General features: G+C 41.7%; 1 protein-coding gene across 2 annotated transcripts; it reads left to right on the top strand.

The window, feature by feature from the left end:
• Positions 1-17,866: 17,866 nt before the first annotated feature.
• LOC135550317 (zinc finger and BTB domain-containing protein 20-like) lies at positions 17,867-53,139 on the top strand. 2 transcript variants are annotated; one of them, XM_064980995.1, is made up of 5 exons: positions 17,867-17,925; positions 20,746-20,852; positions 45,259-45,439; positions 47,390-48,934; positions 50,205-53,139. In XM_064980995.1, the coding sequence occupies exons 4-5, from the start codon at positions 47,410-47,412 to the stop codon at positions 50,732-50,734; spliced, it is 2,055 nt and encodes a 684-aa protein (XP_064837067.1). In that variant the 5' UTR covers positions 17,867-17,925; positions 20,746-20,852; positions 45,259-45,439; positions 47,390-47,409; the 3' UTR covers positions 50,735-53,139. The 2 variants fall into 2 exon arrangements, with proteins under 2 accessions (XP_064837067.1, XP_064837065.1); XM_064980993.1 differs by lacking the exon at positions 17,867-17,925 and adding an exon at positions 17,932-18,084.
• Positions 53,140-58,555: the final 5,416 nt, after the last annotated feature.

Raw genomic sequence — 58,555 nt, 5'->3', positions numbered from 1 at the left:
CTAAGTCTCGAAAACTCACTCAGGAAACGTACACGGTATACAATTCAAGCTTCTGCAAAGGACCACAGAAAACACACCTCAAAACACAACAGGGACACAATCATGAAATAATAAGATACACCTGAGGCCTATAAAAGTCTCTATGGCGGTCTCTGCTGCCCTCTGGTGTCACGAGGAACCATGACAGTCCCTATGAGTGACAGAACATTGAGCCAATTACAACGCAACTAGAGAATATTACCAACCCCTACGCTCTATTTTCCAATGGCTTCCTCACCACCACAGAAAGCACTGAGCTAGGCTGAAACACCTACATTTTGAAGCTGCCTTACTCAATTAAGCAAAACAGAGACCATGTTTGTATGCAGCTTTATTAACTCAATGATTTGTATTTTTTTTTACATTGTTTGCAAACTGATTGTGACATGCAAAACAGGCATCCCCCCTCAAAAACAATAAAAATATATGTATGTACACTACCGTTCAAATGTTTGGGGTCACTTAGAAATGTCCTTGTTTTTGAAAGAAAAGCAAATTTTTGGTCCATTAAAATAACATCAAATTGATCAGAAATACAGTGTAGACATGGTTACTGTTGTAAATGACTATTGTAGCTGGAAATGGCTGATTTTGAATGGAATATCTATATAGGCGTACAGAGGCCCATTATCAGCAACCTGATATCCAATGGCATGTTGTGTTAGCTAATCCAAGTTTATCATTTTAAAAGGCTAATTGATCAATAGAAAACCCTTTTGCAATTATGTTAGCACAGTTGAAAACTGTTGTCCTGTTTAAAAAAGAAATAAAACTGGCCTTCTTTAGACTAGTTGAGTATCTGGAGCATCAGCATTTGTGGGTTCGATTACAGAATCAAAAGGCCCAGAAACAAATAACTTATTCTGAAACTCGCCAGAATTCTGAGAAATGAAAAAAAAAGCTAAGAAATTGAAGATCTCGTACAACGCTGTGTACTACTCCCTTCACAGAACAGCACAAACTGTCTCTAACCAGAATAGAAAGAAGAGTGCGAGGCCCCGGTGCACAACTGAGCAAGAGGACAAGTACATTAGAGTGTCTCGTTTGAGAAACAGACGCCTCACAAGTCCTCAACTGGCAGCTTCATTAAATAGTACCTGCAAACACCAGTCTCAATGTCAACAGTGAAGAGGCGACTCCAGGATGCTGGCCAATAAAAAGAGAAGATTAAGATGGGCAAAAGATGGGCAAAAGAACACAGACACTGGACAGAGAAAGATTGGAATAAAGTGTTATGGACAGACAAATCTAAGTTTGAGGTGTTCGGATCACAAAGAAGAACATTCGTGAGGCGCTGAAAAGATGACGGAGGAGTGCTTGACGCCATCTGTCAAGCATGGTGGAGGCAATGTAATGGTCTGGGGGTGCTTTGGTGGTGGTAAAGTGGGAGATTTGTACAGGGTAAAAGGGATCTTGAAGAAGGAAGGCTATCACCCCATTTTGCAACGCCATGCCATACCCCGTGGAAGGCGTTAAATTGGAGCCAATTTCCTCCTGCGAGAGGACAATGACCCAAAGTACAGCTCCAAACAATGCAAGAACTATTTAGGGAACAAGCAGTCAGCTGATATTGTGTCTATAATGGAGTGGCAAGCACAGTCATCAGATCTCAATTCTATTGAGCTGTTGTCGGAGCAGCTTTACCATATGCTATGTAAGAAGGGCCCATCAAGCCAATCCAATTTGGGAGGTGCTATGGGGTGAAATTCCTTCAGATTACCTGCAAATTGACAACTACAATGCCAAAGGTCTGCAAGGCTGTAATTGCTGCAAATGGAGGATTCATTGACGAATGCAAAAAATCATTGTTATTAACCTTGTCAAGGTCTTGACTATATTTCCTATTCATCTTGCAACTAATTTCATGTATGTTTTCATGGAAAACAAGGACGTTTCTAAGTGACCCCAAACTTTTGAACGGTAGTGTATATATTTATTTATTTTGCTCGAAAGGTTCTGCCCCACCTGGAATGACGGGTCACCACTGTGGTTACACCACAATACTAACCTAATTGACAGAGTCAAAAGAAAATATTTCAAAATATGCATCTTGAACAAGGCCCTAAAGTAATACTGCAAAAAAAAATGTGGCTAAGCAATTCACTTTTGTCCTGAATACAAAGTGTTATGTTTAGGGCAAATTCAATACAACACATTACTGAGTCTGTCATGTCTTGTTATGTCTGTTCCTGTCCTTTCTCTTCACTCTGTCTCTCTCTGCTGGTCTTTTTAGGTTACCTTCTCTGTCTCTCATTCTTCAGCTGTTCTACATCTCTCCTAACTAGCTCATTCACTCTTTCACACCTGTTCTCTCTTCCCTCTGATTAGGTCTCTATTTCTCTCTGTTCCTGCTACTTTCAGGGTCTGATTCTTGTTTGTGTTTTTGATGCCAGAAGCAAGCTGTCGTCGCGTTTGCTTCCACCTTGTCCTATCCTGTCGGAGTCTGCCTGGCAGGTGCATCCTGCATTATACTAACGTTCTTTTGTTCCATTGACCACGTTGGAAGAGGATTTATGCCATTCCTGTTTTTTCATTAAAGAACTCTGTTTTCTGTTAAAACCGCTTTGGGTCTTCACTCAAGTACATAACAGAAGAATCAGACCAAGAATGGACCCAGCGGCCCGGACCCTTTTCACTCCGCCGTCGAGATCCAGGGAGCGATGCTAGGCAGACACGAGGAGGAATTGTCTGCTGCTCGACATGCCGTTGAGACCCTGGCCGTCCAAGTCTCCGACCTCACAAGACAGGTTCACCAACTCCACCTCGATCCACCGCCCACTTCCAGGGTTTCCGAGTCTCCGGAGCCCAGGATCAACAACCCGCCGTGTTACCTGGGGAGCCCACTGAGTGCCGCCATTCCTCACTCAGTGTGATGTGGTGTTCTCTCTCCAGCCCAACACTTACTCCAGGAGCGCAGCCCGCATCGCCTACGTCATTTCTCTCCTTACCGGACGGGCGCGTGAGTGGGGCACGGCAGTCTGGGAGGCGAGGGCTGAGTGTATTAACCAGTATCAAGACTTTAAGGAGGAGATGATACGGGTTTTTGACCGTTCTGTTTTTGGGGAGGAGGCTTCCAGGGCCCTGTCTTCCCTATGTCAGGGGAATCGATCCATAACGGATTATTCTATTGAGTTTCGCACTCGCTGCCTCAAGTGACTGGAACGAGCCGGCTTTGCTCGCCGTTTTCTGGAGGGTCTCCTCGTCGAGGTTAAGGACGAGATCCTCTCCCGGGAGGTTCCTTCCAGTCTGACTCCTTAATAGCTCTCGCTATTCGCATAGAGCGACGGTTTGATCTTCGTCGCCGAGCTCGTGGAAAGGAGCTCGCGTTCTCCGCTGCTCCCCTCTCCACATCACTGCCACCTGCCGCATCACTGCCACCCTCCTCCGCCGGCTCGGATGCTGAGCCTATGCAGCTGGGGGGTATCCGCATCTCGGCCAAGGAGAAGGAACGGAGAATCACCAATCGCCTCTGTCTCTACTGCGGCTCCGCTGGTCATTTTGTCACCTCATGTCCAGTAAAAGCCAGAGCTCATCAGTAAGAGGAGGGCTACTGGTGAGCGCAACTACTCAGGCCTCTCCTTCTGGATCACGCACTACTTTTCCGGTCCATCTCCGCTGGCCCGGTTCATCTGCTTCCTGCAGTGCCTTGATAGACTCTGGGGCGGAGGGCTGTTTTATGGACGAGACCTGGGCTCGGGAACATGACATTCCTCTCAGACAGTTAGGGAGCCCACGGCCTTGTTCGCTTTAGATGGTAGTTCTCTCCCCAAGATTCAGCGTGAGACGCTGCCTTTAACCCTCACTGTCTCTGGTAATCATAGCGAAACCATTTCTTTTAATTTTTCGTTCACCTTTTACACCTGTTGTTTTGGGTCATCCCTGGCTAGTGCGCCATAACCCTTCTATTAATTGGTCTAGTAATACTATCCTATCCTGGAATGTTTCTTGTCATGTGACCTGTTTAATGTCTGCTATCCCTCCTGTTTCCTCTGTCTCTACTTCACAGGAGGAGCCTGGCGATTTGACAGGGGTGCCGGAGGAGTATCACGATCTGCGCACGGTGTTCAGTCGTTCCAAGGCCACTTCTCTCCTCCACACCGGTCGTATGACTGTAGTATTGATCTCCTTCCGGGAACTACTCCCCGGGGTAGATTATACTCTCTGTCGGCTCCCGAACGTAAGGCTCTCGAGGATTATTTGTCGGTTTTGCTCAACGCCGGTACCATAGTCTCCTCCTCCTCTCCCCGCCGGAGCGGGGTTTTTTTTTGTTCAGAAGAAGGACGGGTCCCTGCGCCCATGCGTGGATTATCGAGGGCTGAATGACATAACAGTTAAGAATCGTTATCCGCTTCCTCTTATGTCTTCAGCCTTCGAGATCCTGCAGGAGCCAGGTTTTTCACCAAATTGGACCTTCGTAACGTCTACCATCTCGTGCGCATCAGGGAGGGGGACGAGTGGAAGACGGCGTTTAACACTCCGTTAGGGCACTTTGAATACCGGGTTCTCCCTTTCGGCCTCGTTAACGCTCCAGCTGTCTTTCAGGCACTAGTTAACGACGTCCTGAGAGACATGCTGAACATTTTTGTTTTCGTTTACATGGACGATATCCTGATTTTTTTCTCCGTCTCTCTCGATTCATGTTCAGCACGTGCGACGCGTCCTCCAGCGCCTTTTTGGAGAACTGTCTTTATGTGAAGGCTGAGAAGTGCATTTTTCATGCCGCCTCTGTCCCTTTTCTCGGTTCCGTTATTTCCGCTGAGGGCATTAAGATGGATCCCGCTAAGGTCCAGGCTGTCATTGATTGGCCCGCTCCTAAGTCACGCGTCGAGCTGCAGCGCTTCTGGGCTTCGCTAATTTCTATCGTCGTTTCATCCGTAATTTCGGTCAGGTGGCAGCTCCCCTCACAGCCCTTACTTCTGTTAAGACGTGCTTTAAGTGGTCCGTTTCCGCCCAGGGAGCTTTTGATCTTCTTAAGAATCGTTTTACATCCGCTCCTATTCTTGTTACACCTGACATCTCTAGCCAGTTTGTTGTTGAGGTTGACGCGTCAGAGGTGGGCGTGGGAGCCATTCTTTCTCAGCGCTTCTCTCTGACGGCAAGGTCCATCCTTGCGCGTTTTTCTCTCATCGCTTATCGCCGTCAGAACGTAACTATGATGTTGGTAATCGCGAACTGCTCGCCATCCGCTTAGCCCTAGGCGAATGGCAACAGTGGTTGGAGGGGGCGACGTTCCTTTGTCGCTTGGACTGACCATAGGAACCTTGAGTACATCCGTTCAGCCAAACGACTTAATGCGCGTCAGGCTCGTTGGGCTCTGTTTTTCGCCGTTTCGAGTTTGTTATTTCTTATCGTCCGGGCTCAAAAACACCAAGCCTGATGCTTTATCTCGTCTCTTCAGTTCTTCTGAGGTCTCCACCGACCCCGAGGGGATTCTTCCTGACGGGCGTGTTGTCGGGTTGACTGTCTGGGGAATTGAGAGGCAGGTAAAGCAAGCACTCGCCACACTCCGTCGCCGCGAGCTTGTCCTAGGAACCTTCTGTTCGTTCCCGTTCCTACTGTCCGGCCGTTCTTCAGTGGGCCCACTCTGCCAAGTTAGCCGGCCACCCCGCGTTCGGGGTACGCGCTTCCATTCGCCAGCGTTTCTGGTGGCCCACTCGGGAACGTGACGCGCGTCGATTTGTCGCCGCTTGTTCGGTCTTCGCGCAGACTAAATCTGGGAACTCTCCTCCTGCCGGCCGTCTCAGACCGCTTCCCATTCCCTCTCGACCGTGGTCTCACATCGCTTTAGATTTTATCACCGGACTGCCTTCATCAGCGGGGAAGACAGTTATTCTTACGGTTGTCGATAGATTCTCTAAGGCGGCTCATTTCATTCCTCTCGATAAGCTCCCTTCTGCTAAGGAGACGGCTCAGATCATTATCGAGAATGTTTTCCGAATTCATGGCCTTCCGTCTGACGTCGTTTCCGACAGAGGCCCGCAGTTCACGTCTCAATTTTGGAGGGAGTTTTGCCGCTTGATTGGGGCTTCCGTCAGTCTCTCGTCCGGCTTTCATCCCCAGTCTAACGGCCAAGCCGAACGGGCCAATCAGACTGTTGGTCGATTTTACGCAGTCTTTCTTTCGTAACCCTGCGTCTTGGTCAGAACAGCTCCCCTGGGCAGAGTACGCCCACAACTCGCTTCCCTCGTCTGCTACCGGTCTATCCCCTTTTCAGTGTAGCTCGGGTACCAGCCTCCGCTGTTCTCATCTCAGCTCGCCGAGTCCTGCGTCCCTCCGCTCAGGCTTTTGTCCAGCGTTGCGAGCGCACCTGGAAGGGGGTCAGGTCGGCACTTGGCCGTAATAGGCGCAGACTGTGAGGGCCGCTACAAGCGTAGGACCAAGAGTCCTAGATATTGTTGCGGTCAGAGAGTATGGCTCTCCACTCAGAACCTTCCCCTTAAGACAGCTTCTCGCAAGTTGGCCCCGCGGTTCATTGGTCCGTTCCGTATTTCTCAGGTCATTAATCCTGTCGCAGTGCGACTTCTTCTCCCGCGTTATCTTCGTCGCGTTCACCCGGTCTTCCATGTCTCCTGTGTTAAGCCCGTTCTTCGCGCCCCCGCCGTCCCTCCCCCCATCCTTGTCGAGGGCGCACCCATCTACAGGGTTCGTAAGATTTTGGACATGCGCCCCTCGGGGGCCGTGGTCATCAGTACCTAGTGGATTGGGAGGGGTACGGTCCTGAGGAGAGGAGTTGGGTTCCCTCTCGGGACGTGCTGGACCGTTCGCTGATCGATGATTTCTCCGTTGCCGCCAGGTTTCTCTCGAGTGCGCCAGGAGGCGCTCGGTGAGTGGGGGGTACTGTCATGTCTTGTTATGTCTGTTCCTGTCCTTTCTCTTCACTCTGTCTCTCTCTGCTGGTCTTTTTAGGTTACCTTCTCTGTCTCTCATTCTTCAGCTGTTCTACATCTCTCCTAACTAGCTCATTCACTCTTTCACACCTGTTCTCTTTCCCTCTGATTAGGTCTCTATTTCTCTCTGTTCCTGCTACTTTCAGGGTCTGATTCTTGTTTGTGTTTTTTGATGCCAGAAGCAAGCTGTCGTCGCGTTTGCTTCCACCTTGTCCTATCCTGTCGGAGTCTGCCTGGCAGGTGCATCCTGCATTATACTAACGTTCTTTGTTCCATTGACTACGTTGGAAGAGGATTTATGCCATTCCTGTTTTTTCATTAAAGAACTCTGTTTTCTGTTAAAACCGCTTTGGGTCTTCACTCAAGTACATAACAGAGTCATGTTATGGGTATGCTTGTAATCGTTAAGGACTGTGGAGTTTTTCAGTATAAAAAAGAAACAGAATGGAGCTAACCGCAGGCAAAATCCTAGAGGAAAACCTGGTTCAGTCTGCTTTCCACCAAACACTGGGAGATGAAATCACCTTTCAGCAGGGCAATAACCTAAAACACAAGGCCAAATCTACACTGGAGTTGGTTACCAAGAAGACAGTGAATGTTCCTGAGTTACAGTTTTGACTTCAATCTGCTTCAAAATCTATGCAAACTTAAAAATGGTTGTCTAGCAATGATCAACAACCAATTTTATAGAGCTTGAAGACTTTCCAAAAGAATAATGGGAAAATATTGTACCATCCAACTCTTAGAGACTTACCCAGAAAAACTCACTGCTGTAATTGCTGCCAAATGTGACTCTAACATGTATTGACTCAGGGGCGTGAATACTTATTTAAATGAGATATTTCTGTATTTAATTTTCAATAATTTAAAAAAATAATAAACAGGTTTTCACTTTGTCATTAAGGGGTATTGTTTGATATTGTTTGTTTTTTATCCGTTTTGAATTCAGGCTGTGGAACTGCCGGGTTCACCTTTGGGTCATAATAGGGGCTATACCAAATGTTTGATGTATTATAATAATTTACTATGCTTATGTTGTATTAATGTAAGGGGAGGGGTTATATGACCCCTCCCTCCTTACATTTATAGGGTCCTAGACTACAGATTAACAATATATATATATTCATTATAAAGGTATAGTATTGTTCCACAGTTTTTTCTAGTCTCTGACTCTTATAAAGAAACGGTCTGAGAAATGTGTGACTGTGAGACAGAATTCTGCAGGGGAGTGTAAGTGATAAGAGACTAGTCGGACATTCCACTATAAATCAACTTGGGGAGTGGACATTTACTGTTAAGCTTTTAAATAACACTGAAACTCTTGTTTATATAGCTGTGTAGGCATGGGTTTGTTCTCATGAGTAGAAGGTAATGACGTAGGCAGTGACATGAGATATATGACTGTAGGCATAACAAAACACCTTGTCTGCAATTGCATTAATAAAGGTTTTTGAATGATTTAATTAAAGATATTGTCTGAATGCTAATTTCACCAATGAGCCAATGATTGACAAGGAACAAGGAACGAACCCCAACATAACGAAAATGCAGGGAGTCAGGAAGCAGGTGCAGATGGTGAGTTTAATAATAACGAACATGGAGCGTTACAAAATAAGAGAAGTGTCTGGACATGAAAACAGAACCAATACTGCCTGACGACTGTCTTTTTCTTCTTCGATGAGGTTTAACGGCGGTTGGCATCCAATAAATGTTGCATTACCGCCACCTACTAGACTGGAGTACAACTCCATTATATTTTGCTTGGAAAAAATCATTAATAAACAAATACACTACCATCTAACACAACACACACACACACACAAAAATACTTCTAATAATAAAAAAGAACACCACCCTGTCTCGCACAGGACATTTCTGATCCCCAGCCCCATGGGCACCCCTACAATTAACACATACCACTACTTTCCCCAATGGTACACATTCCTTTGTCTCATGCCCTTCTGCACACATCTCACACCTAGGAGCCTCCCTCCTACACACTGCTGCCACATGCCCATAAGCTTGACACCTGTAACAATGTAATGTATTCGGGTCAAAGGCTCATACAGGACAACTTAACATCACTTTGTCGGGCAAAGAATCAACATTAAAACTCAAAAGAGCAATGACTTTTCCTTTTCACCACTAACGCCGCCTTGTCTGCGTCGCACCAAACGACGAGCATCACAAACACCAGGAATCTTCCCTTCAGTTGGTCAACTTTTACTGGTACCCCAGTAATCACTCCTTTCAATGTCACCCTTTTCTTTAGAGCAAAACAATTCACATGTCTTGTCCCCATTTGTTTAACGCAGAGTGCCTTCTCCCTCTGTCCAGCAGAGAAACAAACAATTATCACAAGACCACTTCTGGTTACCCTCACCGATTCCACAGCACCCAACTCTGTTTTCACCCACCCCGAATCCACAAATGGATCAGCCAATAGGCAAGGGTCCACTTTTTCCAAAAACTTCACTCCTACTGTCACAGACTCCTGACCGTCAGTGCAAGCCTTTGACTCCGAGAACTTCACACCTTCCACCACCGATAGCTTTTCTTAAACGAAACAAAACTGGGGGGAAAAACTAGAATATTAGGCATATACAGTGCATTCAGAAAGTATTCAGATCCCTCACTTTTTCCACATTTTGTTACGTTACAGCCTTATTTTAAAATGTATTAAATAATTTTTATTCCTCATCAATCCACATACAATACCCCATAACGACGAAGTGAAAACAGTTTATTTATTTTTTATTTATTTGGTAAAATGTATTTAAAAGAAACCCAGACATACCTTAGTTACACAAGTATTCAGACCCTTTGCTATGAGACTTGAAATTGAGCTCAGGTGTTTCCATTGATCATCCTTGAGATGTTTCTACAACTTGATTGGAGTCCACCTGTGGTAAATTCAACTGGACCCTGTTTAGAAAGGCACACACCTGTCTATATAGGTCCCACAGTTAACAGTGATTGTCAGAGCAAAAACCAAGGCATGAGGTTGAAGGAATTGTCTGTAGAGCTCCGAGACAGGCTCAGATCTGGGGAAGATTACCAAAAATATGCTTCAGCATTGAAGGTCCTGAAGAACACAGTGGCCTCCATCATTCTTAAATGGAAGAAGTTTGGAACCACCAATACTCTTCCGAGAACTAGCTGCCTGGCCAAACTGAGCAATTGGGGGAAAAGGGCTGTGGTCAGGGAGGTGACCAAGAACCCGATGGTCATTCTGACAGTGCTCTAGAGTTCCTTCTAGAAGTATAACCATCTCTGCCGCACTCCACCATTCAGGCCTTTATGGTAGAGTGGCCAGATGGAAGCCACTCCTCACTAAAAGGCACATGACAGGCTGCACCTATAAACTCTCAGACCATGAGAAACAAGATTCACTAGTCTGATGAAACTAAGACTGAACTCTCTGGCCTGAATGCCAAGCGTCACGTCTGGAGGAAACATGGCACCATCCCTACGGTAAAGCATGGGGTTGGCAGCATCATTCTGTGGGGATGTTTTTCTGCAGCAAAGACTGGGAGACTAGTCAGGATTGAGGGAAAGATAAACGGAACAAAGTACAGAGAGATCCTTAATGAAAAGTTGCTCCAGAGCGCTCAGGACCTAACACTGGGGCAAAGGTTCACCTTCTAACAGGACAATAACCCTAAGCACACAGCCAAGACAATGCAGGAGTGGCTTCGGGACAAATCTATGAATGTCCTTGAGTGGCCCAGCCAGATCCTTGAATTGAACCAGATCAAACATCTCTGGAGAGACATGAAAATAGCATTGCAGCGATGCTCCCCATCCAACATGACAGAGCTTGAGAAGATCTGCTGAGAAGAATGGGAGAAACTCCCCAAATACAGGTGTGCCAGGCTTGTAGCATCATACCCAAGACGATTCAAGCCTGTAATTGCTGCCAAAAGTGCTTCAACAAAGTACTGAGTTAAGGGTCTGAACAATTACGTAAATGTGATATATACGTTTTTTATTTTTAATACATTTTCTAAAAAAATGTTTTTGCTTTGTCATTATGCGGTATTGTGTGTCGATGGATGAGGGGAAAAAAACAATTTAATACATTTTTGAATAAGGCGTAACAAAATGTGGAATAAGTCAAGGGGTCTGAATACTTTCCGAATGCACCGTATGTGTTAATACACACAGGGTAAAAAAGAGTGATGAAAGGACTCAAGACAGTTCAGATTACTGTGACAGTATTGTGGCCTTGATGCCCAGAAGCTAGGTGAAACATGCAATAGGCCTTTTTATTCTACCTGTATGATCTCTAGGCCTATATTTTTTATTTTATTCTACCTTTATTTAACCAGGCAAGTCAGTTAAGAACAAATTCTTATTTTCAATGACGGCCTAGGAACAGTGGGTTAACTGACTGTTCAGGGGCAGAATGACAGATTTGTACCTTGTCAGCTCTGTGGTATGAACTCGCAACCTTCCGGTTACTAGTCCAACGCTCTAACCACTAGGCTACCCTGCCGCCCTATATCTAAAAACATAAAGGAGTCTAACCTGTTCTAACATGAACTGAAGCGGCTCCTCTGGCCTGTCAAAAAACAGGTTTTTAATAATCTCCTGTAGAGAGATCACAAAAAAAGACTGCAAACACGGCATGCCTATGTTTCATGATCACCAACTTTTGTTTCACCTCAGAAGGTGCTTATTTTTCTCACCTGAAAGATCTGAAGAAAGTTATGGCTTTCCATGTATTTTACAGAGCGCTCAGATGGGTTCATGTAGGATGGCACAGAACGAAAAGACAGATCAGCAGTATCGATTATAAGCACTTTGTTGTTCTTGGAAGTGCCATCTGAGCAGAGAAGTTGTTAAATTTCCATTTTGCAATACTGCATATGACACTCCAAAATGTGTATAGGTTACAGTGATGCAATTGGCACGAACAATGACCTCTGGGGAATGAAAGAGTAAAATGGTCTGGCAAATTGTCCATAACCTATTTTTCCACTGGTGGTCGATATGCATTTGAAAGTGAATGGGTCTATAATGGGTCTATAATTTTGTCTTCTCTCATTAGCCTACCTGCCGAACACCTGCCCTTACCTTCGTTAACAGAACTGCAGGAAAACAGTGCCCGACAGGCGGGGGTGAAGGACACTGTGTACTGGTCACCCCCGCCTCCCACTAGCACAGTAGGCGGAAGGTTGGGGTGACACCATGTGCTAGCTAACTAGCTTGTTTGCGACACAGTGTCATGTGCTAGCTTGCTAGTTAGCCTAGACTACCGCTGGCACAGCAGGTGGAAGGAGGGGGGAGCATGTGCTAGCTTGCTATTGTGCATTAACCCCACCTACTGTACTGGTGCGCCACCGCCTCCCGCCTGTCCTAACTTAAAAAGTTACAAATATAAGTATGAAGAGGGCTTCCCAAATTCAGGAATGTCCACATGCAGGAACTCCCCGAATTGCATTCTTCGCAACACCGAGCAAGTGTGGGTAGCTGCAGCCCAACATGGCGACCAGAGTAAGAGTGAGTGGGTGTATCGAAAGGAGTGGGTTTATGGAAAGCGAATCAGCTAATTGGGCAAATTTGTTGGCACTCCAGACTATTTTGCGTGGCGGATTGGACTGCACAAGTCGACATGAAGTGCTTCCTACTCTCTATCACGGTCCTGTCACCGGTGGTAACTAACGTGGCATTTTTTCTCTCACAGCCTACACAAGAAATAACTAATATTGATAACCATCTATTATTTTATTTTATTTTTTTATTTCACCTTTATTTAACCAGGTAGGCTAGTTGAGAACAAGTTCTCATTTGCAACTGCGACCTGGCCAAGATAAAGCATCGCAGTGTGAACAGACAACACAGAGTTACATATGGAGTAAACAATTAACAAGTCAATAACACAGTAGAAAAAAAGAGAGTCTATATACATTGTGTGCAAAAGGCATGAGGAGGTAGGCGAATAATTACAATTTAGCAGATTAACACTGGAGTGATAAATGATCAGATGGTCATGTACAGGTAGAGATATTGGTGTGCAAAAGACCAGAAAAGTAAATAAATAAAAACAGTATGGGAATGAGGTAGGTAAAATTGGGTGGGCTATTTACCGATAGACTATGTACAGCTGCAGCGATCGGTTAGCTGCTCAGATAGCAGATGTTTGAAGTTGGTGAGGAAGATAAAAGTCTCCAACTTCAGTGATTTTTGCAATTTGTACCAGTCACAGGCAGCAGAGAACTGGAAGGAAAGGGGGCCAAATGAGGTGTTGGCTTTAGGGATGATCAGTGAGATACACCTGCTGGAGCGCGTGCTACGGGTGGGTGTTGCCATCGTGACCAGTGAACTGAGATAAGGCGGAGCTTTACCTAGCATGGACTTGTAGATGACCTGGAGCCAGTGGGTCTGGCGACGAATATGTAGTGAGGGCCAGCCGACTAGAGCATACAGTGGTGGGTGGTATAAGGTGCTTTAGTGACAAAACGGATGGCACTGTGATAAACTGCATACAGTTTGCTGAGTAGAGTGTTGGAAGCTATTTTGTAGATGACATTGCCGAAGTCGAGGATCGGTAGGATAGTCAGTTTTACTCGGGTTAGTTTGGCGGCCTGAGTGAAGGAGGCTTTGTTGCGGAATAGAAAGCCGACTCTAGATTTCATTTTCGATTGGAGATGTTTGATGAGTCTGGAAGGAGAGTTTACAGTCTAGCCAGATACCTAGGTACTTATAGATGTCCATATATTCAAGGTCGGAACCATCCAGGGTGGTGATGCTAGTCGGGCGTGCAGGTGCAGGCAGCGAACGGTTGAAAAGCATGCATTTGGTTTTACTAGCGTTTAAGAGCAGTTGGAGGCCACGGAAGGAGTGTTGTATGGCATTGAAGCTCGTTAGGAGGTTAGATAGCACAGTGTCCAAGGATGGGCCGGAAGTATACAGAATGGTGTCGTCTGCTTAGAGGTGGATCAGGGAATCGCCAGCAGCAAGAGCAACATCATTGATATATACAGAGAAAAGAGTCGGCCCGAGAATTGAACCCTGTGGCACCCCCATAGAGACTGCCAGAGGACCGGACAGCATGCCCTCCGATTTGACACACTGAACTCTGTCTGCAAAGTAGTTGGTGAACCAGAATCTAGATGTCACCTTGATGCATACAGTACCAGTCAAATGTTTGGACACACCTACACATTCCTGGGTTTTTCTGCAGAATAATAGTGAAGACATCAAAACTACCAAAAAGGTGTTAAACAAATCAAAATACAGTATATTTAATATTTTAGATTCTTCAAAGTAGCCACCCTTTGCCTTGATGACAGCTTTGCACACTCTTGGCATTCTCTCAACACGCTTCATGAGGAATGCTTTCCTGCATATGCTGAGCACTTGTTGGCTGCTTTTCCTTCACTCTGCGGTCCAACTCATCCCAAACCATCTCAATTGGGTTGAGGTCGGGTGATTGTGGAGGCCAGGTCATCTGATGTAGCACTCCATCACTCCTTGGTCAAATATCTCTTACACAGCCTAGAGGTGGGTTTTGAGTCTTTGTCCTGTTGAAAAACATGTGATAGTCCCACTAAGCAAAAACCAGATGAGATGGCGTATCGCTGCAGAATGCTGTGGTAACCATGCTGTTTAAGTGTGCCTTGAGTTCTAAATAAATCATAGACAGTGTCACCAGCAAAGCACCATCACACCTCCTCCTCCATGCTTCATGGTAGGAACCATACATGCAGAGATAATCCGTTCACCTACTCTCACAAAGACACGGAGGTTGGAACCAAAATTCTCACATTTGGACTCATAGGACCATAGGACAGATTTCCACCGGTCTAATGTCCATTGTTTGTGTGTTTTGGCCCAGGCAAGTCTCTTCTTCTTATTGGTGTCCTTTATTAGTGGTTTCTTTGCGGCAATTAGACCATGAAGGCCTGATTCACACAGTCTCCTCTGAACAGTTGAGGTTGAGATGTGTCTGTTACTTGAACTCTGTGAAGCATTTAATTGCGCTTCAATCTGAGGTGCAGTTAACTCTAATGAACTTATCCTCTGCAGCAGAGGTAACTCTGGGTCTTCCTTTCCTGTGGCGGTCCTCCTGAGAACCAGTTTCATCATAGCGCTTGATGGTTTTTGCGACTGCACTTGAAGAAACTTTCAAAGTTGTTACCGAGTGACTGACCTTCATGTCTTAAAATAATGTTGAATTGTCATTTCTCTTTGCTTATTTGAGCTGTTATTTTTTAACAAGGCACACCTGTTAATTGAAATGCATTCCAGGTGAATACCTCATGAAGCTGGTTGAGAGAATGCTAAGAGTGTGCACAACTGTCATCAAGGCAAAGGGTGGCTACTTTGAAGAATCTAAAATGTAAAAGATATTCTGATTTGTTTAACACTTTTCTGATTACTACATGATTCCATATGTGTTATTGAATAGTTTTGATGTCCTCCCTATTATTCTACAATGTAAAAAATAAATAAAAACCCTTGAATGAGTAGGTGTGTCTAAACTTTTGACTGGTACTGTATATTTAGTCTACTACTCAATTGGGAGGGCATGAACAGCAACAAGAATGGGACACAGTGCCCTTAGCTCTTCTTGACAAGCACTACTGTCCGGCCCTTGGGAAGTAGCTACCTAGTATCCAATATCAGGGTGACAGCTGCACACGCATGGAACGCATTAAGTACACTCGCCATCAATACTTTTAATCAAAAATAAACAATTGCCAGTTTTATAACTTAAAATGAACAATTATTTGTGTAAACCAAACAGTGAAATACGACTCAGACTCATCCTCTGGCTTAAAAGAAGAAGTCCAAACTCTCACGGTAAGGTAGGTCAATGTATGGTAGTTGCATGGTAAGAAACTGAAGAAAAAAAAACACGGATCAATGAAAACCATCAAACCTATAGCAGAGCACTTTTGACTCACACACTTTTTTCCACACGCCCACTAATTTCCTTTCGACACACCCATTCGCCCATAATCCAGTTGCCATATTGGGATGCAGCATCCAAAGATTTTTATAACTAACCCAAGATACACCACAGCCTGTCGTTTCCAACGGGAACAAATGAGTCATAGTGGGCAGAACAAGCAAGATTAGAGGGAGGGGGGCAAGCACAAGCTAGCGAGATCCTATTGGCTAGTTATATCATTGATATGCGTATTTCCGTTAGGGAACATCAACTCGGTGAAGTGCGCAATGGTGAACCCAATTCACCATTGCAATCCTGAACAATGCAATTTCTTAAAACTTTGGCAAAGGGTAAAATCTACAAAACTTAGTCCACTCGTGTTCGTATAAGAATGTAGTTTTGGGAACAGTAGTTTTGGGAACATTGTATTGAGATTAAACTTTTACTCGATTAGAAAATGTGCATTATTTCGGCCAAAATCCATTTCGCTCTATCTTCTCCCACTGCCGGCCACTATGCTTCCTCATCACCATATTTGTTGGTGAGCGGAAAAACCCAACCCGATGCTTCACACGTATACATCTGGTGAAATGTTTGGCTCATTGTTCTATCTGTGGCTACCCCTTCTCACGCCGCGGGTGTCCTCCCCTTAACCCGGAATGAAAATACTAAATATCCGCCAGGTGGCGCTCATAATCAACCAAATGCACGTCTCACAAAATCCGGAAATCTACAATTCGGGATGAAAGTTTACCATGAGAAATGGCGATTGTTTGAGTACATTGTAGTTATGAGATGTGTCTTGCGGGACTATGTTTGCTCAATGGTTCCCGTCATGTTGTCTTTCTTAGTCTAATTTCATAGTAAGCCGAAGCACGCGTATTATTTAGGCTATGAGTCACACCTAATTATCCTATAACAGAGCATTATGCATGAAACAGAACCCCCTGGTAAGCATCATTCCAAGAGAGAACGTGATAGCCTACTTCGGGTTCTGCAGATATATTCGACATCTCATGGTGTTGCCGGTAACGAAAAGCCCATGATGTTTAGAATATACAATAAACATTAACTTCAGCTTTAATTAAGGCTGATTTATTCAAGTCTAGACATCAGACAAGCGCGCTCGCACACACACACCTGTCACTGTCTAGACAGGGAGGGGGCATGAAGGCCGGAGGGGGGTGTGGGGACTTGAAAGATCCACTATTGCTATATTTTATGCCAGTCAGAACATATCTGTGAACGCATTGGAGAACAAAACAATTTAATATTGCATTACTCAATCTGATTGGCCAGCTAAACCGTCAGCATTTTTTTTTAAATCTTGGCTTGAGGTCAGCTCGGGACGTTAAAAAATAAATAAATGAGAAAATAGAAATGCGTAGAAAGTAAAAGACACGGCAGCCAATCTAGCTTGTTGGTACTAAAAATGATAGGCAGCACCGTCATCCAATATGAAGCTGCAAACCAATCGGTAGCAGTTACTGACAACGACTTTGTCCAATGCAAAGTACAGACACATGATAGACATAATTCTTCAATTGACTGCCCTTTTGATCAATGGAATATTGAAACTATAGTTATTCTCTTTACATTATAAACCAAGCGTCATGATTCCAATATAGTCCTATATAAAAATATATTTATATATATATTTTTTTTTATATAAACGCGTGTAAGAGGAAATGAACCCTTGATGACTTGAATGAAAATTATTTCCTTAAATAACATTCTGCGAAGACGTATATTCTGCATGGATGAACATTTCAAGACACAGAGAGTGGAATTTCATTAAAACTACGGTCTTCGGTTGTTCATATTGGATCAAACAACCCTGTCTGCGTAAGAGGACATGTACTATTTCGGAGCCACAATGCCATGGAGACAGTTTCACCGGCCCACTGCACTCCGTAGAGAGGGTGTACGGCTCAATGATTGGGGCAAAACCACGTTGACCGATTTATGTTCCAACCTACATCGCTCAAGAGAGGCTCTGTTCCAATCGTAAGTGAAAAGGCGTGCCTGTCCAAAATATTCAACGTATAGTTAAAAAATGGGAGGGCGCACTTGAACTCGTTGAAGTCCTTTATGAAGGTAGGCTGCAGCGTGTGTTTATTGATGAGATGAAAGAAGATGGAAGTGAGAAATGAAATAAAGTAAGGGAAAATATTAAACAATTCGAAGCCTTGCCGGGGAAAAACCGGGGAAGCTGTGAATCGCTTTCGCCATTGGAAAAAAAGCTTAGGACAGCAGGTAAGAAATAGGAAAAGTGAGGGAAGGGGCTGGTGTTAAAACGGTCTATGTTAGGCTATTTATAAGAATATATTACAGTTATTCTCTATATATGATATATACTAAACTTAAGTAAGTGAAGTAAGTGAATCTTAAAACATACAGACAATTTTACGTTTAGTTCCATTGCCTCCATTTCTGGATTTCCCAACTAGATTTACAGCAGAATCAGTAAAACTTTATTTCCTTCCAGCATTCCAGAGCCTTATTGAATTAGACCGTAAATGCAGAATGATATATGATATTGTGGGGTCTATTGATTACAGATAGTATGGATTTACAATAGTCAGTTTTACGTTACACCCGACAAAAAAGACGCTCTGCTCACTTTCATGACGTCCTAGGTTGCCCATCTGTCATTATTCTCAACATCAATGCTTATTTCCTTAGTTTTACTCCTTCCTATTCTGGACAGAGATGAATTGTGTTGACTGCTCTACTTCGGACCGTCACGTTATTATGAATGGGGCTCCATGGTTAAGACTGTATAACACAAATTAGACAACATAAGGATAATTTACAATGAACATCTGGAGTTTAGTGCATGCGGTGTGGTGCGTGAAGCGGAATAAACTGATATATAAGGGTCAATCATTTGGGAATGAGAAGGAGCAGGCATACAATTTAAAACCACTATGTTGTATCTCCGTCTGTTGGCTGTTTTCTCGGACTATGTCCAAATTGTGTCCAGCCCCCTACCAAGTCAACACTTGTTGGACCGAACAATGGGCGAAATAGAACTAAAATGGCAATAAAGCCCTCAAATATTTTAGTTTGGCACATGCTGTACCTAAATTAAAATTAGGATGCAAGGTGTCAGACGTTTGTCAAATTAAATTATACATTAACATCTGCCTGACACAGAAAGGTAGCCTACATATTCAGCCAATATCCTAGGCTAAAACTATGAAAGACACTGCGGATTTAGTTTCGCTGATAGAATAAAAACTGTCCATCTGCTCTGGATTTTGGTGCCATGTTTTACAAAATGAATGCCCTCTTTTATTGTCACGATCTTTGTTGCGCAATTCCAGCTATATTGACGTACATGCCCGTATAGGAAATTAGAAGAATATCATATAGAAGAATATCATATAGAAATATGATATCATTAGGCATAGGCCTATAGTCCTATGGGAGACAGTCCAGTTAGTTTGATAAATGACGGCACATGGGGTGCTTGAAGCAGTGAATTGGCTCATCAAGATGTTGGTTTCTCCAACTTCAAACAGTTTCATTAGTTTTAACAATTTTATTGACGGTTGATTTGACAGTTGATCAGTGGGGCAAAACGTCCTATCCATCTCTCAAAGTTGTTGAGACTATTGCCTCTGCACCGCATGTTGGATGTCAGCACCAGACTTGGTCAACAAGGTTAGGAGTAGCCACAGCCTATATAGTCTATTAGAATGAAACATTGTACAAATGTTGCAGGTTGAAGAGATTTATGGGTGAATAACAAACTTTATTGAATCAGTCAGAGATGGTTCACAATGTCCTTTTCGGATAATTACATTTTTAAATATAACTGTTTCGGTTTGGCTTGTTTCCCATTCACCCCCCTATAACAGTCTTCTAATGGTCATAGACTACTGTGGAGGCATGTCTGCCCTATATAGAATAGGCTTACTATATATAGCTGGAATATACCGGTAACTCCACAACAGAAACCTTGCTTGGCACTGTGAGTTGTAATGGATAACCAGCCGCACGTTTTTAAGCACATGTGCACTGGCTGCTGCAGGCATGAGTGTGTTGAGTTGCGCATCTTATCCTAAATGATCTCGTGAATCATAGGCTGTAGACATAATGAAGAATAGTGTTGAACTGTAGGATACGCATAGGATCACGCATCGAAGAATCCATTTTTTCCCCCAAATGCCTGTTGACAAGTAGCCTACGTTTACTGATCAATACACATCTTGAGCTAAGATAAAACTCATAACTGAAATGCACATTATAAAGTTTATAGCCTACAAGTATGTTCCCTCCCATTTTTGATATCCATTTCCCTTTTGATGATGAGATTGAGATATGCAGTTTTATGTTAAGTACACTGGTTTGATATGGAAAGTTTTCATTTAACACATCCACCATTGTAGTGATTGAGGCTGTATGCAGAGTGGGCCTATGCTATGATGGATGAAATTATAATTATTGTAATGAGTGCAGTATCACACATGAAATATTGCAATTCAAGCCTGTTGGTTGGACATTTAGGCCTACTCTTTAGAGCGATTTTGGCATCCAACAGCCTTTTCTGCTCTTCGGTTTCAAGTTAAATCCAATTTTCTTACGGAGTTCATTAATTCAACCACAACACGTAGTAAACAGGCCCAGTTGTCCATAATTGTCACATTTTTATTGTAATCCCAATAATAGTGTAACTACATACACATTGTTACATAGTACTTACAACTATTACAACACATTTTCAGGTTGTGAAGAAAAACCTCACTGGTTATTCAGGCTACAATTCAGAGGGGCAAGCAGAGTTGAAGGAGTTTGTTTGTTAACTATGTCTTATAAGAACTCTTCATATGAGCAATCACAAAACAAATATTTTAAATGCAAAATGTCAAGTTTCGATTCATGATAATTGATTCAGTACTTTGTCCATAGCGATACGTCTGGATTGGCTCACGAAGACACTGCCAGGACATCAAATGTGATCTGTGATGTCATTGCAATGTGGGGAGGTTTTGGAGGTGTCCAGTTTAAATTGAAAGGTAAGCCATGTGCCTATTTGTGCTCACAGAACAAAAGTTTGATGAAAATGTAATGGCATACCCTTCGGCTCTCAAGGGAACCACCTGATTGCTTTGTGTGGCTAATTCCATAATCATGCAATGGGTACCACATCTTGATTAGATATATATTTTTGAAAGAATTGTAACTATCACAAAGCCAGAGGAAGACATTGTATTTGCCGTTTTAATATTGCTTCCTGTCCTCTTTTGCTCAAGCACATAGTAGAATGGTTTCAGCCTCTCAGTTTTAGTAGTTCCAGCTTCCAACCAACTTAGGCCTGCTGTTCAATCAAAGCTGCCCCCTATGCAAATACTGTAGTATGTTCTACAGTGTTAGCAAGCCCAGCTGTCAGCTCTCTGGCAAATGGTCACTAAAATATTGACATATTGAGACATTTGTAAATGCATCCTCTCCACAGAAGGCCTCCCTTTCTCTTCAACACAGCAAGCTTTTAAACTGAAGACGTAGAAAACTGTAAATTAGCTAAGCAACAGCTGTGTTGTTCTCATTTGCTGAATAAATCAGTAAGTGGCAAACTAATGCTCCCCGACACATTATGTAATGATATTTTAGCATTGGGCTACACTCAGAAACATATATTGGTGTGGTATCTAGGGCACAGATTACAATATTGTGCATTTTTTGAAAGCCCATTAAAGGCTTTTCAGGAGCACGCTGTAAGATGTCCTGCTGCTAATAGCTCCTTTTAGCCCTGAAATATATCCTGAAAATGTGATGAAGAGTTCACATTACTATGTCATGTCCTCTAGTCTACATGGGGGGGGGGGCAAGCATAAGATATTCAGCAGTAATTGTCTGAGCATATATGTAACATGATTTAAGCTTAATAGTGCTATTGTGCCCAAATTGTGTAACAGATTTCTCTTACAGCTTTGAAAGGGATACTTCGAGATTTTGTTAATGAGGCTCTTTATCTACTTCCCCAGAGTCAGATGAACTCATTGATGCAATTTGTATGGCTCTGTGTCCAGTATGAAGGAAGTTAGAGCTAGCAGATACCCATAGACGTCCAGTCATTGTGCTAATACTAGTTAGCATTGGTTTGTAAAAACAACTCTAACTTCCTTCATACTGGACACAGAGACATAAAAATGGTATCCACGAGTTCATCATTGACAACATCTCAAAGTATCCATTTAAGGCCGAGCCTACATGCAGAAATGTGGCCACACTGCTACATATGAGTTTGTGCATTGTTTTTATGAGTTGTAATTATTTGGAAATTCTTATTTTAGTATTTGCTGTTTAACATACTTTAACCTTACTTTGCGTATTGTAGCGACCTAGGCATTAGAAACCATTCATCGACTACTGCCAAGGACATATGCCTAGTAGGCCAAGGAAGTATTGAGGCCATGGAAAGAAAGTTGAGGAGGGGTAGAGTGCAGTGCGCCTTCCATTGCTAAGTGTACCACAATCACTGCTAAGAGGTGGGTTCTCTTTTAATTATTCGTTTTGACATCCCATTCGTGGGATTCACCAGAATTTCCTAAGTAACTCGAAGAACCAATCATACATGTCTGTCAGAGACAGACAGGTCGAGTGGCGAATGAAGGAGCCCCTCCCCTGATATTAAAGAGCCACTCGCCTGACCTCTGATCATTCTCACCTCTTTTCCTCACAGAAGACTTCTACTTAGTTTTCTTCAGCACAACTTGATCTGTTTTCCTGCTTAACCATTCACCGGTGTGTAGTCAAGGTTGCACCAACAAGCACAGGGTTATCAGATCTCATCTTTTGTTCTGGGTGACTTTCCTGAAAGAATACTTTCTACTTCGGGTAAGAATTAGCTTCACCGCTTTTCTTCCTTCATCTCCTGTTCTAGCTAATGTCACACGGCTAGCTACGGAGACTTGGCTAGCTTAGCTGCAAGGCTTAGCTAACCTAGCTTTCTCACCGCAAGGCTAGCTATCCTACCGACTAGGTTTTATACCTGCAATGGTAGAATTACTAGTTCGCTCTCATGTTTAGTTTAACCCACTACCGGCTGTGACTAGATCGACCGTCCTGCTTATCAGTCGAGAAGCCATGCTTTTGTTCGTCGCAAGCCGAACATAGCACTAGCTTCCTTTGGCTAACTTTGTGCTAATTAGCTAGGCTACTAGCCCACTTGGTGAACACTAGCTACGTTCACATTGTTATATGATTAGCTTCTCCGACCAGCACTGTGTTAACTAGCTAGGCTACTAGCCCACACCTGTATTTGGGGAGTTTCTCCCATTCTTTTCTGCTGATCCTCACAAGCTCTGTCAGGTTGGATGAGGAGCATCGCTGCACAGCTATTTTAAGGTCTCTCCAGAGATGTTGGATCGGGTTCAAGTCGGGCTCTGGCTGGGCCACTCAAGGACGAGTCAGAGACATGTCACGAACACCACTCCTGCGTTGTCTTGGCTGTGTGCTTAGGGTCGTTGTCCTGTTGGAAGCTGAACCTTCGTCCCAGTCTAAGGTCCTGAGCACTCTGGAGCAGGTTTTCATCAAGGATCTCTCTGTACTTTGTACTTTTCTGTACCATCGGGTTTTTGTTCACCTCCTTGACCAAGGCTCTTCTCCCCCGATTGCGCAGTTTGGCCAGGCGGCCAGCTATAGGAACAGGCTTGGTGGTTCCAAACTTATTCCACTTATTCCATTTTGGTACCCTTCCCCAGTTCTGTGCCTTGACACAATCCCGTCTCTGAGCTCTACGGACAATTCCTTTGACCTCATGGCTTGGTTTCTGCTCTGACAGGCATTGTCAACTGTGGGACCTTACAGTATATAGACAGGTCTGTGCCTTTCCAAATCATGTCCAATCAATTGAATGTACCACAGGTGAACTCCAATCAAATTGTAGAAACATCTCAAGGATAATCAGTGGAAACAGGATGCACCTGAGCTCTACGGACAATTCCTTTGACCTCATGGCTTGATTTCTGCTCTGACATGCACTGTCAACTGTGGGAGCTTATAGATAGGTTTGTGCCTTTCCAAATCATGTCAAATCAATTGAATTTACCACAGGTGGACTCCAATCAAGTTGTAGAAACATCTCAAGGATGATCAATGGAAACAGGATGCACCTGAGCTCAATTTCAAGTCTTAAAGCAAAGGGTCTGAATAGTTATGTAGATTTCTTTTAACCTTTATTTAACTAGGCAAGTCAGTTAAGAACAAATTCTTATTTTCAATGAAGGCCTACCAGAAGGCAAAAGGCCTCCTGTGGGGACAGAACAGTGGGTTAACTGCCTTGTTTAGGGGCAGAACAACAGATTTTTACCTTGTCAGCTCGGGGATTTGATCTTGCAATTTTTCAGTTACTAGTCCAATGCTCTAACCACTCGGCTACCTGCAGGGATTGCTTTTTTTTCAATACATTTGCAAAACTTTCTAAAAACCTGTTTTCACCTTGTCATTATGGTGGAATTGTGTATACCATAATGAGAAAATGTTTTAAATTTTTTTTTTAAAGAAGACTGTAACGTAACAAAATGCCACGTATTCCCGGTTCTTTGATATTATCTCACCTAGGGTTGCCCTTTTTGGGGAATATTCAGAGGTGGAGTCTTTCCGTGGGAATTAACGGGAATATATGGGAATTAATGGTAATATATGCAAATTAATACAATTTAAATGTAGATGCTTTTTGCATTGGATATGTTTACCATATCATATGGAGACAGAAATATAAACCTTTTACCTTATCATAAGTAAGTGAACTGTAATTCAATTAATTGACTCTTCACATGGGATGATTTCACTGAACAACAGAAGAAAGGAAATATTGAATTATCCCCAATGATCCATCGCATTTCCCAAGAACATTTTCAACATACATCTGTAAAATGATAGTCTAGAAACTAAAGCTTTGGCTGTCTCCCTCTCAGGCTTCCATGTCTTCTCCCTGGACCTCAAGGTCCACCTCTTGAACATCAGACTCTGAGGCCTCATCTTCACTGTCACTTTTCCAACCTTGTTGAGGATGGCTCATTGTCAGGCTCAAAAAGCCTCAAATTTGCCCAGATGGCACCATCTGCAAGCAGAGTCTGAATATCAGACAGGAATGCATTGTCTCCCTCAATATATGCAATGGATACTGCTATAGGTTTCAGGAGTTTCAGGCTGCTTACCACTCTCTCCCAAAATATATCATCCAGGAGGATCCTCTTGATGGGGCTGTCCATATCGGCAGACTGTGAAATCGCCATTTCTTGGGAGAGACTCCTTCCCCTCCAGGAGACTGTCACACATAATGACAACATCACCTCCAACGGGTGTTGCTGGCAGCTTCAATGTGGTGCTCTTATTCTTCTCACTTTGCTTGGTGAGGTAGATTTCTGCTATAACTTGATGACCCTTCACATACCTAACCATTTCCTTGGCTCTCTTGTAGAGTGTATCCATTGTTTTTCAGTGCCATGATGTCCTTGAGGAGCAGATTCAATGCATGAGCAGCACAACCAATGGGTGTGATGTGAGGGTAGGACTCCTCCACTTTAGACCTTCATGTTCGCAGCATTGTCTGTCACCAGTGCAAATTCCTTCTGTGGTCCAAGGTCATTGATGACTGCCTTCAGCTCATCTGCAATGTAGAGACCGGTGTGTCTGTTGTCCCTTGTGTCTGTGCTTGTAGAATACTGGTTGAGGGGTGGAGATGATTTAGTTAATTATTCTTGCCCACGAACATTCGACCACCCATCAGAGATGATTGCAATACAGTCTGCTTTCTCTATGATTTGCTTGACCTTCACTTGAACTCTGTTGAACTCTGCATCTAGCAAATGAGTAGATAAAGCATGTCTGGTTGGAGGGATGTTGGGTGAAGAACATTCAAAAATCACTTCCAATACACATTGCCTTTGAGCATCAGAGGTGAACCAGTTGCATACACAGCTCGAGCAAGACATTCCTCAGCATTTCTCTGACTACGTTCCTCCATTGAATCAACAAAACGTATGATTCCTGGAGGACCATGAGCTGTTGCTATTGATAAGGTTTCTGATTCATCATTTTCCCCGCAAATAGAAGTAGAGGGACTTTTATCAGAGGTTGCTTGTTGTGAGCGCTGAGGGAACTTTATGCACTTGGCCAGATGATTCCACATCTTTGTTGCATTCTTCACATTTGGCACAGTATTTGCAAATGTACACAGCTTTTCCATCTACATTAGCTGCAGTGAAATGTCTCCACACAATTCAGATAGTGCCCGTGGCATTTTCCTGTAAAGAGTAAGAAACCCCAAGTACAATTCCATGTATGTACAGATAAATAGTTAAGCAGTTAGATTAAACAACTCCTTTGTAAGATAAATGTTTTAAAATGAAACATGTATGGAAACAGGTGAATTAACACTCCTCAGTTAGCAGGCTCAAGCAAGCTAAAACCCACATGGTAGCCAAAACTAACTAGCAGAAATTGCTAACAAGTTAGAAATTATTTTAACACACTTTGCTGTAGGCTACTATTTACTAGTTAACAAAAAATCATGTGTGTTATATAAAATATATTCACCCCACCCAGTATTGTAATCAAAACTTACCAGAAAGCATGTAGTCCTTGGCTCAGACAATGTAGTAGTGTGGGCCCAATAGCATCTCATTAGTGTGCAATATCTTGAGAATCAGCTGTACATGTGATGGAAGAATGCACTGTGCATGCAGAGGGTTGCAATTCCATTGAATTGGGGAAGGTTTAACCAAAATATGACACAAGATCTGGAATTGCCTTATGTGTATCCCCCCAAAAAGATTCACTGTTATAAGCTAACTTTTTTTGATCAATTTAAGAAAAATTCCCGGGTTTAACTTCCCATGGAAAAGTTTTCCGGAAAGTTTCCGACCCTTTGCAACCCTAATCTTACCACATTCTCATACTCGCAAGAATGTGAGGAAGTTTGGCATGCTTGAGAATGATTAGAGGGCAGGATCTTTAGTATGAGGGGAGGGTCTCACTCATTCGCCACTCTCTCACAGACAAACAGTGCATTCGGAAAGTATTCAGACCCCTTGACTTTTTCCACATTTTGTTACATTACAGCCTTATTATAAAATGGATTCTCCCCCGTTTTCTCCCCCTCATCAATCTGCACACAATACCCCATAATTACAAAGTGAAAACAGGCTTTTAGAAATGTTTGCTAATTTATAAAAAATTTAAAAAACAGAAATACCTTATTTACATATGTATTCAGACTCTTTGCTATGACACTCAAAATTGATCTCAGCTGCATCCTGTTTCCATTGATCATCCTTGAGATGTTTCTGCAAGTTGACTGGAGTCCACCTCTGGTACATTCAATTGATTGAACATGATTTGGAAAGGCACACACTTGGAAAGGCACACACATTCGCAGTTGACAGTGAATGTTAGAGCAAAAATCAAGCCATGAAGTGGAGGGAATTTTCCGTAGAGCTCCGAGACAGGATTCTGTCGAGGCACAGATCTGGGGAAGAGTACCAAAACAGTTCTACAGCGTTGAAGGTCCCCAAGAACACAGTGGTCTCTATCATTCTTAAATGGAAGCAGTTTGGAACCACTAAGACTCTTCCTAGAGCTGGCTGCCGGTCCAAACTGAGCAATCGGTAGAGAAGTGCTTTGGTCAGGGAGGTGACCAAGAACCATATGGTCACTCTGACAGAGCTCAAGAGTTCCCCTGTGGAGATGGGAGAACCTTCCAGAAGGACAACCATCTCTGCAGCACTCCACCAATCAGGCCATTATGGTAGAGTGGCCAGACGGAAGCCACTCCTCAGTAAAAGGCACATGACAGCCTGCACCTAAAAGACTCTCAGACTATGATAAACAAAATTCTCTGCTCTGATGAAACCAAGATTGAACACTTTGGCCTGAATGCCAAGCATAACGTCTGTAGGAAACCTGGCACAAACCCTATGGTGAAGCATAGTGGTGGTAGCATTATGCTGTGGGGATGTTTTTCAGCAGCAGGGACTGGGAGACTAGTCAGGATCGAGGGAAAGATGAACGGAGCAAAGTACAGCGAGATCCTTGATGAAAACCTGCTCCAGCGCGCTCAGGACATCAGACTGGGGGAGAATGTTAACCTTCCAACATTACAACGACCGCAAGCACACAGCCAAGACAACGCACTAGTGCCTTGATATTTCTGTTTATAATTGTTTATACAAGTATTGTGTGTAGATTGACGAAGGGGGAAAACAATTTCATCCATTTTAGAATAAGGCTGTAACGTAACAAAATGTGGAAAAAGTCAAGGGGTCTGAATATTTTCCCAATACACTGTATTGCATTGGTTCTTCAAGCTACTTAGGAGAATTTCACAAATGAGATGTCGAAAACAAATAATTAAGAGAACCCACTTAACAGTGATTGTACTACAGAGAACTGGGGTTACGCAAGTAACCTTAAGTTACCCTATTATCAGATGAAGAAGAGTTGTTAACACATTTTACTGCCAAAATAATTTACAGTGTCAAACCATAATGATATTGATCAATAGGCTATATTTGTTTATTTGATAAACTATCAAACTTCACAATAGTGATACGCTTGAAAACGACCAAACTCTGGCAGCTGACTCGCAAGTTGGAGAGCACGCTATCTGAGCAGATCACTGGATAGTGTTAACATTCTTGCCCAGTGACAGTCACTTCTGACTTGTGAAATATGCATATAACTCAAGTAATGCTTGAGATGGCAAACCCGACTGGTTCACCAGGGCTATGTTTTAGCACAAAGGTACACAGTGTATGCTTATAGGCCTACCTCTAATAGTCATGAACCGTGTGAATAGATTGCCACTCCCTTTCCAATGTTTAGATTGCAGTTATTTAAAAACCAAAAGTCCAACAGGAGACTTTGTTGAAAGGCTTTTCTATATGGTGTCAAGCAGTAGGCCTATATTATCTCTCGTGTCTAAGCTTATTTCATTGACAGTACTATGTAAGTCAGTTTTCTGTGCCAGATCTAACATGACTACTTCTTACAATGTAGAGTGAATCAGTTTGATTGTCAGATAATAAGTCTGAATTACAATCAAACCCACACCGCAGCCAAGGGGCACAATGGAAAATAATATTGTTACCATGTTTATGTATTTGGGATTTATTAGACAATGTTTGAGTTAAATAAAGTGAAACAAAGCCATTATTATTCAAACCATGCATTTTTCTCAGCAGCCTCAAAAGAAAATACCTCCTTGGGGGTATGATGGAGTAGAACAAGTAAGCACTAACACAAATTTAGTGAACTTTATGGTAGATTGCCATCGATCTAAGGACTTTGTAACCTACAGTAGTTTATTGTTTTAGAATCTCTTTTAGCCTTTACGGTAGTGTCTGTATGTTCTTGCTGTGCTGTTCTTGAGTTCCTTAAAAACGGATTTGATTTAGGCAAAAGACATGGTCATGTAATGACTTTTTTCTCCGTCTTACTCTTTAAACACATCCACGAGGACTCGGGCATTTCACTGATGTGAGCAATGTATCTTGGATTCTAATAGGGAAGTTGTATGTGTGCCAAGGTGCATGTGTGTCCTCAGCTAACCCCGCCAACCATATGGTTTTCTACAAGTCATGGTGAGATCACTGTGTATTCAAAAAGGAAAGTTTCTGAAGATGGTTTTTAGAAAATAAATAAAATGGTTTCTTCAGGAAAATGTGTGGATTATCCCATCGTAAGTTTAGACCTATATTCTACTTGTTTACACCTAGACCTCCTGAAAAGCATTTTAGACCCCATGCTAGTGAACAACACTTGTAGCCAAAGCTGTAAGACGAACTATATCCCATTAAAAAACACACAGTGACATTGGTGTGCAATGGAAAAACCGGAGACGTATAATCTGCACAACAGCATTTGTGTTATAAAACCAGAGTTGACCCACAAAGTAAATGCTACTTGGACTTTCCACACCTTGTTACTTTTTATTAATAGGGTAGCAATTATTTTTCAGGAAATAGTTGGCAGTCATATCTTTAGATGTTTTGCTTTGCCGATGAAAACAGTTAGGCCCTATTTCTTTTATGAAATTATTTTGGTTTATGCACAAACAAATCTATTTTTGCTTTATGAATATCCACTGAAGAAACAGACACTCCGCTTTTGCATTCTTTCTCTAGCCGAACACTTGCATGAAATGGATCAGGATTGTCAAATGATACTCATAATATACTCTTTACATAAGCTAGCTTCTCAGTATTATTTTTAGAATGTGTGCTGACTGATTCAGAGTATTTAACAGCTAGGTAGCGAACCTTTTTTAGAGAGATTGTGGCAAGTGTGCTTTCTTGTAGGGGTAAGAGAAAACAGGTCACAATGGGGATATGACCTAGTGATCCAGACACATTGTTATTCTTCTTTCAAGAATTTCTGCTCTCTACTTGCTTTTACATGTTGCAGCAGCTTGCATGTCAAGCATAGTAAAACTAGCTTGTCTCACGTGTAGTTTAATCTCTGTTCAATTGTTATACTGTGTGAGATAATACATGACTGTAACCTATGTTCATGCAAGCTTTGGTGGTCTACTGCAGGCCATTTTACATTCTAAAGGACAATTATCAAGGTATCACAATTACATTTTGACAAAATAAATATTTGGTAGAATGACTTGTACATTCTAGCAACATTGCTGGTCAAGTTTTTAAAAAAATTTGTCCTCGTACTATCTGTGTCTGCAACAGCCTTACACATTAGCCAGTAGTTGTGCAAATGATTGTTTTGTCCAAAGCCTAAATTGTGCCGTCAAAGAGGATATAGTTCACTCAAACGTATTGTCATGGAATGTATTGATTTAAGAAATATATTTTATGTAATCTTGTGAAGACGATAGCAGGCGTTTACCTATTTCATGATTTGGTTGTTGCACTTTCCTTGACAACGTTTCTGTTGAGCAACAACAAAATATTTGTTATCACGATTAGCTGACATAGCTCTTATTTAATTTTTTTTTAAGAGTCCCTCTGTCATTACAAATTGAAATATTGAGACAATGCCAAATGGTTTATGGTTTTAATGGATTACTAAACTTTTAATACAACACCGTAGTCGTCACAGTTCACTCTAGCCTAAATCACATTGCTATTATTTTCTGAAACAGGAAAAACAACAGCGAGCTTCTGGCCCGTTGCTTCATTCTTGTGAAATGGCTGGCTTTCTTAACTAGTTCTCCTTGCAACACCATTATTAATCTATGGGTCAAGTTTATAAAGACCTTATATTTTCAGGTTGGCAGTTTGCGTCTACCCCTTCTGGATTAACAACAAACAATAGTTTGTGTAAGAGTGTGTGTGTGTGTGTGTGTGTGTGTGTGTGTGTGTGTGTGTGTGTGTGTGTGTGTGTGTGTGTGTGTGTGTGTGTGTGTGAGAGAGAGAGAGTGTGTTTGAAATGTTCTCTATCTCTGATGCAATGTGTAAGTTTTTGTAGCTAGTTACAGTAGCTGGATGAGAAGCTGGCCAGCAGGCCATTGGCACCGAAGTAAGATGAGTCTGCCAGCATAACTATTATAGAGAGGTCAAAGGTTATAAGAGCTAACAAGACACAATATGACTGTATCTTTTATACAACATACCCTTATTCAGAAGTCTGTGTTGAGTTTGGCTTTGGATTGTGGTATGGTATAAAGCAATGACAGAACGCTTTGTTTGTAAAATCTATGACGTTTTTTTTTCAGAGATTCCTTATTACATCCTATAGGTCAAGTGTTTATACTGTTTCTCTTGAATTAAATATTTTTCTTCCTTTTTTTCTTCTTCCAAATGTGGCAGTTGCCATGGACACCTGCTGTGCCAAAATAATGAGACTGCAATTGTGCAAATATCTGCTTCAGGGTTAAAGCATTTTAAAGACGGTCACATGAGTGGTCAAATGGTTTGTTTTCTGAATGGCTTTGTGAAACACGAAACCCACTAAAATGCATATCAAAAGGCAACCAAGCCCGAGATTCAAACAGCATCCTGATATTGACTGCTTTTACAAGTACTGTTTGTAGTCTACTGCAAGATGAACTTGATCAATGGTTTGAGAATAATTTATGGTTGAGCCTCAACTTTGTTTTGAGTTCCTGTCTTGATTAATGTTAAGATATTCAAGATACTTTAGCCATTTGTACAGATGTAGGATTTTGAGCCAGTTTGAAATAATCCTGCAGCAACAGAAAATGTGAATTATTATTATTATGTTATAATTAATGGGCATTTTTGTAGGTGTTGATACATTTTTCATGAGGGAAAATCCAGTCTGAAATTTCTTTAGAAGCCATTTTAAATCTCAAATCCAAGTTTTAAATTGTTTTCCTGCAACAGGGTGATCCAATTTAAATCCTACATCTGTAAGTATTTATGATAAACATCATGAATGCAAAGTAAATCATGCTAGGAATTAAGTAGAAGGGGTGTTGGCTGGGAGTTCTTGACATGCAATGAATTAAGTGAACAAGTTGTTCAGCCAATTTTTGTTGTTGTTGCAATCGTTAGTTAGTGCTATAGTTAGTGTTAGTGCTATAGTTAGTACTATAGTTAGTGTTAGTGCTATAGTTAGTTAGTGCTATAGTTAGTGTTAGTGCTATAGTTAGTGCTATAGTTAGTACTATAGTTAGTGTTAGTGCTATAGTTAGTTAGTGCTATAGTTAGTGTTAGTGCTATAGTTAGTTTGTGCTATAGTTAGTTAGTGCTATAGTTAGTTAGTGCTATAGTTAGTGCTATAGTTAGTGTTAGTGCTATAGTTAGTGTTAGTGCTATAGTTAGTGTTAGTGCTATAGTTAGTTAGTGCTATAGTTAGTTAGTGCTATAGTTAGTGTTAGTGCTATAGTTAGTTAGTGCTATAGTTAGTGTTAGTGCTATAGTTAGTGTTAGTGCTATAGTTAGTTAGTGCTATAGTTAGTTAGTGCTATAGTTAGTGTTAGTGCTATAGTTAGTTAGTGCTATAGTTAGTGTTAGTGCTATAGTTAGTGTTCGTGCTATAGTTAGTGCTATAGTTAGTGCTATAGTTAGTGTTAGTGCTATAGTTAGTTAGTGCTATAGTTAGTTAGTGCTATAGTTAGTGTTAGTGCTATAGTTAGTTGGTGCTATAGTTAGTGCTATAGTTAGTGTTAGTGCTATAGTTAGTTAGTGCTATAGTTAGTTAGTGCTATAGTTAGTGTTAGTGCTATAGTTAGTGTTAGTGCTATAGTTAGTGTTAGTGCTATAGTTAGTGTTAGTGCTATAGTTAGTTTTAGTGCTATAGTTAGTGTTAGTGCTATAGTTAGTGCTATAGTTAGTTAGTGCTATAGTTAGTGTTAGTGCTATAGTTAGTGTTTGTGCTATAGCTAGTTAGTGCTATAGTTAGTGTTAGTGCTATAGTTAGTTAGTGCTATAGTTAGTTAGTGCTATAGTTAGTTAGTGCTATAGTTAGTGTTAGTGCTATAGTTAGTGTTTGTGCTATAGCTAGTTAGTGCTATAGTTAGTGTTAGTGCTATAGTTAGTTAGTGCTATAGTTAGTTAGTGCTATAGTTAGTGTTAGTGCTGTACTTAGTGATGGCATAATTGCCTCAAACTTTGATGAATTGTTACCTCATTGCATGTTTTCAAGTAGCTATAGTCTTTACTTTGTTATCTCAAGATCACGGGAAACTGTGTCATGTTCTGGTCACGTAATACATTTCTCGTAATGTCAAGAAACGTCTTGTGTGCCTACGCTAACGTCACACTCATTACCAAGACGCTGGACTGTTAGCGTTTCCCATAGGAAAACATGTCCTAATAGATTCAGTAGTGCCATCGAAAGAGAAATAACGAGGAAAAACTGCTTTAACAAAGCATCTGGGCGTTCAGGGGTTTCCCCCCGCTCTGAAAACGTTACTTTCCTCACAATGATGGTATTCAAATGTTAGATCGAAGGACTACCTCTATGAGCTCACCCACAAACCCCGGCCCAGCTACTGATCTCCTGGTATACCACAACGCAACAGTTTTTCCCATTACGGCTAATGCTAATGAGTCGATTCTATTGGTTTTACACCCTATTTGGCTACCTTGCATACTTGCATAACTCAGCAAGTCTCAGAAGAAGGTTCACAAAATGTTTACAGAAGAATGCAAATATACAGAACCTTATTTTGTCATGTTTCAAATAAAAATAAAAACTGAAGTACAATGGTTGAACTGACCATAATGTTCCCATTACACTGTGTGTAGGCTACTTGCAAATAAGCACTTGGTCACACAGCGTAAGCTGTAGTCCATTCAATATTTTTTTTATTTCACCTTTATTTAACCAGGCAAGTCAGTTAAGAACAAATTCTTATTTTCAATGACAGCCTAGGAACAGTGGCTTAACTGCTTTGTTGAGGGGCAGAACAACAGATTTGTACCTTGTCAGCTCGAGGGATTCGATCTAGCAACCTTTGCAATTACTGGCCCAATGCTCTAACCACTAGGCTACCTGCCGCCCCGATCGTTCTACCTATCATGAAATGTTCCCATTATATTTCCAGCTCATTCTGGAGATTTAAATTATTATTTTTTTTTTTAAAGCAATGTAGGCTACAGTTATGTCACAACCGACAACAACAAGCTTTTAACGCAACATCCCCTCTAATGTATTTGTTATAGCGTTGAGTAGTGCTTTCATAACATTTCTGAGATGGTAAGGCAACAGTGCTCTTACAGTCCCTAACCTAACATTTTGCTCTCATTTTACTGGAACCACTTTGAGTCATTTCAACAGCCTAAGCCTGAAATGTAACCACTTTCAAATTCATCGACATGGATACAAGGACTGATCCGTTTGATCATTTTTAAACATTTTTTTTTTTAAGCTTATAGATTGTTGGCAAAAACTCAAATGACCCCAAAACATTAAGAATGGAGAGAACTTTGATTTAGAACAGGGCAATGTTTATCATCTTATTTATCATTCATGAACTCATTCGGATGTGTTGAGTGGTGGTATTGCTTTGACTTCAATGGCCTGTAGTATTGGCACGTACCAATTACTGTACCTTTTTTAGAAACATGCCCACAGCGCATGTTCCATCTTCGTTAAGTCCGACACATGTTTTGAAAATGAGAAAAAAGCTAGTAAGGGAGGTGTAGACAACTCAGCACATCACGTCATGACAACGTGACCTTCTTTTTGTTTTTTTGTTGGAGGGATTTTTAGATATTTGTAGCAGTGTGTAGGTGTTTTGTTAATGTTGATTTTCAAACGTGATGGATTTTCTGCCAACAAAGTTCATTAGCAGAACAAAGGATAAATCTATTAAAACCCGAGATTGAGCTTCCAGTCATTCTACTAAAGAGTGTTTGTGCGTTTTGGGTGCATTAAGCATGCTATCAGGTCATTTCTATGTTTATACTTAATAGCACAAGGGTTTGATTTTCAACCACTCAACTGTAATAAGAGTAGTCCTGTATATTGCTCATTAATTGAATTACCCAACAGAATGTTGATGGGAAAGAACTGAACAATCAATTGGCCAATAATGTATTCAGATCAGTGTCATTTGCAGTATTGTTCCATTTACCTTCTGTTTATTTATGCCGTATCCAGATTTAGTATACTTTTTGGTGAATTTATGTGCAATGTAGCTCCTTACTGTGAATGAATAGATGTGACCTATGTGTATTTGGTTATTCATGTTAGTCAAACAATTTAGAAAACTGTGTGAAATTATAGACATGCCTCGATGAAACCGTAGGGCAGCTGCTAATGGGTTTGATGTCTGTCTGACCAATACCTTAGTTTACATCAACAATACCGTGACAGGAAACAAATTAGGTTTGAATGACGTTTTCCACTCATGACATTTGTGTTTATAATTATTTCATCTGGTGTAAAAATGTTTTTTTTTTTTTTTCAATATCGTCAGTGTGCAAATACCATACAATTGTTGAACGCGGACCCATTGTCTTCGGCTTTATTTTCGGCACGGCAGTATGAATTACATGGCGATGAAATGGTTGAACCAGATTGATAGTACTCAGGTGCAACAACAAAAAAGAAACAAAACACTACGTGCTGGCATTAATGGATAATAGCTATTAGCAGTAAATAAAATCAGAATAGGTCAGAATATTCTTGTGAATGGCCCAGTATGCACAACACAATACACATCCCAGATTATTCATCACCCAAGGAAGCAAATGGGTTGGTTCATTTCCATGAACCCCCCCCCGCCATGTAGGCTCACATGTATCAAGGAGAAAATATACGCTTGTTGTGTGTATTGAAGTCACATTTGCATAGTCAAGATGTATATTATTCACATGGCTGACATCGTCTCCTTTCACAAACCCGCCTCTCATCTCTGTCCTCAACCCCACCCCCCACCTTTTCATTCCCCCCCCCCCCCTAGATTAAACTGATTTCCAAATTCAGCACAGTATTTGTCATGAGGTTGCCAACTAGTTAAAGCAGCTCTGATTAACCTGAAGTCAGACTGGGGATGCTGCTCTCTTCCCACCTTTTCTTTCTTTCCCTGTGGTCTTTGTTGTGGCAGTAAGGGCATGGCACTGGCAGTCTGGAGCATTGTGTCTGATTTCTAGCAGACGAACTGACCTCTGGGGACTTATTGACAGCTAACTACAGAGGGAAACAAAGTGCAGGGAGAGAGATAGAGAGAGAAAGGGAGAGCTGTGGGGAAGATCGATATCAGACAAAATAAATGCATTTTTGTTTTTAAGAACCTATTTCGCAAGTATAGTTGGATTCCCCCTGAACGGGGATGAAAAGAAAAAGCTACAGATTTTGGCAGAGGCATAATGAGTGAAAGAAAATGGCTGCCTCCAAAAAGGATCTAATTAATTTTGAAGGATCATCAGCCCCTTTCGTCCAAGGCAGGGGAGGGAGGAGGGAAGGAGGCAGTGATACAGACCCCTGGACTGATTAGCATTCACTGCAGGTAGGAGCTGGCTGCTGCTCACCCACTGTGTCACAGCTAAAATGGAATCACTGTTGTGAGTGACAGTCTGAGCAGCTGAAGCCTTTGTTGCCCGTATTCACCTCACTTCACCCCTCAGGCAGGTGGCTTTACATGTCTAGATTGCAACTGAAGCCAGGGAGGAAATGTATATGCTCGTCTTGTCTAAATCTAGCCATGCAGAGGCCTTTGTCATCAGGTCATCATAGAATGTCCCTGACCGCACTATTACACCTGCATTGGCTGGCTTATTGTAAACTAGTGTAATTTCCCTCATGATTTCAGCACTTTGTCACTTTTCCAAAGCACTATGGTGAGAATAGAAAAAGGCCGCTTTATGTGCTTTCAAATGTGAGTGAGTGAGAGAGTGAGTGCATACCGTGTGTGCGCTTGCATGCGTGCATGATTATATGTACATTTTATGACTCTCCTTAATATAGAATGTACCATTGTACTTGAATTCAAATTCATACTGAGATATTTACCACAAATGATCTGATAGTAGGAATAGGAAGGTCTGATGTTTAATCAGTGTTGGGCAATGGGCATACTGGATAGGCAATAGAGAAGTCAAAGAGTGACTACTGTCCTGGCAAGTGTGCTTACACATTCAACTTCATCAGGGGTCCACAAGTGTAGCTGCTGGGACCTTATTGTGATTGTATGGATTATTAGGGGTCACTAGACAATTGAGGATGTCCTATTGGTATTGGTGTGTTTCAGCTGTTGCCATGCATCACTCAACATCTTTTCAGCTGCATAGCAATGGCTTCAGACTTGGATCATGGCTTCAGTCTTGGTTCATGGCTTCAGTCTTGGTTCAGGGCTTCAGACTTGGTTCAGGGCTTCAGACTTGGTTCATGGCATCATTGGAAGGTCTTTTGCAAAGTCCCTATATCAAAATAATATGGCTGCCATGAGAGAATCATCAACATCTTAGCTGTGATTTTAACACAAAAAAATGGGCCATAATGTGTCTGAGCAATTGAATTATGATGTAATTTCTTGGATGGCTTAGTTGGCGAGGCTATCCAAGCTCGTTTCCTTTGAGCTGTTTGACCTAAAACCCTGTGATTTAGTACAAAGCCATGGCTTGTTATGGAACCATGGTGCCATTTTGTCCAACATAGAAAACAAACAACACAAGCTCACAGCTTTATTTACTGTGCCGCAAACTATAATTCAGTAAGACAATGGAGGTAAACATTATTAATGTTGTGGCACACAGCTATCGACTTAGAGCTGATGTTGCATGTCAATCTGCTGTATTGTAACCACCACAGACATTTGGTTGTTAGGAAACAGGTTAATGAGGTCCACATGTATTCAGTAAAGTAATATTTTCAAGGAAATTAAAGCTTAATTAAGCCTACTATCTCTCTATTTCTTTCAAACATCACACTAACATTCCTACTCCAAACCATGCCTTCTAAAATAAAAAATGATAAACAATGACTCTCTTCTGTAAAAAAAAAAGAAGTGTTATCTAGGATCTAAAAAGGTTCTTCAGCTGTCCCCATTGGAGAACAGGATAACCCTTTGAAGAACCCTATTTGGTTCCAGGTACAACCCTTTTGGTTTCAGGAAGAACCCTCTTGGTTTCCTTGTAGAACCCTTTACCCGGAAGGTTCCACAAGGAACGCAAAAGAGTTCTACCTGGAACCGAAATGGGTTCTCCTATGGGGATACCCGAAGAACCCTTTTTGTACCCCTTTTTTGTGTTTTAACTAGTCGGGTATCACATTGTGTTCTCTTGGTTTATGATATTTTACTGTATGTCAATTTCATTGTTTTGCCCAAAGGTTGTCTTTGACTGCTGCTGTGCATCTACAAATCAGTGTTTAATTCTGTTCATCTGGCTGGTCTGCCAGGGGCATAGGCCTACTAATACAATGGAAAGTATGCAAGGATAAATAAAGCCCCCTTTTTTGGGGGGGGAAAATAAATATCTCAGCTCAGAGCAGACTGGGTAAGATAACCAAAAGCAGGAAATAAAATCGGATGAAAAGATAAATTACATAAAGTATTTATGGAGACAATTCCGTATTCATTACCGTCACATGTTATGTCTTCTTTGTCTGTTGCAGTCAGGAACGGAAGTTAATACAAGTTGTGTAACTTGATGCAAGTACATTTTCCCAGTCAAATAAAAGTAAGGATTGTTGGCGCCTCAGAATATTCAAACTGTTGTTGGTTACCCACATACACATCTACTGAAATGTAAGGGTTTTAATCAAGCTCAGTGCTTAACATAATACTCCTACTGTATACTGTATGATCCTATTCAGGAAGACCATTCAGCAAAAATAGATTGCAATAGATGAAGGACACATATGGACAGACATTTTTTGAATGGGAAGACATTGACACATTTGGTTGAGTTGACGAGAATACACTTGCTTTGTGTTGTACTATAAGCATATCAGTCGCAGCATCTAAACAAGAAGACCACCACAGAACGGTTCAAATGAAATATGAGTATTTATTTATCCTTCAGCAAACTTCATGATATGAATAGGTTTATTTTGAGTTTGACATATGGACATTTCCTCCATTCTGTGAACAGTAAAAACCCGAGGAGGCATAAATTGGCCGTAGTTGGACTCTTACAGTTTGTGGTTGTGCACATAGAGTATGCTCCAAAATGATTGACACCCTTGATAAAAGATGGGCAGAAATGACTGTATAAAATAAATAATTGAAACACTGAGCTATATTGTATGGTGAAATGTGTTTCTGCTAGCACAATTGCTCAGATAAATATTTTGTTAAACAAGTAACAATGTCTCTAAATGCTAGGGGTCATGTTATTTCTTCTTCGTGTCACCCAACAAATGTACATCCCTCGAGTTGGCACTTGGATGGGAACCAGTGCTTTGGTCAGATGACATGAAAATAAAGGGCTTTGGCCACTAACACCACAGGTGGGTTTGGCATCCAAATGAGAATTTATGAGCAGAAAAGAACCCCCATACCTACTGTAAAATATGGGAGTGGATCCTTGATGTTACGGTCAACGGCATCATGAACTTTACCCAGTACGTGGACATTTTATCCCAAAAAACCTGGTTGCCTCTGCTAGGAGGCTGAAACGTGGCCACAAGTGGATCCACAAAGAAATGCTTAATTTGGCCACAAAATCGGCATTTTGCAATTGCAATTTTAGTCTCCAGACTTGAAACCCATTTAAAAGCCTGTGGTTTGATATGAAGAGGGCAGTCCCTAAGCGCAGACGAAGGAGATCAAGGATCTGGAAAAATTCTGTATGGAAGAATTGTCTACGATCCCACTCAATGTGACCAATGCGTTCTCTTTTAGAAAAAGGCTCAGTGTCGTTATCCTCGCAAGGTGAGCTATTGAAAGGTATGCAAAACAGCGGTGTCAATCATTTTGACACATACCTTTTTTTCATTAGAAAAAGTGTAATTTTTTGTTAACTCGTGGGAATTGGCCTATATGGATAGGGCTAAATTAAAATGTTTCTTACAGAATAAATATAAAAGGTATAACCATGGTGGCAATTGAAAGGGAACATTTTGGAGATTATGGGAATTATTAGACCAAAGGTGAGGACACAACAGTTCACCTGACACAAGACTGAACACAAACATTACAATGTTGATTTTATGTGCATTTGACATTGACTGTACTTTTTGCCATATTTGTTGACAACGAAATCTGAAAATACTCTGGGATACATTCAGTAACATGGTAAGAACATTTCTGAAACATGTGTTGTAGGTGCAACATAAGACAAAATAATTGAGCTGGAGTGAGAGGACTAATTGATTAATTGAGCTGGAGTGAGAGGACTAACTGGTGTCTCCAAGTGGCCACACACCTCTCCAAAGTGTGCACATTTCCCAAGAACACTGTATATGACACGAGTTTTATGACATGGAAATGTGAAGTGCACATTTGGACTTCCTTGTATGACATCAAAGCAGTATTTCCTTTTTAATCCTCAACATCTAATCTTTCAAACATACACAGAGTCCTCTTAATTTACAGAATTTCCCTCACTCGGTCAGTCCCCAATATTTTTTGGACAGTTGCCCAATTAGCGGGAGGGATGGGGGCAGTTTCTTGTTGCGCGCAATGCTCACGTTTTAGAGCGTCTTGTCAGTCAAAACCCATACAGAGCTGTGAAGCACAGAGGCCGAGCTCGGACGTTATGTAGAGCATATTACTGTACCAATTTAGGCATTTATCAGTGCTCATGCCATTTTCAACTCCTATACAGAGACGAGTGTAAAGGGTTAAACAAAATATATTTCTGAGCAATTGTATTAGTATAAAATAATATAATTTCCAAAAATGTTTTGCGTGCAATATAGCTCAGTATTTCAATTTATTTATTTATTTATTTTATACATATTTTATACATTTTTGCTCATCATTTTCAAGGGTGTCAATAATTTCGTACCCCACTGTAAACTGGTATAGCTTAGAGTCTCTGTAAACCTGAGAATCACATGCTGGGTGTAGCTGAATGCCTTGTTGTGTTTCTCCATGAATGCCTTATGTGTTATGGTATATATGATTTGACTGTTTATTTTTTATTTAACCTTTATTTAACTAGTCAAGTCAGTTGAGAACAAATTATTGTTGACAATGAATGCCTACCAGAAGGCAAAAGGCCTCCTGTGGGGACAGGGGCTGGGATTAAAAATAAACTAACAATAAAATAAAATATAGAACTAAACACACATCATGACAAGAGAGACAACACAACACTACATAAAGAGAGACCTAAGACAACATCATAGCATGGCAGCAACACATGACAACACAGCATGGTAGCAACACAACATGAAACAACATGGTAGCAGCACAAAACATGGTACAAACATTATTGGGCACAGACAACAGCACAGAGGGCAAGAAGGTAGAGACATCACGCAAAGCAGCCACAACTGTCAGTAAGAGTGTCCATGATTGAGTCTTTGAATGAAGAGATAGAACTGTTCAGTTTGAGTGTTTGTTGCAGCTTGTTCCAGTCACTAGCTACAGCGAACTGAAAAGACGAGCGACCCAGGGATGTGTGCGCTTTGGGGACCTTTAACAGAATGTGACTGGCAGAACAGGTGTTGTATGTGGAGGATGAGGGCTGCAGTAAATATCTCAGATAGGGGGAGTGAGGCCTAAGAGGGTTTTATAAATAATCATCAACTAGTGAGTCTTGCGACAGGTATACAGAGATGACCAGTTTACAGAGGAGTACAGAGTGCAGTGATGTGTCCTATAAGGAGCATTGGTGGCAAATCTGATGGCGGAATGGTAAAGAACATCTAACCGCTCGTGATAACCCTTACCTTCCGAAAGTTTTGTCAAGTGCTACTGATCATAAGCTCCTAATATGGTACGCCATAGTAACACCACTTTTGATATTTACAGTTGAAGTCGGAAGTTTACATAAACCTTAGCCAAATACATTTAAACTCAGTTTTTCATAATTCCTGACATTTAATCCTAGTAAAAATTCCCCGTTTTAGGTCAGTTAGGATCACCACTTCATTTTAAGAATGTGAAATGTCAGAATAATAGTAGAGAGAATGCTTTATTTCAGCTTTTATTTCTTTCATCACATTCCCAGTGGGTCAGAAGTTTACATACACTCAATTAGTATTTGGTAGCATTGCCATTAAATTGTTTAACTTGCGTCAAACGTTTCGGATAGCCTTCCACAAGCTTCCCACAATAAGTTGGGTGAATTTTGGCCCATTCCTCCTGACAGAGCTGGTGTAACTGAGTCAGGTTTGTAGGCCTCCTTGCAGTTCTGCCCACATATTTTCTATAGGATTAAGGTCAGTGCTTTGTGATGGCCACTCCAGTACTTTGACTTTGTTGTCCTTAAGACATTTTGCCACAACTTGGGGTCATTGTATGCTTGGGGTCATTGTCCATTTGGAAGACCCATTTGCGACCAAGCTTTGAGATGTTGCTTCAATATATCCACATAATTTTCCTTCCTCGTGATGCCATAAATTTTGTGAAGTGCACCAGTCCCTCCTGCAGCAAAGCACCCCCACAACATGATGCTGCCACCCCGTGCTTCACGGTTGGGATGCTGTACTTCGGCTTGCAAGCCTCCATCTTTTTCCACCGAGCACAACGATGGTCATTATGGCCAAACAGTTCTATTTTTGTTTCATCAGACCAGGGGACATTTCTCCAAAAAGTACGATCTTTCTTCCCATGTGCAGTTGCAAACCGTAGTCTGGCTTTTTTATGGTGGTTTTGGAGCAGTGGCTTCTTCCTTGCTGAGTGGCCTTTCAGGTTATGTCAATATAGGACTCGTTTTACTGTGGCTATAGATACTTTTGTACCGGTTTCCTCCAGCATCTTCACAAGGTCGTTTGCTGTTGTTCTGGGATTGATTTGCACTTTTCGCACCAAAGTACGTGCATCTCTATGAGACATAGCGTGTCTCCTTCCTGAGCGGTAGGGCAGCTGCGTGCTCCCATGGTGTTTATACTTGCATACTATTGTTTGTACAGATGAACATGGTACCTACAGGCATTTGGAAATTGCTCCCAAGGGTGAACCAGACTTGTGGAGGTCTACAATTTGTTTTCTGAGGTCTTGGCTGATTTCTTTAAATTTTCCCATGATGTCAAGCAAAGAAGCACTGAGTTCGAAGGTAGGCCTTGAAATACATCCACAGGTACACCTCCTATTGACTCAAATTATATAAATTAGCCATCAGAAGCTTCTAAAGCCATGACATAATTTTCTGGAATGTTCCAAGCTGTTTAAAGGCACAACTTAGTGTGTGTAAACTTCTGGCCCATTGTGAATTGTGATACAGTGAATTACAAGTTAAATAATCTGTCTGTAAACAATTGTTGGAAAAATTACTTGTGTCATGCACAAAGTAGATGTCCTAACCGACTTGCCAAAACTACAGTTTGTTATAACAAGAAATTTGTTAGTGGTTGAGTGTCTGTAAATTTCCCAACTTCAAATAAATATATATATATATATATCACCAAAAGTATTTGACACCTTCTTGTCGAACATCTCTTTCCAAAATCATGGGCATTAATATGGATTTGGTTCCCCCCTTTGCTACTATAACAGCCTCCACTTTTCTGGGAAGGCTTTCCCCTAGATGTTGGAACTTTGCTACAGTGACTTGCTTCTATTCAGCCACGAGCATTAGTGGTGTTGGGTGATTAGGCCTGGCTCGCAGTCAGTGTTCCAATTCATTCTAAAGGTGTTCAATGAGGTTGAGGGTCAGGGCTCTGTGCAGGCCAGTCAAGTTCTTCCACACCGATCTCAACAAACCATTTCTGTATGGACCTTGCTTTGTGCCACAGGGGACATTGTCATGCTGAAACAGGAAAAGACCTTCCCCAAACTGTTGCCACAAAGTTGGAAGCACAGAATCATCTAGAATGTCATTGTATGCTGTAGCATTAAGATTTCCCTTTACTAGCCCAAATTATTCCTCTTTACAGTTAGCACTATGCATTGGGGCAGGTAGCTTTCTCCTGGCAACCGCCAAACCCAGATTCGTCCGTCAGACTGCCAGATGGTGAAGCATGATTCATCACTCCAGAGAACGCGTTTCCACTGAGTCCAATGGCGGCAAGCTTTACACCACTTCAGCCGATGCTTGGCATTGCGCATGGAAACCCATTTCATGAAGCTCCCGATGAACAGTTCCTGTTCTGACATTGCTTCCAGGAGCAGTTTGGAACTTGGTAATGAGTGTTGCAACCTAGAGAGACGATTTTTACGCGCAAGACATAGGGACTGGGAAAACCAGGGATTTTAAATCACGTTCAGTACGGCCTTGGTATGCACGCACGACACACGCACGCACGCACGCACGCACGCACGCACACACACACACACACACACACACACACACACACACACACACACACACACACACACACACACACACACACACACACCGCACTATCCAGTTGGAGACTTTTATATTGGAGAGCTATCCTTTTGCGATTGTTGCAACCTTTTATTACATTGATTCAAGCTCCTGTGTCCTCTGTAGGTCCGCTCGAGGCAGGTTGTAGACATTTCTGGTCTCTAAATGCTTTTCTGATAACGATCGGACTGTGAGCATAACAGTATGTCTATAGCCTTTGACATTTTATTCAGAACTGACAAATATGATACGAGGAGATGTAATATAATTGTGGGTACATCAGACCGAAAGGTGGATGGATCTCCTGTGTGGTTCACTGACCAGTGGTTTAGATAACGGCTGAAAAGAGATTTGGCCACGTGATTTCCAACCTTGGCGTATAGTTGGCGGTTAACTGTCCACTAGAGTATTAGTCTAGAAGGTCCACTCACTCTTTACGTTGGAAATTTGAACACATCCATTGCATTGCATCCAACGTCACCACTTCAACGTTTCCCCAGTTGTCTTTTGTAAGTTGCGAAAGCATTCGCTGGAGTCGGTCTCTACGTATCAAAGGTCAGACACTTGTGCCTCAGAATGAGCATTTTGATTTCTGAATAGTTTCTTGTTCCCTCTATAGGGCGGTATTGAAGAGACCACTGTGGCAGAGCGACCTGTGATAGAGGCAAGCAGAGAGGACGGAAGGTATTGCCTAGCACTGGTCTTCTCTCAGCCACCTCCACCAGGAACCTGTAGCAGTGTGTCCCGTGCCTCATCACCAGCCTCACACACATCTTCCCAACCAAGCGTCATCTGACTGTGTGAGTATATTTCTGTGGTCAGTCGGAGAGTGCCCCTCATAGTTAGGCTACACTAGCAGCATGGGTGTGTTTCGCATGTATTAAAACAGACATTGAATAGGGTTTTATTCATATATGCCAAATCTGGTTTGCATGTTGCAATCATTAACATTTTTCTGTTTCTGATTGTAGTAAGCCTAATGGATGTGATTTGGTTTGTTCTGTGAATTCGTTATTTTCTGTTTCATTTATTTATATAGATTTACGATCATATGTGGTTTCCCAGGAACTAATAATGATAAGTAGTATTCATTAGTCCTTCCCTTGGTTTTTGATAGAATGTCTTCGATAATACCTTTTATAGGAAATAGTCACCTAGATACAAGGCTTTCACCTTCACTGACAGGTGGTCAAAGGTAATCACTTGAGAGCTCTCCTTTTGTTGACCTAAAAGCAAGGCGTGGCCATGAATATACATTATCTAGATAGATCGTGTTTAACATCAAGGGGAGGTGGGTTTTTTGTTGTTGTTCTGTCACCATGGTTGCATAGTAAAGTAGCCTAATTTCATTGTGGTTTTACTGCTAAGCATAAGATAATTACAAGGGTGATAGTAGTGAAAAGGGGTCAGGTGCTATATGAATAAACGTGTGTGTGTGTGTGTGTGTGTGTGTGTGATGTATAGTATGTACCCAGTGAGTAAAGGGAGAGGCGTTGTATTATAGCAGTGGTTTTAAGAACCCTTGTGCTCCGGGTGTGGGTTATGTGGATGAATGAAAATATGTAAAACGTATACAGATTGTAGGAACAGGTGTTCAGACTCACAGAGCAGCCATTCGTTTGTGTTGTTGTTGAGGAGAGTAATAATGAGTCTGGTTGCTGGAGGACTAATGCAAAATCATATTTCGTGGTTTGATACAGATGAGGTTAAGAAAAATCGATGATGTTACGTTGAGATGAGATGTAATGGTAAAATAGTAGAACGCCCCATTTACACCACTCAATGAATCTAGCTTCCACGTGTGGAGGGACAAAGCGATTGGATGCCATTGATTGTCATTGTCATATCCAGTCTTGTTGAACTGATCTACAAATGTCCGGGGTAACAGTAAAACATTCAACAAGTAAGTCGTGTGTTGTTTTGTAGCAATTTGTTAATTCTACATGTAGATATCTAAGAAGAGCTTTAACAACGTGTGAATTGTAACGATACTGTAACGTGGGAAATATAGCTGAGCCATTTTCTTTTTTATATTTGTAGTTTATTATGTACAATTTGTGTTTAGGGCAGTCACCACTCCGTTAGTGAGTTTGCCTTCTACATTTTAGCAAAGGAGACAGGCGCAAATACAACCTTAAACACGGCTTAAGCCTAGCTGTGTAAGTCCTGACATCCGGAGAGTAGGGTAGTTAGGAACCACGTCACAGTGCACGCTGACGGCTGACGAACGAGGCTCTATAGTCTAAACCCACACCACCACCTACTGGGGGTTTGGAGTCTCATAGAAAATATATCACCAGACTTGTAAAGATAGGAACAAAACTAATTGGATGGGAACCATCTTGGTTGTGTCGTTCTCGCTATTGCCCCACAGATCCTTTGTCGTGCTGTTTTGTGCAGACATTCATCCAACTACGAACCAGCCAGTTTACCTCGACTGATAGGATTGTTTCAATATCAAATGCCAACATAAGATGAAAGAACATCAAATAAGATGACCACCGCAATGTGAGGAAATCACATGGGGTGGATAGGAAAGGTCATATGTTGAAGTGGATTAAATTGGGCATATCTGTGCTAAATATCGTGATTATGTCCCTACAACAGTGCAGCTGTGTTGCTTCTCAAAATGTAGTTGATAATCAATTTCACGTTTTTTTAAATGAGATTGTTGCTCATCATGTGGCCCACATTTCTAAAGATTGAGTCATCATTTAAAACGTTTGGTGTTTTTTTTCTTCTTTTTCCAGGTGACATCAGTTGCAAGGGGATGACCGAGCGCATTCATAACATCAATCTCCACAACTTCAGCAATTCTGTACTTGAGACCCTCAATGAGCAGCGCAACCGCGGGCACTTCTGTGACGTGACTGTTCGGATCCATGGAAGCATGCTGCGAGCCCACCGCTGCGTGCTGGCCGCTGGGAGCCCCTTCTTTCAGGACAAGCTGCTCCTGGGCTACAGTGACATTGAGGTCCCCTCGGTGGTCTCGGTGCAGTCCATCCAGAAGCTGATAGACTTCATGTACAGCGGGGTCCTGCGGGTTTCCCAATCGGAAGCTCTCCAGATCCTCACTGCTGCCAGCATCCTGCAGATCAAAACGGTCATCGATGAGTGCACCCGCATCGTGTCCCAGAATGTGGGCCTGGCCGGGCCAGGGGGGTTCCCTGTCAACCCAGGAGACTCTGGGCAGGAGACACCCCGGGGCACACCTGAGTCAGGCACCTCTGGGCCCAGCAGCGATGCAGAGTCAGTGTACATGCAGGCCACGTCCCAGCAGAACCTAGAGCGTGCGTACACATCGCATTACTCCTACTCCGGCCTTTCACTGCAGAATGGAACCCGTGAGCGCTCCCACTACGTAACCAGTATGACAACAAGCTACGACCCAGCCCTCGGCACGCAGAAGGACCAGCATGACCAGGACCCGCCGTGGATCACCCGCATCCATGAGAGGTCACAGCAGATGGAACGCTTCCTATCCACTCCTGAGACCACCCACTGCCGCAAGCAGCCCCGACCGGTACGCATACAGACAGGAGGCGTTCACATAAAGCAGGAGGCAGAGGACGAGTACAGCAGCTATGGTATGGATGAGTGCACAGAAGACACAGAACACGTAGAGGGTGTGGAGAGTGAGCCGAAGGGTGAAAGCTTTGACTCAGGGGTAAGCTCCTCCATCGGTACTGAGCCAGACTCCGTGGATCAGCAGCAGTACCTGCTTGGCTTTGGGAGGGAAGGGGTTGGAGAGGGGCAACAGTGCGAGGGGACCCCAGTGCAGATTGATGTCAATGACTCCTCCCCAGAGCAGATGCATGAGACGGAGGACAGGGGCACATCCCACGGCACTAGCGACAGTAACATGTTGCAGCCCCTGCCCAACCCAATCATGGCCCAGTCCCTGCCAAGTGCCCCACTCTATATGCGCCAGGCCGAATCTCACACCAGCAACCTGAGGATACCGCTCACCATGACCAGCAACACCCAGGTAATGGGCACGGCCAGCAACTCCTACCTGCCCAACCTCTTTGCCACACAGTCGGCCAGCAACAACAAGCCCTTCCTCTTCAGCCTGCCACAGTCCATGGGAGGCCAACAGACCCAGTTTGTGGCCGTGCCGCCCCCTTGTATGCCCCCATTCTCTCAGCAGTTGATGGTACAGCAGCAGGCAGCGCGGGAACAGCAACAGGCGGCCCAGATGGGACAGGGGGAGAAGAAGCCCTATGAGTGCACTCTATGCACTAAAACCTTTACTGCTAAACAGAACTATGTCAAACACATGTTTGTGCACACTGGTGAGTACACTAGCTCCTCTTACCATTTTGCATGTAACACTAGTATATTGCCATGAGTGGTTTGTGGTTCAAATAATTTCCCTGTACATTTGCAAACATAAAATACACAAATGCAATGAATGGTTCTTTAAGTTAACATGTAGCAATGGATAAATATTTATTGTGTTTAGTGGCTTGAAGTATGTAGGCTATTTCTTGATGGATGACTAATAGCAAACCAATATTTTACTACCATAAGGAAAATTACATAGGTTTTCTGTGCATGAAAGAACTATTCATTTTAGGGATTGACATCAAGGGTTCCCCTACTGGCCGGGCGAGTGAACTTTCTGGTTTCTCCCCTTATTGAATTCATGGCAGTCGGGCAAGTTGAGCCTGCTCTGTGGTTTCCCCATTGGTCAGGTAGTTTAAAAAAAACTGAAAACAACCAAACTGCAAATAATTCCAGTAGCTTAAATATGATATTTTTTGATTCCTCCCCATGTTTTAAGTGAAAGACAGAACATTTCTGGCATTTTATGGCCCTAGTTTTTTACACAAAGAAATGCCATCAATTATCTTCACTTAAACAATGGGGAGGAACCCGAAATATCAGTTTTAGGCTACCTTAATGTCAATCCCCGATTTTGATTCAGCTGAGCGGTACAAATGAGTTCTAAGGCTCTGTCACATTGAAAAATGAACTTTGGCAGCCTGCATCAACGCTGATATTTCTGTATTTGATTAATACAGTGAGTGATACTTAAGGTCCTGTATGGTTGCCAATGAAGCTAGTACTGTAAAATATGACACATTGATTACTATTTGTAATTTAGAGTTTTATCAGTGGGTGGTGGTTGGTGCATAAATATTAAACATGTAAAAAAAAAAGAGGGATGGCAACTACCACTGAGCAGGACGTTGGAAGGGGTTCTAATTCTACCAGAATTCATAAACGGGCTCTTTATATTCCAGTTAAGAGCAGAATTATGTTATTTTAAATATTTTCAAAAATATATTCAAGCCGAGATACTTATTTGTAAACAGATGGAGGACGAGTGTGCCGATCAACAATGGCTGCTTGGCAGTGAGGTCAAACTTTGTTAGGGCATTGGTTTTAGCTTGTTTTGTGACGGGCACAGTCCTCGTTCATTTTTGCAAAATGACATTTTCAAGGCTACATTGGAAGAATCGAGTTGCGCTGTCGGTGTCCTTCGTTGTTTAGCACGGTTTTGTGTTTTCCTGTCTCCCATTTTTCCTCCTAATGACTGTGACTTCTGTGTATATCCAGGTGAGAAACCACATCAGTGCAGCATCTGCTGGCGCTCGTTCTCCCTGAAGGATTACCTAATCAAACACATGGTCACACACACAGGGGTGCGTGCCTACCAGTGCAGCATCTGCAACAAACGCTTCACCCAAAAGAGCTCCCTCAACGTCCACATGCGGCTGCACCGTGGAGAGAAGTCCTACGAGTGCTACATCTGCAAGAAGAAGTTCTCGCACAAGACCCTGCTGGAGAGACACATGGCTCTGCACAGCACAGCGGGCGCCGTCACAGGGCTGTCGGGGGCAGCAGGCGCCGGTGGTCCCGTCTCCATTCCCATGGCCGTGCCCGAACCCGGCGCCGGAGTGGTGGCCCTCGCCATGCCCGTCAGCGGAGGCGCCGGAATAGGGGGTGGGGTCGGAACAGGAGTGGGTGTGGCTGCGGAGGCAAGCTGCCAAGAAGGGACCACCTACGTGTGCTCCGTCTGTCCTGCCAAGTTCGACCAAATTGAGCACTTCAATGACCACATGCGAATGCATGTCTCCGATGGATAAGTACAAATAGATGCACTTCTTTAAAAAAAGAATGAAAAAGAAAAATGGCACTAGATTTTTTTATTTTGGGGCATGAAGAGTAATGAGTATAGACACTGGCACATTAAGTTTCCCAGAAAGGAGTTTTTTTTGTTGTTATTCTAAAAGAAAAACAAGATGGTGGCCTTAAGGCTTTGTAGTTTGATATTGATCCACTGGATGGATCCTTACTACAGGCCTCTAAATGTATGCTTTCCTAAAATTACTGATTTATGTGTTGAACACTACCGAAAGGCCTACGAAAGAAACACACAAATTCAAACTTACACACCTATATACAGTATAGATATATGTTTGTATGAGTGTATGTGTTCATGTGTGTATGTGTGTGCTTGTGTATTTGTATGTGTGCGTGACTGCTTGTGTGTGTGTGTGTGTGTGCGCGCGTGTGCAAACATTGCCATGGAATTTCTAACATGGTAAATGTGATCCCATATTGACCGTTTTGGGCACTATAGGCGTCCAAGCTTACTGTGGTATGATTTTCAAATAAACAAAAAAAAATATCTGGCTTGGGCTAAAGATTCCCTCTTAAAAAATATCGTTGGTCACAAGTTTGCCTTCTTATGTCGGATAAGAAAAGGAGAGTAATTCATTTGACACTGGGTTTTTATTTATTATTATGGTATCGAGGGATTAAAATGCAGCTGTTGTGGAGGTACAATTTGACTAATTGTACTGAAATGTTACTTCCTGTGAGTGGGTATAGGAATGGTTATTTGGTTAATGTTTTACTGTCCATGCAGTTTGATGGTTCAGGTTAAGTTGACAAAATTAGGGTTGTTGATAAGACAGTATTTGAGCAACAAACAAACAAAAAGTAATATTGTTAGGAGTTTATTTCGTTTGCATACGCTGCCACTAATATCTTAGAAGACTGTTCAGGCTATAACTTATTAACAGAAGACAGAAGAAAGTTCTTCTTGACTTAATCTGTTTCTAAATTATTGTTTAGTTCTATGAAGAGGATTTGACATGTGCAGTTGTGGCAGGCTTGAGTATGTCAGCAGACTTATCATGATTGCTGCTCCCACAACGTGTACCAGACTGTTATCAGCTGTAGATTACGACGCGATTCGTCATTATTACTATTATCGTTCAAATGATAAAAAAAAAAAAGATATATATATTATTTGATAATGGAATGATTTACCAAGGAAGTTTAAGACAGCCGTCAAATGGATTACCGGTGAATTGAGAATGATTCTGTGAACTTGCATTGGACAGAAATATCATCCTATGACCTAAAACTCTTGTCTACCCTGTTCCTAAGGATATGGCCCAGCTATTTGAGCAGGTGGAGAAAATGAAATGCACTACTCCTGAAATCGTAGCTCCACCTGGTGGCCCAAATGGCATGACATGTCCGGACATGACATGCAGACAAGACAGACATGAGGCAAAATAAAGCATGATAACATATACCCGGGTCAATAATTAGCCTACTTCATAATATACCACAATTTGCAGATGGACTTTCCAGACAATAAGATACATTCCTGTTTTCACCGGATACCTAGACACAAGTGTGTACAGAATAGATTTGGGAGTAGGGAGCGGGGATACCGTTCAAGTGTCACGTCACTCAAAGGCTCTGCTCTGATATTTGTCTTGTTGTTCTTGCATTTTATCCAAAATAAGACAGACACGTCTGCCTGCAACTGCAATCTGACGTTTTTGCTCATTTTTTTGAGTAGACACTTTTTTTTTGTTAGTTACAACGATGAGATCGTAACTAACCACAATTACAGTACAGTCTGAAAACAATAAGTTGTAGATAAAAACAAAGTGCTGCATTGCAAATTTTCTTCAAATGCCTGTGCTTAATATTGAATTGTTTTACTTAAGAAATTAAATTCTATGATTTTCGTTTTTTTTTCTTCATTTTCTAAAGGAAAAAAAAAATATTTCTTAAAAGCTTGATAAGAGGACTGCATTATTTTCTTGCATATATGTTGCACTGCTTAAACCGATAAGTGCACTACTGTTACCAGAGATATTTTAGTTTTAGAGAATAATAATCATTTTTTATCGAATGTTTGGTTGTAGAATTCACGTGTTAGAATAGCTTTTGTTCTATTTTTCGATAAGGTAATTCAACGTTTCTTGGCTTTTGTTATTGCTTGCTACTATATGTATTGACTTGTGCTGTGTTTGTGCAAGCATTTATTTTTTATTCAAATCCGAACCATCGTGTGAGCCTCTCTGTTTTTACCCTTTTTAATGTATTCTTTACAGAAGTCAATCCCTTCTAACAGCAGTTATCGCACTGCATACATTAGAACAGATGCTGAATTTTCATACAAAAAGCATTCATGCCAAATGATACCCCCCCCCCAAAAAAACTAACTTTTTTATATATAGTGTGCGTGGACATAAATTATACACATAAATCATAGGTGTGTTTTAGACATTTCTTTGGGAATAAGAGGGTGGGTGGGAGATTGTACGAAGCTTATTTGCTATTTGTTAATTGTTTCACAAGTGTGTGTCTCTTGTGTTTTGTATGTCTGTGTGAGTGTTTGTGTGTGTTGTATAATCAAACTGTTGGTGTCCCAAGTGGATGTGTAATACCTGAACTGTAGGGCTTCCTTTGCAATATGCAGTGCAGGTACTATGAGAAGCAGCTTTTGCTAACCCTCATGGGCTAATAAACACATTTGTGATGCACATTTACGAAGACATCTATTGATCAAACATTGATACTGGTAAATACATTGCAATCCCTATTGGAAGAAGTATATGGCATTTTGTGCCTAGTGCTTTAGTGACCTTCATTCAGCTGGTTGCTATTTGAAAAGGCAAGGTGTACCTGAGAAAACTCTCCCGCCAGCTTCACTGTGTTCTATCTTGGTCTCTTTCAAATGGGAAAAACAAGGACGTGATGAGGACTGTAATTAACATAGATCACAAAGTTCGGATATCCTCATATCAGAACCAACGGACCTACTGCATGCATCAGAGCGGTGTCTTCATATTATGTCATAGAGTCTCCATCTGGTCACTGAATAAGCTGGTGGTTGTCAAAGCCGAGGAAACGATATACACTCCCCTACGTGTTTTGTGGAACAGTGAATCTACATGTTTTATTTGTCTCCATACCCCAGCATATTTTCATACATATCTGTTTGAACATTTAGAAATGAAAGCACGCTATGTATGTAGTCCCCCCATTTGAACGTATTAGAAGTATTTGGACGAATTCACTGATAGTGTATTATATTTAGTCAAAAGTGTATTATTTGGTCCCATATTCCTAACACGCAATGAGTACATCAAGCTTGTGACTACAAACCTGTTGGATGCATTTGCAGTTTATATTGGTTGTGCTGTTGTGCTATGCCCACTAGAAATTAATGGTAAATAATGTGTAGTGTATTTTGGAGTCACTTTCATTGTAAATTAGAATATCATATTTCTGAACGATTCTAAATTAAGGTGGATGCTAACCATGATTATGGATAATTATGAATGAATCGTCAATAATGATGTGTGATAAAGTTACAGAGACATAAATATCATGCCCCCCAAAAATAAATAAATGGTAACCTCCCTGTTGTTGGTAATGGTGATAGGATAGCATGTTTTGAGGGATCTTTGCGCATCTGTAACTTGGTACATTAATGTAAAAGTGTCCAGAAACATATTATTTTCTTATTTACAATAAAAGCGACACCAAAATGGCACAATAAGTATTCACTATAAGTGAATTTGTCCAATATTTAAAATGGGGAGGACGAGATACATAAAGTGCTTTCATTTCTAAACAGGAAAACAGATATGTACTGTATGAAAATACCTTCAAATAAAAGGTGATATTCTGTACTGGCGCTTCATAAGACAATATCAAACGTTTTAGCTTCGCTGTCCAAATAAATCCGTAGGTGAGTGTATGTGACTTGTGATTGGCCAGCAGTTTGCTATCCTCTGCTGCAGAGAGCTCTAGAGGGAACATAAGCCTATACCTGCTTCTACTCTATAGCTTCAATTGCCACACTAAGTCAAGGAACACTGAATGGCTGCATGCAATGTTAATTTGTCTCTATTCTTGGAGGACTCTCTGTAGGCGTAGGTTTGCTGAGGCAATGTCCTTAACAGATGGCTACAGTATGTAAGGGACTGCTGTGATCTATTTTGATCACATGTTATTGCTCTGGCATACAGTTGTTGTTGTTGTTGTTGTTGTTGGTGTTGGTGGTAGTGTTCAGGGCAGTAAACCAGGGTCTTAGTTTTAGTGAGGTCCGGACTGTTTTAAGAAAGTTGAAGCTCATTTACTGCATTTCGATAGTTTTTTAATTTTTTTAATCTAAAATGCTATTTGGAAAACAGCAAACGTGACCCCAGCCATTATCACACTGGTCTCTGTAGCTTTATTCACCTCAGTCCATCTCCAAACACACAGCCTACTGGCTATACAATTAGCCGCTATACATGAACTCAGAACTGGGATTAAAAACTATGATTGAATACGTACAGAGGGATATGTTGGCAGAAAAAAAGTATTTAATTAACGAAAAAGTAAACAAATGAGTTTGTTTTACAGAACAATTATTTTTGCAGTTTTATAGCTAATTTCCTGTCGTGTGTTGCCATGACTTATTCCATGTGAATGATATCTGAGTGAGAGGGACTAACTAAATCAATTGGAATCCCCCTGGGGTACCCTGCTTGCCCAGTCGGTAATTCAGCCACGATTACTACAAGTTTAGATAGCTGGCTAGACTAACTAGACTAATTTAATCTAATCTAAAAATATGTTACTGACATGGGCTAATTGAGTGACTGTCAGTGAGTGACATATAACAACAGGAAAACTACTGATGCACAACTACGCTTTGAAATTGCACCTTGGTATGTTGAGACCCTGACAGAGTTCCATCTTTTGAATTGTTGTCCTACTATGTTGTTTACAGCCCTGGTGGTTGTCTGCTCTATGGAATAATATAGAAATGGTCAACCGTCTTAACAGAGCAGTACAGTCACCAAATGAGTCCCAGTAAACACAGTGTGTGCCATGCACCGTGAAAGCAAGTCCAACCTTCAGTTTCACAAAACCAGAATAATGAATGCACTCTATGATAGCCATGGAGCCATCACTTATTTATAATGAAACCAAGACCAGACAATAGTTGCTTCCAAGTGTATTACCAGTGAGATAATCTAGCATTATTTTGTGATGATCAAGATTATCAAGTGATTGTTTGGACCACTTGGCAGTCTCATACAGTCAGCCTAAATGATATTTATGTAACACATGAATCAAATGCACTATTGACTGTAGATGTCTTTCTTAAAGTGCGTCATTTTCTCGTTGTCACAGGTTGTTTAAAAAGACAATAGCGATGTAGATGTTGGTTTTTAAGAGACAGCGTTTTCGAGAGCGGATTTGTGCTATAAATCATCCATATTATCCCATGGCTGATGTTCAATGTTCAATGGATATATGACATGACATTGACAGTACTGAGGTATAGGCCTGTTGGTTACCCATAGACGGTTGACCTCACTCATACGTGTGTTTTAAGGCAAACTTGACTTACAAGCAGAAGCTTAGCATTAGTATCATCTTATGATACTATACATTGACATGGCTGATGAACTACCTAGGATTTGTTTTCCAACGGCGCCATTTTCCCCTCTCCCTGGCCTTACTTATAACAGCTCTCTTTTTGTTTCATTCACTTATTGTACCCGTGGCTGATGTCCCATTGTTGTGTTCAATGAATAGTCAGAAAGTTGTGAAAACATGCAATGCAACCCTGAAATACACCCCTGTCGTAAATGTCCCATTTATGTTTGTAAGATTGCTATAACGTAATGTGTTTTTTCAGCTATACAATATACTCACAGGTATAGAGTTACGCAGAATTAAGCCTACAGCTCTTCGTTCGGTGTTTTACAACGGTCACTTTCTTATATTTCACATTTTTACTTAAGGGTAGAGACACAGGATCAGTTTTTCAGTGTTTGAATCATCTGTGTGCTTGTGTGTTTCAGGGCTTTACTTTGACCTTTTATCTGGCAACCATTGTCTACCGGTGTATTTGTAATTCATTTTTAGTTAGTGGGCAAAAAGGATAGACAGCCATTGAAGACATCACAGCTTGCCAGAAGCACATATCTTCTGGGTGGACACAAACCTAGTGATATGCTTGAATGCCACAGCACATGTGATATACACTCCTAGAAACAAAAGGTGCTATGTAGACCCCCCCAAAAAAAGAGTTTGTCAGCTGTCCACATAGAAGAACCGTTTGAAAAACCCTTTTTGGTTCCAGGTACAACCCTATTGGGTTGCAGGTAGAGCCCTTTCTACAGAGGGTTCTATATGGAACCCAAAAGGGTTCTGCCCAGAACTAAAAAAGGGTTCTACCTGAAGTGGGGAAAAAAGCGTTCTCCTATGGGGACAGCCGAAGAAACCTTTTGGAACCCCCCCGAGTGTACTTCTAGTTCTAGAAGGCTTAGAAATACTCACGCTATCTGTCTAACAACTTACATCAGTGTCCTCACATTCATTTCATGTGCTTCCACAGTATCTTGCATAGTAACTCAGATACTAACGAACAGTTACCCTGACAGTAAACCTGCTGGCATACATTATATAGATCAATTCCAACTACATGGTATCAGTTGAATCTAATGGATATACAGTACATGCACCTCTTCATCAACAACACGTATAATATAAACTTTTTGAGATACAGACAGAACTGCAGCTAAATGAATGTGCTTTGAGGGATAAAAGGAGTGTGCCTATCTATCAAGTGCCTATTTGTACAGTACTATACGAAATCTTCATAAACTCGTTTTGCTCTCCTACAATACATTTTCCAAATATATACAGTATATACACATGATAATCTATACACAAATGATAACAATATTTATACTACTACAACAACAATGTTGGTCATAGTCATCCTAAGAAAGCCTTTTAAAATATCTTTATCCGCCTCAAATCTTCTATTTATATAAAGATAGATTTGTGTTTTTATTTCCTGCTGTCATACATAGTTTTGTAACTAATACATAAAGAAAAAACCGCTATGATAAACAACTGGAGTTAATTTTCTGTAAAATAGTAAGGGTCATAGCCCACCCAACTCTTCTTCATTAAAACAATGAGTAAGCATGTACAATAATATAATATAGTAGCTGGTCCCTATCTTCGTATTTGCCATTACACACACACACACACACACACAGAATTGTAAAACAATGTAATTTCAAAGAGTTTGCCCAGGTTTGTAAGCACACCTAAATTGTCATGACTTTTGGCTTATCAGCTTTAGCTATCATTCTTCTGCCATTCTGAACGTCCATAACTACATTGGGGGTGGGGGGGGGGGGGGTTGCTCTTAGTAGTAGCTCTATAGTAGTCGCTAAAACCCTTTTCACATTTTCTTTTGATGCAAAATTCTACCGCAATCAAGCTGTTCTCTCAGAATTCAATGATCACGATCTCACTTCAGACATCCCAGTCAGTTGAGCGCATACCGTGTGTTTGTTCGCTGCTTGTAGTTCATATCGATGGATTGCGTGTATACTTGTGTCTTTGTGCTGGTTCGGGCGATGATAGGCAGTCGAAATCCGTTTCTGACCTAGCAATCAACTATGCTTCTCTGTCCCTGCACATAGCTACACGTGCACCTGCATTTCTGTGCATGATCAGTCACACAGATGCAGTACTATATTTGATTCAGCTGCTCCAGTCCACAACACCACAGCAATACCAGTTAGAAGTGCAAACGCGTTTTACGCCAAGAGTAGCAAAGCCTTTGT

Source organism: Oncorhynchus masou, chromosome 12 (assembly GCF_036934945.1).
Source record: "Oncorhynchus masou masou isolate Uvic2021 chromosome 12, UVic_Omas_1.1, whole genome shotgun sequence".
NCBI lineage: Eukaryota > Metazoa > Chordata > Actinopteri > Salmoniformes > Salmonidae > Oncorhynchus > Oncorhynchus masou.
Note: the sequence above shows the minus strand (reverse complement) of the source record. Positions and strands in the feature narration are given on the sequence as shown.

Coding starts and splice junctions, on each gene's coding strand:
- LOC135550317 (XM_064980995.1), top strand. CDS start 47,410: ATGACCGAGCGCATTCATAACATCAATCTCCACAACTTCAGCAATTCT. Junction 48,935..50,204: donor ACACATGTTTGTGCACACTG/GTGAGTACACTA, acceptor GTGTATATCCAG/GTGAGAAACCACATCAGTGC.